General features: G+C 39.3%; 2 protein-coding genes across 2 annotated transcripts; both read right to left on the reverse strand.

Annotated features, from left to right (window-relative positions):
- Positions 1-3,183: 3,183 nt before the first annotated feature.
- Positions 3,184-23,781, reverse strand: LOC140168140 (proliferation-associated protein 2G4-like). The gene is made up of 10 exons (XM_072191453.1): positions 23,670-23,781; positions 15,626-15,754; positions 13,776-13,881; positions 12,101-12,263; positions 10,770-10,912; positions 9,250-9,459; positions 8,308-8,402; positions 6,809-6,936; positions 6,349-6,402; positions 3,184-3,630 (listed from the first exon to the last, which is right to left on the reverse strand). Exons 1-10 carry the CDS (start codon positions 23,758-23,760, stop codon positions 3,556-3,558), a joined length of 1,194 nt encoding a protein of 397 aa, XP_072047554.1. The 5' UTR covers positions 23,761-23,781; the 3' UTR covers positions 3,184-3,555.
- A 24,110-nt stretch (positions 23,782-47,891) lies between these two features.
- LOC140167519 (uncharacterized) lies at positions 47,892-48,833 on the reverse strand. The gene has a single exon (XM_072190825.1). It carries the CDS (start codon positions 48,831-48,833, stop codon positions 47,892-47,894), a length of 942 nt encoding a protein of 313 aa, XP_072046926.1.
- Positions 48,834-72,089: the final 23,256 nt, after the last annotated feature.

Genomic DNA, 72,089 nt, shown 5'->3' on the forward strand with positions numbered 1-72,089 from the left:
TTTTTGTCAAGTCACATGAGTGAGAAACAGAAATTATCACAAATTTCATATTCTCCCAGCTTTACCAATAAAGATATTTTGTTATTTGTGAGTGGAAGAGGCGAATCAGCCGTAAACTCGGCAAATAGTATTCTGAGTTAAAGTGTAAAATGTATGTGGAGGTCGTATTCATAGGTGTATCAATTCGTTGCGACAAGTATCTTATCAAACGCTGTTTAAATCAATCAATAATACTACTGCTGAAGAGGATAATAAGCTTCTACCTATTTCTATAGAATAGTTCTTGTCTTTGTTTGCTTTGGCTAAATCCTGTTCAAGTGGTAGATAACAAAGCATTGTATTTTGTCTAGGTATGTATAATCAACAATGAACAATGAGAGGATATTTCTGAACCTCGTTGACTTGGGGATGATTTGAAATGACCGCCAATTATGACTGTTGGATATTTATTACCAGAAATGTAGAAAAAGAGACACATGTAGAACTGGTAACAAATACAATTTTGTCGAAGGAACAGAGTTCAACTAATCATAACCCCGCTTTTGGATATCGTTTGAAGTCAAATGATATACCATTTTAAAGCTTATGGTATATATTTTCTAAACACGAAATAAAACAAAATTGACCTGGGCCGACTTTACGGCTGATTCGCCGCGTCCAGTCACATTCGTCTACATTTAAATGCAGGCAAAGTGCCAGCACAAGTTATGTAAATTATTATGACATGCTCTCTACAACTTTGTCGCTAGAGTTTGCTTGACAAAATAACTAGAGGAATGCTATGATTTTTTTCACATTAACTGTGAATCCTCCATCCGCAGAGTTCCGTGCTTATTTTTCAATCCCATCTGATTGTCTTATCATAGTATATTCTGTGAACAATTCGCCCTTTGTACGGATCCACAATCTTGCAACCAAAACGATGTACTCACTATAAATGCATGTGCAAAGAGTGCATTTTTGTTTCTCACGCTTTTCTAGCAATGCCCCAGAAGGCTTTGCGAAGCGTACGCGGCAATTAAAGCACACATTTGGCAAACGTACGTGCACGCAACACACACTTTGTGGGTAGAACCTCGTTTTGAGATGACCATGCGATCGGCGAATACGAAATGATTTTTGAGCAAATTTAAGCTTATATAAAATACAAACAAAATATTTTTCAGTACTTCATGATTAATGAGAATACAGGTACCAAAATGTTTGTTGATAGGATGAGAATGAAGCTACTAATGGGCTTTTTCAGTTGAGATCCATACATCCCCTATATAAGACATGACCTTAATCTCCACACAGGTGGTGCAGATTTCAAATGGAGTCACCCATTCAGGTAACCACATTTAAAATGCACACTCCTTGTGTGGAAGATGGTGGTGCATAGATTTCAACTGAAACAGCCCAATCACACGCACTCATTTAGTAAAGATCATGTCACTGATATGAAGATAACCAGTGCTTGCAATGTGTGAGCATACCATAAAATAAAGGGAAAATATACATTATGCAAAGATGATACAAACATATTAATTATTCTTTTATACCTATACCCATTGCTGTTTTTGTTTACATCTATTTCATAAATAGACATGTTACTCTTTAACCCCCTAAGTACTACCTGCCGGTCTAACATTGCCTCTGATTGGTCAATTACATGATATCTTCACTTTAATCACCAATCAAAATTTGCTTTGCAAATAATTCACCCCCAATTTCTTTGTGTGGTTATTATTGTAACAATGTTGCTCATTGGTCCAATTGATAACGGCAGGTAGTTCTCATGGGGTTAAACTACTTAGTAGTGGCTCCATTTATATGACCTTAGAGCATCGAAAAATGGGGCTATTACAGTTGAAATCCATACACCCCTTATGGAGGACATGACTGTCATCTTCTACACAGGGAATGTGAATTTCAAATGGGGTTACCCGAATGGGGCAACTCCATTTGAAGTCTACACCATGTGGGAGATTAAGGCTACGTCTTCAATGGGAGGGTGTATGTATTTCAACTGAAATATCCCAATAAAATATGGAATAACTAAACATAACAAAGTTCTTTTTAATTTTAATCAAAATACAGCGATACCAGAGTGTCTTGCAATAATAAGTAAAGCTACATGCGGCGACTTTTTCAATGGCATCACAGTATGCTCAACACTGTAGTTCAACATCTAATTTCTGCAATAAAATTGATAGCAAAGACAGATCATTTTGTAGTACAAGTTTGAGAAAGCATAATGCTATCTTGATTATGTTGGTCAAAAAAACATTCAAAAATACCACAGAAACGGTCACATGCATGCATGGGTGGATATTTCATTTTATGATCAATTTGGGACACCCTGTATACATGTTTTCCTTTGTAGAAGTGGGGCAAAAGTTTACACTGAGAGAAGAAATGTTGGGTAAAACTTCAAATTGAAATCTGATGGATTTCATGACATTCACTTGTTATGCAAATCAGAGATGACACATTTCGTCAACACAACTTAAAATACCTCTAAAAAGACAAAGTACTTGTTTTGAATGAATCCTGTCTTTTTTCAATGGCAATATCCAAAATATTATGTTGCAATGCTATTGCTTTATTGAGCAATAATACTAATAATAACCAATGACCATCTACATTAAATTTGTCATCAATTCACAAGAAGAATACAAATGTTTATCAGAAAGCTCCCATACTCTTGTACTACAGAGCAACCTGAAACAAAATATATTTATTAAAAAAAGTCTTTGAAGTGTCACACCCAGGAACCCTGTGAACTTGATGACTGACATGTTACACATATCTAATCCAATTTAGGCTAGTTTTTTAACATAATTGCTTTCCATAAATGTAAGATGCTGTTTTTCATTATCATTTTTTGTGTATGATTTTATGCTCCAAACCAGCTCTTAACTTTCCGAGTTTCGAGAGTTAAAGCCTGGTAAATCAAGCAAACTATTATATATCTTGCATTTAAGAAAATATGAAAGTTAACTAATTTTTGGCGCAGTGATTTCCAATTTGTACCAAAGGCCTACATATAGATTGGGCTATTCCAATTGAAATTCCTACACCCCTATGGAAGACACAACCTACATTTCCCACACAAAGAATGTAGATTTCAAATTCAGGTAACCCCATTTGAAATTTACACTTCCTGTGTGGAAGATCAAGGTCATGTCTCCCAGACTCCCACATGGCCGTATGTATTTCATCTGGACTAGCTGCTTAACAATATAACATGTTATTTAAGTGGTGACAAAACATTTAACAAAAATGTTTGCAAAAAAATGTTTTTCACCATCGTTATGTTTTTTCCGTCAAAACATTTTCATGACCTTAATATAATCCGACATTTAATGTTATCAAAACATTTTTGGGAAAAAACTCTTTACGTTTTTGTTTGCTGGTATGTTACAAGTATAAGCAATTCAAAATATTTGGGGAGCTTAAAGCTTAACGCACCCTCTCAATTTATGAAATCAAATAATAAAAAAGCAAAATTTGATGTCAAATTTCTTCCACTCCTCTTGTCGATCTTGAAGGCAACTGGGTTTTTGTCTAACATTATTTTTTATCGTCAGCCGCGACCAGGACTGGTGGCGCTGCATCTTCCGCTGCCTCTGCGGCTTTACTTGCTGCCTGTAAGACAAAAATAAAGATCACAGTTTATTTACTAAGGAGGTTGTTCTTTGTAGAGCTGAGGCGAATTATCAAGTTATTGATGGTGCCGAATACCATCATGACATGACATGCATACACAAAATTACCAGAAGGTATTAACCTGCAAAAGTGAGATTGCTAGGCTTTATAGAATTTCACGCTCTGCTTCTTTTAGCAGCATGGATACTGCTTCTTTTATTATGCAATTGCTGTAAAAACATCATGATCAAGGACAGAAACACATATGCAGGTTACAACAACCAATCAGAATTATGGGTTTTGGTCTTCAGCGTTCTCCTCGGTAGAACGAAAGTGTAACTAGACCTAGCTGTGGTCTAAGACCACGAACACAGCCGTGTTATGACCCTTTAATCACCTTTGACCCCAAAATATATGAAAACCCCATAGACATTTGCTAATGTCAATGCACGTGTCCATGTGGCATCACTTTGCTATGCTTTTTGTGGCAGAAGGGCATTTTGAAGGTATATCGTTTTATACCGGAAGTGACCCCTTACTGACCTTTGACCCCAAATGTGTGTACACCATATAGACACTGTGTTATAACAATGCATGTGTGCAAGTGGCGCTACTGTCCCACGTAATTTGTGGAAGAAGAAGCATTTTAAAGTTATTTCGTTTTATACCGGAAGTGATCCTTAATGACCTTTGACCCCAAATAAAATAATACTACATATAAACTGGGTAACCACAATTCATGTGTGAACATACGGTTACTGTCCTATGTTTTTCTTAGCAAATAAACATTTTTGAAGGTTTTTCATTTTATACCGAAGTGACCCCTTAATGACCTTTGACCCCAAATCTGTGTACACCCCATAGACACTGGGTAATGACAATGCATGTGTGCAAGTGGCGTCACTGTCCTACAGAATCTGTGGAAGAAGATGCATTTTAAAGGTATTTTGTTTTATACCGAAGTGACCCCTTAATGAGCTTTGACCCCAAATAAAAAATACCACATATACATTGGGTGACTGCAGATCATATGTGAACATACCGTTACTGTGTTATGTTTTACTTAGCTAATAAAAATCTTTGAAGGTTTTTCGTTTTATACCGGAAGTGACCCTTTAATGATATCGTTTTATACCGGAAGTGACCCCTTACTGACCTTTGACCCCAAATGTGTGTACACCATATAGACACCGTGTTATAACAATGCATGTGTGCAAGTGGCGTCACTGTCCTACGTAATTTGTGGAAGAAGAAGCATTTTAAAGTTATTTCGTTTTATACCGGAAGTGATCCTTAATGACCTTTGACCCCAAATAAAATAATACTACATATAAACTGGGTAACCACAATTCATGTGTGAACATACGGTTACTGTCCTATGTTTTTCTTAGCAAATAAACATTTTTGAAGGTTTTTCATTTTATACCGGAAGTGACCCCTTAATGACCTTTGACCCCAAATCTGTGTACACCCCATAGACACTGGGTAATGACAATGCATGTGTGCAAGTGGCGTCACTGTCCTACAGAATCTGTGGAAGAAGATGCATTTTAAAGGTATTTTGTTTTATACGGAAGTGACCCTTAATGAGCTTTGACCCCAAATAAAAAAATACCACATATACATTGGGCCACTGCAGCTCACGTGTGCACATACCGTTACTGTGTTATGTTTTACTTAGCTAATAAAAATCTTTGAAGGTTTTTCGTTTTATACCGGAAGTGACCCTTTAATGACCTTTGACCCCAAATCTGTGTACACCATATAGACACTGGATAATAACAATGGATGTGTGCAAGTGGCGTCACTGTCCTACGTAATTTGTAGGAGAAGATGCATTTTGAGTTGAAATCACGTTTTTGACCCCTATGACCCCTGCGTGACGTTTAACCCCACAAGTTTCATGTGACATGTAGGGGCACGGTCAATGATCATTGTGACCAAGTTAGGTCAAAATCGATGTAAGCATGTGAGTGCTAGAGCAAATGTAATGGTTGACAGAAAGAAGAAAGAAAGAAGAAAGAAGAAGAACCTGTAAGAAAAAGACACAGCCGTGACTAACGCCACGGCTGTGTAAATACATCATCTTGGCTGTTGTTGCCCCCACCTACTATAAATGTGATGCCTCTTGCTCAATATTTTATCGATCATGCTCAATTTTTGTATTTTCTGTGATTCCTTCTAATTTTCTCCTAAAGGATTAAATCCTTGCATCCAGATTTAAATATTGTATCCATGAACACGCAAAAATCCAACATCATCTTCAGGTTCAATCCCATGCGTGGCAGCATGGTTTGACCACCTTTTTTTTTTTTTTAGAAAAGTACATCATCTTTCACTTGGGATTTTTGATTGAAAATTTTAACTTTATTAATCCTTTAAAAACTACACTATCAGATTCCACTTGCAGCTGCCCCTGAGGTACACTGCTGCCCAGCTACTTCATTGGAACTTTAAGAGTATACACGTACGTGATTGCACTGGTACTCAAGAGTAGCCACAAAGTAGCTGGGAAGCAGTATTCCTCTAGGAATAGCAGGAATCTGATAGTGGGATATTGTACTACACAATGCAATCCTACCGGGCAGGTCATTTTTTTTTCTAATACTTAAATCAATACAATAATAGCCTTTGAGGAAATTCAGTTTCTTATTGTCAAGGAGCATAATTTTAGATCAATCATAAAAATAATCCCTTTATAATTTAAACTTTTCTTACCTTCTTTTTCTTCTTTTTGGCTGCTTTCTTGCTGGTGGATGCTTGTAGAATAGCCTGAAAGGGATGAAATAAGAAACTATTCAGTTTCTGCATATCTGTCCATCTATTATTGTACAACAAAAATGTAATATTCATGAACTGTCTTTGCTGATAGCATGCTAAAAAAATTGTAATTCAAATAATTTAGGATGTTTATGCTGCAAAATTGATGAAAAAGAAGCTGATATTGATTGGGTGATGTGACCTGCATAATCTTCCAGCACCCCAGCCTTTTTACCTTGTGTTGCACAATTGTTGACTGGTATCAGGCCAAAATAGTGGGTCTTTGCATGTAAGTTTTCATACCTTGTTATAATGCACTTTTTTTTGTAAAACCTATACTGGTGAAAGGTATTGCATAATTTTATAACATCCATGGTGAAAGTATTGTAGAATTTTTCATGATCTTCTTTTCTCTTACCTTCAACTCTTTATCCTGTACAGAGTATTCAGACTTGAACATATTTGGATCAAATGGTCCCTGTGTAATCCTTGTTGGCCCATTGGGCATAAGCAGCACTGTGTACTTGAATTGGGCTACAAATTCACCTACAAAAAAGAAAACAGATAAAAAATGAAAATCCTAACTAGATATGTATCTCTTAATAAGACTCATATATATTTCAAATTAGACAGGGCTTTTGTGCACTACACAGGCCCTCTTATTTTTGTTAAACCTATAAGAAGCGAAAATTTTAATTTTTTTTGTTAGTGCATGCATCAGTTAAGCCCCAAGTTATACTCGCATTAAATTCACATTAGCATGCACCAGTCACATATAATGCAAAGCAAACTAATAGTCTTTACATCTACTTTGAGTCACCGGCAGTAGCTTTGAAGTTCAGCGCGTTCTGCATAGCTTAGCGTTACTTGGTATGAGTACATACTTTTACTCGCATGATCAACGTGCCGCATATGTACATGCAAGAAAGCACGCTAAGCCAACACAGCACAGGCTGAACTTCAAAGCTATTGTCGGTGACCCAAGGTAGATATATAGACTATAGCATAGGTGCTGTGTCCAACTGTGTGCATGCCATTGTACACTCCTCAAAAAAAGTATGTCCCATAGGTTCTCTATTGGGGTTTTTCATTGATTTATCAACCATGCAACACACATACTGGTTTAAATTTGAATGAAAATGGCATGCACCATTAAAGCATATACCGCACTGGATACTCATCTAGTGATCTATGCAGAATACTTTGTATAGAGACTTCTGAAACTTTTGAAATCCGACCCTTTACCATTGAAATGCATGTAACTTTTTTCAACAAGATCGCAGAGCAACAAATGATGTGTCAAAATTCGCAGTATAAAAGGCTGCATTCAGCAAGTTTATTAATTTGCTCAATATTCTTTTGGTTTTTCAAATCATGACGACTTTTTCAACTGTAATGATACTTGTTTTGAGCAGTGTATTTGAGCAGTGTTTTTGGCGTAAAACAACTCGGCTTCGCCGCGTTGTTTTACTTAAAATAATGATGTCGCCCATGTTATATGAGAGGATAGATGCACTCCAGCGGCTAAAAACAATACCTTTATTCTCATTCTCAAACACTTCAATTCAAATAAAAATATCATACAAATTTTAATCAAATTAAATCCTACATTTTGCAAGGAATTACCTAGGGCTTAAAATCGATCAGTCCCGTTGTTGCTGTGCGCCTCCGATTGGTCCAAATAGCGAGGATGCGTATCGCGGCGACGCACACGCGCTGTCCCCCTATCCGTGTAATATGACACGATATCACACGGGTAAAGCTGGGTAAGAACCAATAAGATTGCAGGAACGTTCTCAAGTGTTTAAGAATCCACAATGCTACGATTCTTGACATGCATAGGTTGAACTATATACATAATACCACCCATCAGGGCTTGAATTGAGCTTTTTATCAACTGGTCAGCTTCTTGCTTACCTTCCTTGTCATAGAGTACAGGGTAGGGTTCTACCAATCCATGTTTGACGCATTCTACCACTCCCATTTTGGTCTTGGTTTCATCTTCAAATGACCTGCAAACATCAAACACAAAAATCATAATTTACTTCAAAAACATGGGATTGAATAGTGGTCACAACAATCCTAAAAACATTGCTACATAATCCTATTCCAAAATACAGTCTATCCTTGTGTGTAAGCATACAAGAAATTCACCTATTGTAATGACTATTGACAGCTCTATTCCGAAAGGTGTATTAAATTCTCAAACTTAAATTTTGCAACAGCTTTGGAAAGAAAGGATTTATTTAAACCTACATGTGAATATCATATACATTTCTCAAAAGAAAAAAAATGAAATTCATACTTTTTAACAGACATGATTTAGGCTTCTCTCACTCTTTCTGTCTGTCCCCAAGCCAGCCTAGCCAGGATCCAAAAACTGTCTCCACAGACCTGCTGGCTGTTCTGACTTTGGATTTAAGCTGGCAGTGAGCGTGTCACCATGTGGCAAATTATGACCAACAAATCAGAAAATGCAGACATTTAGAGGCTGTAACTAGGTGATTTTACACAAATTCCAAGTTTTTGAAGGGAAATTCTTCTATAAATTTACCTCAAAGATTTTTATTGGATTGGTCATGGGCGGCTTAAGCTTTTTTCAGGTCATCCAAGTTCGCAATCACCTGGCTGTCTAAGCCTATGTCTGTCCTCCTGTCTCACATCATATGAGCACAGCTAAAGGACTATTCCAGTTTAAATCCATACATCCTCTATGGAAGACATACACTGAATCTCTCACAAATTGAGTTACCCATTCAGGTAACCCCATTTTAAATTCACACTCCCTGTGTTTAAGATTAAGGTCATGTCTTCCGCAGCAGGTGTACGGTTTACAACTGGAATAGCCCTATAACTCACCTTATTGTAAATGGCATGATAGGATAACTCTCCAGTACTTTGGTATAAAATACCCGAGAGTGTTTTATCTTCAAGTTGTAATTCAGGTCGGTTTTCTTGTACACAGATGTCCGGGCGTCCATCTCCCTTGCTTTGCCCTCCCCTGTGCTGATCAGTACGTCAACAGCGTACACCTCATGAACATCAAAGTCACATCTCTTGTGATCTTTCCTGCAACACAAAAATATATGGTCATTTTAATTGTGTGTTCTGAAGCGAAAACAACCTAAAGATCGTCAAAGTCACAGGATTATTTCATGAGGAATGTCCAGTCTAGTCATTCCCACTCAACATTATAAGAAGAGCGATGATTTTTCTGTTGATATCAACAATATAACTACAGAATAATGAAAGTTCCAGGCAAGATAAATGTTACATGCTAACACGCTTCCAATCCATTAACGTTCATGTATACGCTACTGTGAAAGTGTGTATTCATCACAGATTAACAATGGTTGGCTCCCGTGCAAAAGTATAGGACGAGTTGTTGAAACATGTATAAATCAAAGATGCCATTTCTATTACTGTAAAATGTGGTCATTTTCACGTTAATTTATTTTTGCGCTTTTCGTGTTCCAAGCCGCTACCGCGAAAATAACATCACATGAATATATTCCTTTTAACTGTGTATAGTTCAATGTAAGGTAGCTTACAATCGCAAACGGAAAACCAATTGAAACTGTTCACAATTGGCATGACGCATAGAATTCCACTTGTACAGTACAGTACATTCTTGGAGAATCAATTTTGAACCTCGCAAACTACGACTTTTTTCCCCGTTGATTGTACGTTAGTTCGGCTAACAATTGAGAAAATCCCGACTTACACTTATGTAAATTCACATTTAACGTATTGTTCAACTAGCACAACTGCGTTCATTTTCCAACTGTCATTTTCACCAATTATAAGCTAAACAGACTATGTGACACGATCAAGGGAAATGAGTCGGATGTCGCTAATATTGATTTTGAGATAAGAAAAGTGTTAAAATTCTTTTGTTTTAGATTGTTTTCAGCGATTGATAAATTGACGTAATTTCACAAAGAAATGTCGTATGTTTTCAGTTTCTGAAAGCTCTAAATCGGCCCTGATTTGGTAAAACGATCTAACTTGAAAGGTGGCCATTTTGAGATAAATCCATATCATGGGTAATGTGAGGGCACTCTTTCCATTGTCGACCTCCTAAAATCACCACCATGCCACCAAATAATGAGATTATTATATTTTCTAAGACATTAGATCTGTTTAATAATTTATTTTATTCAAAAATAAAACGTCAAGTGTTCAAACTTTAACGCTCTTTTTCTCGAAACAGCGATTTTAATTTCAAGTTAGATCATTTTACCAAATCAGGGCCGAAATGTCCTCTTTAGGAACATGTGTAAAACTCATTTTCGACCAGGGCTGAGATGTGACTCATTCCCCTTGATCATGTCACATATATAAAACCAACAAATTTGCATTATGCCTTTATTCCCTACCTTTGTTCTTCTGTTGGGTTTTGAATAATGGATTTCTCGCCATTTATTAGGTTCCTCTTCAGCTGATGCGATAGCATCCCTACTACTGGCTTACTTTTGTAGTCCTCCGCAATCTTCTGGAATGCGTCAGTCACATCGTAGTTCTGTCAAGGAATAAAAAGAAAAATACACACACAATGTTCATTAATATATGTTGGTGCTTCTATACCCAAAATAAGGGGTTCACATTCACAAGGTCCCCCCTAAGACCTTTTAGTATAAACCACTGCATGTGGCATTTAAGTTACAGTTCGGGTACATGGTATCACACCAAGTGCCGATCAAAAGTCCACAAGACAATCTTTTTCCCAATGCAGATATGCCACTGACATTTCTATCCTTTTCTTTCAGCCATTTCCAATTAAATATGTCCTTAAAGGCCCATATAAAAATAACAGATGTGAAAATAGTAGTATAAACTGACCAGTAGATACCAGTTGTAGTCCAACGAATTCATGGCATATTAGATGGCCTAGGGGAAAGTTGGCCCATATTTGCAAGACTATCCTTGCCTTCAAGGTGAAACAAACCTACTCATGTTACCCTCTGGCCATGGGCTGGCCTGGTGTCAGATCTTACCCAGGGAAAGATGACATTCCAATATTGGCCTTTAACTCATTCCTCAATATCTGCGAGGTTGTCGGAGTCAGTAAAGCGCTCCACTTCGTCTAAATCCTACGTAAAATCAATGCAAATTTTTTGCAATTTTCACACACCAAGATAGTGTGCTATGAGATTGATCATATGTACCGTATTCGTTCCAATAAGCGCCCGTGCCCTAATAAGCGCCCACCCAGGAAATTTCCAATTTGCTAAAGGGTACCATCAATGTTGAAGTGACAAATAGACGTTGATACGGTGAAATAGCTGGAGGACTACAAGGCCGGTGTAAACTTGCAATACATTTTCTACATCAGAAAAGCTACTAGAACGTCTGATGACCCTTTTAAAACATACGTAAATTTGTCTCTATTCAACACCCCAACAAAATTAGGTAAACTAGGTAAAAAATAAGCGCCCACCCAAAATGACTTTGTTAAGCGCCCTGGGCGCTTATTGGAATGAATACGGTATTCAAGCTTAAACTCATTTCACACTAAACCAGCAAGAGATAAGATGGTAGGTAATCTTTCTTTGGCCTTCATCTTCAAATCTATTCCTCACATGTCTTTCTGTATAGGCCAACATGCTTGTGCTTTTTAGCCTGGCTTGAGCATTTTATTTTAACTTGGTCCCATCAGGACACAAGTGTATCTCCACACCGAAACAACGGTTGAAACAAATAAACCTACCTGAGCACCTGGTTTGACCAGTCTTAAAGCGGCTTCGGCGCAATCATTGGCTGCTAGAACGGCATCTGCTTTCTTTCCTGTAACTGGATTCTCGACAGAGGCACCTATGACAAATGTGTGTGCTAAAACGGCAATGTAACCATCTACATGGGCACCAATATCACTGGATAAAGAGGAAGTGACGGGTAACTGTTTAGTGCACAATAAAGATATCTTTGGCTGCAGAACAACATACTACCATGTGCTTAATATGGAATGTCACCTAGTATTATTCACAATATTGAAGTGACTTGACTTCACCATATTTCTGTTCTTCCTTAGGCCATGAGAATGAAAGTTTTAGATTTGCGTCCATCAATTTTTCAAATCACATGTAGCCTCTTTTCATTATTCATTATTACTTTCAGTTACTTACCGTGTCCGCCCCAACTCCGGGGGGCTGAAGAAGAAACAATTTTGCCGCCTTCCTTAACAGCCCGAAAAGGTTGACCCATTTTTTTTTAGTGGTTTTGAAAAAGTGAAGATCAAAAAAAAAAAAAAAAAAAAAAAAAAAATTTTAGCCGCTAGCGCCCTAAAAGCAACCTTTTAAATTTTTTTTCATGCTTTTTCAATTTTTTTTGCGCCCTTTTTCTTTGCTAATTCGCTTTTGTCAGCCCCTTCGCTTTTTGCCGCCCTGTTTTTGCCGCCTTCTTCTTCCTCCGCCCTTCGTTTTTGCCGCCTCTACTTTGACCCGGAATGGCTGGCGCTAAAGCCCCCCAAAATACGAGCATGACTTTCAGCGTTTTCATGGAGGTATTGTTCATTAGTGCACAGATCAAAGCTATTGTTATAGCTCGGTATACGGATACGGTCTAGTACTATGAAATCCACTAATAATACATTTACCCGGAATCGCATGAATATGTTATAACAAAATATGTGAAATTTTCTCCCCATTAATTTATAATAGCCGACAACAACTGTAATCATTTATATCGTTTGAAGGCTCATGAGAAGCCAGATTACTGTAACAATCCGCCAATATTATTCAGTGGACCTTAATTTATAAATTAAATTATTTTGGAGTTTTGTCTATTGATAAAATTAACTTATTTTGTGTGTTGAATAGAGGCTTTTATACAAGAAACTCTGCGTATTGTGAGGCAATGGGAACAGAAATACTAATAGTCATGCATGATAGATTGATAATACAGTAAATACACAGCATATTATTCAATTAGTAGTTTGAGACACATGTTGGTAAGAAATTTCTTTTCAGCTGTGGTACTTACGATCCCAAATGTGAAGTTGGGTCTCTTGATAATGGTAGGCTATTATTTATTCAAGCGGCACACATAATGTACCGGTACATCATGGATCAAACTGGGAGCGACAGTGCAGTGTAAGTGCACTATCCATGGCTATAATACCTTGATCTAGAGGGACTCTCCAAATCCATGAAAAAAAGCTGGAAAAAATTTTAAATCACAATTTTGTTTGAACAGTTTGGAACAAGACGGTTAGATGGGGCTGGCCATCAAGAAAATACCTAGCCGTCTATTATGTGACCACTGACCAGTCCAACGAGTCAGTTGCCTGATCGAGTCTGGTGGTTCCAGATGCAACATAGCAAGTTTATAAAAAGTTTATTCCCATTCTAATAAATTTTTCTTAGGAAAACTTGAAATTTACTCACACTTTCACTAGGTCCCCATCTTTTAATTCTACCTCCTTTTCGCTCCGTAGCGGTGAGAAGTGACATACACAATTGTTTACCGAAATGCATGTTGGAAAGGCAATTCCTGCAAAAGCAAAAACAGTCATAATGAATTAGTACAAGCAATGAGGCATCTCTAATGCATAAAGAATGAGGGACTTACCAATTTGGTTTTTACATGAAAAAGTTTTGAATAGGGATTTTGGAACAGATTCTACATCCAAATTTCTGAAAAAGAGATTAAAAAAGACCCTAGTAAAATACAACATTTTTTAATAACTTTCGCTTTAAAATTCAAATGGCAGTGACGTCAGCGCACATTTTATCAGGCGCAACCTTACATCGGCAGCGTCCACTCAAAGTAGAGACTGACCGATCGGCCGATCAATTACCTCTTTGATCTGCCGATTCGATCACCGATTACCAGTTCCCCAATTGTAAACAATGGCTGCCATCGCCATGAGTAAATTTCACCCGTATGTTGAAAGGGTACTTGTACGCAAAGTATTACCATAATTATGTATGCTCTGAGCACAAAAAAGTTGAGATCCGAAGTAGTCAAGATGTAAGTTGAGATCCGAAGTAGTCAAGGTTCCTCTCCGCAATAGCAACATGATGACGCTGCCGAAAGTGCGCACGCAGAGATACGCCAACAGTGCTATCCCGTACATGGTCAAAAAGTGGAATGAACAGTTGAAATAGTTTTGGCCATTTTGCATTCTCTGTGCTGCGTTGTTTCTGCAGTTCTCTCTGCTGTTTGTACTGAGGTTGGTTTTAGTTTCGGCTTCAGTTTGATTTGTCATTGTTGTTTATATTGTAGTCTCATTTAATTGTTGTATATATTTTCTCTTGCCATTGTTGTGATATTTTTGTGTTAATATTTTGATGTGTAAATGATGTTGTAATTCAGCTATTTGCTGCGAGTGCATTGTTTTAATAAACCATCTATAATAATAATAGTAAAAAAACACTCCCATATTCATTTAAAATACTGAATTTGACCATGATTATTATAAGTTCAATTTACCTTTTCCCCCTGATGTCCCAGTCCATCGAATCATTCGATCACCCCATTTTAATATTGTGTTTACGTTCAAGTCAGTGTGAGTTTTGCACACGGCCCGTAGCACTCTCCAATCTGACACGCACATTTTTGACCCGGAAGTAAGAACTACAATTGTACATGTTCATCTGTTGGCTGTACGGCGTACGTACATGATGAAGATGCGGGGAATTACATGATTATCTCAGCTGCGTGCCTGAATCACGGTATGATTATAGGTTTATTGCCTACAAAGCTTGTTCTTTTGCTAAATTTTGCTTGATTTGACTAGTTTAATTCGATGAAATATACCAATAAATGAATACTTGTTAAGTTTCAACAATTACTTTCATGATATTGGGTGATCGGTGCATTACATCGGCAGATGAAGGAAAAATCGGCTGATGCAGATCACTACCGATAAGCTAATAATCGGTCCGATTCGGAAGCTCCAATCTGATCGGTCAGTCTCTAACTCAAAGCGCTGGCATTCACATGCACATCTTAAAGACGCCGCATAGATGCACAAGCGAAACAGCTGCATCAACACGTTGACTATAGCAGGGAAAAGTGGGTACTCCAGGAAGCTCCTTCCCAGGAAATTTGGGCATTTGGAGGGAAATTGTGCCAGAAAGCTGTCACTCACAAAGGATTCCTTTATGAGTTACAGCTTTATGGTTCTCAACCCTCGATATATAGATAAGGATTTTAAACATATTTTCCTGCTGTTGTGTCAATGCCGCATTGGGGTGAAAAATGGTAAACATAACATACATATTATACCAACCTTTCTTAATTTCTTTATCTTTCTTGTAAACTTTGGCAGTTTTCTCTACGAGTAGATTATCTCCAAACTCACAAAGCTCCAGTACTTTTGTTCCTGGCACTGATTTCTTTATAATTTCTTTTAAAACATCTGAAAAAGAAAAAAGTGGTAGAAAAATACATGTATGTTATTACATTGACAATTATTTTTTACAATTCATTATTTACACACCAAAGTGCTTTTACCTGGGGATTATGGTTACACTTTACAGTAACAAAATGAAAAAACATCAAAAATCATGCAATTGCCCAGCGTGTCAGATTTCCATGTGTCAAAACATTAGCTTTAAGCTATCCACAGTGCAGTACTGCAGTTCATGCACATACTTAATAAAAAGAAAGAGAAAAATGACCATCATGCGTGCGGTAGATTTTTCACATTTTGCCGATACCTGTGGTATTGTTCATGTGTTGTTACCATTAGAAAAGGAGCAGAAGCGGAAGCGATCGGAGCTTTGTAAGGACGGGGTTGCTGATGTCTTGTGGCTATTTTTAGACTATGTTGACATCGTAAAATCAGGTGCGTGATAAATTACGCTCCTCGGTGCGCGGTCCTGCAGCACTGGATTTTCCCATTGGGTCATTATTTCTCAATTCACCCAATGGGAAACACCTCACCCCCTTCAAATTTGTTCAAAATTGGTATACAGGGTGATTTTGGCTGGCAAAGCTCAAATTTCAAATTTGAGCTTAATCGGACATACGGTTTTCGCGCTATGCCCCGTATGGTAATAATGTCTTTTGCCAATATTATGTTTAACCCTAACAGAACTAGGACTCACTAAAGCTCACTATTAAAACCGCTCTGCGTGCATGCATTCCACGGGACTTGATGACGCAAATCAGACCAAGTCATATATACCCAGGGAATCGTTGGCGGACCAACGTCACCTGTGTAGCTAAATGACGGGGATCTTCTGCGTGACATGCGAGGGGTCCCAGATTCGAATACCGGGGGTGCTAAGTGACTTTCTTCTTCATCTTCTCTCCTTTTTCGTTCCTTCTTTCCCTTCCGATAGCCAAAAAACCTCGGGTAGGGTTAGGGTTAGTGACCATGCATATTTTCCCTATATGCCTTATTAACCCTAACAGAACTAGGACTCACTAAAGCTCACTATTAAAACCGCTCTGCGTGCACGGACTCCACGGGACTTGATGGCGCAATCAGACCAAGTCATATATACCCAGGGAATCGTTGGCGGATAGCGTCACCTGTGTAGCTACATGCTGGGGATCTTCTGCGTGGCATGCGAGGGGTCCGAGGTTCGAATCCGGGGGTGCCAAGTGACTTTCTTCTTCATCTTCTCTCCTTTTCGTTCCTTCTTTCCCTTCCGATAGCCAAAAAACCTCGGGTAGGGTTAGGGTTAGAGTTGTAATTTTGTGTTTTTGATCGCAAAGATCGGATATTTTCGTTCCCGAGTCGAATTCTGAACCCTTCGCAAGGGTGCCGATTTCGGCAGAACTTTGACGATAATTTTGCCTTTTGGACACTAAAATGCATTTGATCCTTAAAGGAGTATTTCGTGATCCTAGCATCCTCTTTTTATGACATTTTTCAGTACATATCCACGAAAAAGCCTATTCCCAAAATTTCAGTTGATTCCAATTTTATGTTTATGAGTTATGCATGATTATGTGTATTACACTGCTCCAGGCATAGTCATAGACAATGCGTTGTAATTTCGTTCTGGTGCACCAGAACGAAATTCAATTTTCACAATATCTTTGCAAAACAAATTTATCTGCAAGAAATATTTTGTACATAAACATTATGTAGCCAGAGGTTTCCAGTGATATAAAAATCTAAACTTTTTTTTTGAGAAAAGTGGGGTGATGAGGCTGTGGATCACGAAATGCCCCTTTAATTTTGTTTCAACCGAGTCTTAAATTAGCAAGCACAATAAGGTTGGTACCACTTTTAAATACATTGATAAAATTTGTAAGATTTTTTTCAAGTTTCTAAGTAACCGGCGCAAATCGTTAAGTGTGTAAGCCAGTCCTTAATATGTAGGTACGGTGTGTATAGGACTGGCAAGCAAGTCTACTAGTGAAAACAGGGCTGTCAACTATTTGGAATTGCTTGGCGTGATTGGAGGACCTAGAGCAGTAAAAAATGGCCGCGTAGCGGCCATCGCGCCGCTCTTCCGTGGCGCAGGGGGGTGTCTTAGTCCGAATAATGATCAGACCCAGAACAAAATATTGATTTCTGACATAACGTGTTCAACTCAACATGAAAGTTAACCCATACTCATGGATTTTTTCCTTATTTTGTGTACTGGTAGATACTATTGAGAAATGAAAAATCTGAAAATTTGAGGTCGTAACTCCCTTTCGTTTCCGTGCTACAGCAATTTGAAATTTAGGGGGGGCACACGAAAATAACGCGTCGCGAGGTCTACTTTGATTTTCAAGGTGGCGTAATTTCAAAAGTGTATATCCCACACCCCTGAAATTTGTATTCTGGGCTAACTTTTTGAGTAGAATCCAAATATGCAACTTAGAAGTTCATAGGATATACCATATTAAAGATATGATGGTCTAAACATATCTGAAAATCAAAGCTGAACCCACTTCAGGGGGGTCGTATCACCAATACCCAAAATATTTTTAGGGTCCAAATTTTGGTCATCTTTAGCCTGCACAGTGCACCCCCTACTACTCACACACAAAAGAAGGGGCCAATTGCAAATTGTTCAACTGAGTTACAGGCCTTCAAAAATGAACAAAATAAATTTTGGGACCTAAATTGACCCCCCTGGAAATCCACATCAGACACCTTGAACCAACTTCTCTTGGAGATATGTTTTATCCTCTACACAGGGGGGGGGGGGGTGTCTGAGGGGGATATTGCCCCCTGAGAAATGAACACTAACACAGGTTGATATGTTTCAATATATCCCATTTAATTCACTGAGTGTGTGAAAACTCTTTGAATCATTATTTTCTGAAACATACTCTGCTTTACAGTGTGTGGTTTCCGTTCACATTGACATCAGTCACATCCAAAATTGCACAAACATCAGAATCTTGAATTTGACCTGTGTTTTCAAACTGGCTGATATTATTTGTGAACATTACCCATATTATGACCTTCAAAGCTGTGCAATATCAGAGTTATTCATTGATTATTAAAATTGTTGAATAAACCTTTTCATGTCAATTTCCTTTTTTACCACAAAATTACATTAAAGTGGCCATAAATTTGTCATTACACAACAAAATTTGCCCAAATTTGGTCAGAAGGGAGCCTATGACATACTCGTTTATTTTAAATATCTATGATATATGTATTGGACAGTCAAAGTATAAATATACACTTCTCAATATTGATCAAATTTGTTAAAAAATTACATAACATGAGATAATAAATCATAATTTTCTTCAAGAAGTAGCGAGATTTAAGCTGAGAAATGATATTTTTATGAAAATCTGGTCTTATTTGGAAAAGAAAACCCCTATTAAATTAAATTTAATCCATTTTGAAAATTTCGAGTTTTTTTCACTAAAAGTGGCGCCTAACCGTGAAATGGGCTAATTTCATATAGCTTTTAAATAGGCCTACAATGCTCCTCAACAGAAACTACATTATTGGCAAAAATATCGCCAACGTTGAGACTACAAATTGAAATTACACAAAGACTACTTTAGGGCTGTGCAATAATTCTGAGCCGGGGAGGTGGCAAGAAATTTTAGCAAGCCGAGATTGAAGTGGGGGGGGGGGGGGTTGGGGCAAGCGATTTTTTTTGCACGCATTCATGGGGCACCTTTTAATAAAACGCTCTAAAAGGCTTTTGGTTATAAAAAGTGACATTTATAAAAAAAAAATATAACAATCAGATCATGTACTTTCTGCAAACTTGTATAGTGTTGGGATCTGATGATTGAAGTTCAGAAGAAAATTGGTCATTTTTTTTTTTTTTTTGGTTTAAATAAAAGTTGACTTAACCTGGGTGACTTTCACACGACTGCTCCTCTTTCAGTTCTTTCTCCATCCCTCTCTCACTCTATTTCTGTATCTCTCTCTCTCCCTTCAAAATCCCTCCCTCCAGTTCTCAGATTTTTTAGAACCCGAACTCGAGTCCCAATTTCAGTACCGTATACCTGTACCTGTACCAGCATCTGAGGAGGGGGGGACAGTCAGTATCGTCCCTATTTTTACCCCCCTTCCTTCTCTCTATTCTCACAGTCTTCTCGTCCCCATTTCCACATCTCCGTCCCCATTTCCACATCTCCGTCCCCATTTTAGGTGACGTGTGGGGGGTCTGCCCGCCCCCCCCCCCCACGCTGGATACGCTACTGCCTGTACCCATACTCACAGGTCCGGACCAAAACACGGCCTTGGACCTGTACCCCGACTCATGTCCAATAGGCCTGCTACCAGTGTGCTTCTCTCCCTCGCTGTTTCTGTCCAGTGGCGTAGCGTCATAGGGGCGTGGGGGGCACGTGCCCCCAATTGCTCTGAAAATTTTAGACAATCCCACAGGAAAATTGCCAAAAACGGCTTGTGCCCCCCAATCAGATCCGGTGCCCCACCCCCATCATGGTCGCCCCCCCCATGTGATGACCCACGCCACGCCACTGTTTCTGTCCTTCTCCCTTCGCTGTCTTTCATCCCAGCCCCCCTCTCTTTCTTCAGAATAGTTTTTTATTTTTGTTATTAAACTTTACCACATACAGGTACATGGATAGACTTGTTTGTTTGTAAAAACAATTTGATTGGCTGTGTCCCGTAAGTGACTTTACACCACGCCCTGTGTGAGTGACTTTATCTGGTAGACGGTACATCATAGCAAAAGATAAACAATTTAATTGGCTGTGCTCGTAAGTGACTTACACCACGCCCTGTGTGAGTGACTTTATCTGGTAGACGGTACATCATAGCAAAAGATAAACAATTTAATTGGCTGTGCTCCGTAAGTGACTTTACACCACGCCCTATGTGAGTGACTTTAGACCGCACCCTGGTAACATCATAAATTGACAATAACAAAGAAGAATTTTGATTGATCTGTTAAAGAGTACAAAGAGGGAAATTTTTGGCGACTAGGATTGCGCGATATGGCTTTTACGGAGTGTACCTACACCCCCAAATATTAAACCGGATTAATTTCATAAAATAAAATCTACATGTATGACTCAGTATGGTTTCTTTAATTTAAGGGCTGTGTAATAATTATGAGCCCTGGGGGAGGGCAAAATGGGAGGGCGGGGGCAAGAAATTTTTGGCCAGCCACGAAAAGGAGAGGGGGCAATTTTGGCCAGCCAAGGGGTGGGGAGGCAATCGATTTTTGGTGGGCGAGTGGGGAAAGTAATTTTCAAGCCAGGGTGGGGGGGTGTCAAGCGATTTTTGGCGGGCCGTTCGGAAGCGGGGGGCTCATATTCATTGCACAGCTTCATTGCACAGCTTCTAATTAACATGACATCACACATAAAAACCTAAATTAAATGGGTTTATACAGTGGCCGAATTAGTTTGTGGTCGAATTGGCATGGGGCCGAATTGACTCTATGTGGCCGAATTGGTTTAGGTCCTGCTATACACGTGAATATCTCATTGAACATGCGATCACCGCAAAAGAAGGGAGCTATTTTTATCACAAATTGTGCCGAAATATTCATGTGAGCACACTTAAAATGGGACATACTATCTGGGAATTATGTCACCAACACGTATAGTAACAGAATGGTAAGTGAAGTTAGATAGAAGGGGGTTATTTCAGGGTATGTTTATCATGCTGTATTGTCATTATAATTTATGTGGTCTTCGTAATATGTTTTCCCCGATTTTAGATACGAAGGACACTAGCCACGAATGCTCGAGGCATTCGTGGCTAGTGTTTCTCGAGCAAGGCGGGCTCCGAGGCAGGTTTCTTCTTCATCTTACGTAACAGTATTGTTCTAAAAAAAAACCCGGAAGCTTGTCGTTTGGCGCTCTAGCTGAAATACAGCAAGATAATGTAAGATAGTAAATGTAAACCTGTATTTTAGCTAGACTGCCTAACTGGCCTGTATCTCGTTTCGGCCAAAGTACGTCTGTAATACATACCTGTTTTTAATGACTTTGCAACAATGTTTCTATTGTCAGCAATAACAGCTTGCATTCACACTTTTGAGTTTATATGGTGAATTTTCAGTACACATCATAAATAAGTGAAATCAGAATATCCTGAAAGGAATTTAGGTAACAAATTCAACGACACTGACCTCGCAAATAGCTAATGTTTTCATGTAAACATGGCGTCATTAGACATTTTAGCCTACGTTTCAGTATCCTACTATCAGATCGTTGAAACAACGAAACCTCAATCCCGGCCTCATTCACGAATTCACTCACCTTCCTACACCACCAGTTGAAATAAAACTCAAACATCCCGTGTTATTCCTCAAAACTACATGCACCTTCATTAATAAAAATTGAAATCCTAGTAGAAATCCGTTATCGAAAATTGTTTGATATAAAACGTCACCAAAAGTAATTTTTCTGAAGAGTAGATACAGCGTGTCAAAATGGCTGCCGCGTCGCATCCCCCAGCTTTGTATCGTGTACCCAGGTCACGGTATGTCTACGTGATTTAACAGTCAAGGTCAGAGAACAGCGCAACCTGTCTGCTGTCATGACGTAATATAATGGCTCCGCCCAATGAACGGCGCTGTCAATCATCCTTATTGCCTTTGTCGAACAGACTTTTACGCAGGTAAGAGCTCACGCTGTCCTCACTTTTAGGATCGACGAGCGTCAGGCCGACACAATCTGGTTGTGTAGGAGACTATCATTGTGATGCCCACGTTGGAACCATTGGATTACGGAAGAAATATACCAGGACTGAAGCAAATGTGGCCATTTCTATGTTTGTACCGGGCAAGTACCGGACATTTTTCAACACGGAGCTAGCGGAAAATACTGCAAATTCGTCCAAGGTAAGCAAAGGGTTGGGGATAGACTCGCTTGCCAGTCCTATAAACGCCGTACCTATGTATATTGAGGACTGGCTTACGCCATTTTGGATGTCAATGGGAAATACACACTTAACGATTTGCGCCGGTTAGAAACTTGGAAAAAAATCTTTAAAATTTCATCAATGTATATAATTATAAATGTGGTACCAACTGTATTGTGCTTGATAATTTAAGACTCGGTTGAAACAAAATTAAGGATCGAAAGCATTTAAGTGTCCAAAAGGCAAAATTATCGTCAAAGTTCTGCGAAATCGGCACCCTTGCGAAGGGTTCAGAATTCGAATCGAGGAGCGAAAATATTCGATCTTTGCGATCAAAAACACAAAATTACAACTTTAAACATACTATTGGCAAAAGACATTATTACCAAACAATATAGAATAGAAAATTTGACATCATTTTCTCAAAATAATGAAAAAATTTGCTCACTAGACATCGAAAAAATCGCAATCCAATTCCCGTTCAAGCGCATGGGAAACTGAAAGTGCATAATCGTGACTAGTTGGGGATCGCATTTTAACTTTGACTAAACTGTTTGGAGTTAAGGCACGCTAAAAGTAGACCATTCCGGAGGCTGTATTTGGTGTACATGTGACGTTTTGAAAAGAGTAAAAAACGACCACTTATTTGCTATTGCTGAAGTATACCCGCCGAATCATGTACCAATACACAAGGTATTGGTACATGAGATCAGGTATATATTTTAGCTAGAGTATCTCGAGCTAGTTCAGACCCAGTACAGGATCATGTCAGAAATTAATATTTTGTTCTGGGTCTGATTATTCGGACTACATTGTCATCAACTCATGAACTTCATGCTATACACATGTATGTGTATTGCACCATCAGTCGCCATGCCATGCAAAGCATTGCGAACCATGCGCATGCAAATTGCAATGCATGTCTTTGTGCGCTACAGATACTGTGTTGTAGCGAACAGCTGTCGATGTCGCGACGTCCATTTAACTACCGCCAGAAAACATGACAGTGTACATCAACCAAATATTGCCATAATAAACCTAAGCATTATTACTTTATAATTATACTTACTATTTACAATATCTCCCACCATTTTATACTTAGTAACGACAATATCTTGGGCGATAGTAGTCGCCTCATCTTCTGAGCTGCTGTCCGCCATGATTGACCACACGTGTTCCCACAAGGCATTGCGCGGTATTATGATTTGCGTGGCGCGAAATATGTTAGGCCCGATTCATACTTTTTTATTTATTAAAAGGGCATTTCGGGATCATCGGCCAAAGCACGGGCCAAAGCATCATCCCCCACTTTTCTCAAAAAAGTTGAGATTTTCATATCACTGGAAACCTCTGGCTACATAATGTTTATGTACAAAATATTTCTTGAAGATTAATAGTCTATTAATTTGAGCAAAGATATCGTGAGGAGACCGGGGCAAAGTGGACCGAAAAACAGGATTACGAACAGGATTACGAAGCAAGGCAAGGCAAAAATTAATGATAGAGCTAAGTACATAACAGTCCCGGGATAATAGGCCTACATTTTCAGAAAAAATGATAGGGGAGAGCGGGGAGTGTTCGCCCTAGGGGCAGGTTCGCCCACCCCTTGTTCCTCAGCACTACAACTATCGGGGAATTTGGTGATGGCAAAATTAGGTGACATAGGCCTAGGTCATTATAAACCGTAGGGGGCCTATTAGGGTAAATTGGGGTAAATGGAACGCTTAAGCAATAAATCACTTTCTGTAGTCAGGAGGGTATCCATATATGATTTTTGTTTGTTTCAATAAGTAGGCCTAGATAATATGTTTTTACAACTTGTTTTAACAGATAAACTCCCATTTTATGGCTTTGTTTCTTGTATCGGTCCAAATACATGCATGGTCATGGTGTTCCAGTTACCCCAACAAATTGGGGTAAATGGAACACGGTGGGATGGGTAGGCCTAATTGGAACAAGGGGCATTACTTGCAAGGAGCCTACATTCATAGCTATATTTAGGGTACCTGCAGGTAATATGGGACCACTCTCTAAATTCCTAAGATTTAAAAATAAGTCTAAGAGACTTGTTAGAATGACAAAACCTTTCAGATACTTAAAATTCAAATCTTTATTAGAGTAAAATTTAAATCCATTAGATTTGAATTTTAAGTCTTTTCAAGGTTTTGTCCTTCTAATAAGTCCCTGGAATTTAGAGAGCATTAAGGACGTTTAGCTTATTTGCATAAAAACTAAAGAAGATATGCCCACAAGAGATTATTATGATGAACAACCTGTCCTTTAAGTTTAATAAAACAGGCAATGTTACCTTGTTTTTATGTTTGTTTGGACGCTATGACGTCAAAATGACGTCATCGTCAAGTGTCCCATATTACCTGCATGTGCAGGTAATATGGGACACTATGTTATCTCTATGGTGAAAATCAAAAAGTTCAGAAAATCACTCTTTTGTTCTAAAAACATTTTTTGTTACATGATTTTGAATGTTAAATGCACATTTCTACAAGAAAATTCAATTTTCTAAATAGTTTTGCTTTTCGCATTGACAATGCACACAATTTCCTAAATCGGCCCTGATTTGGTAAAATGATCTAACTTGAAATTAAAATCGCTCTTTCGAGAAAAAGAGCTTTAAAGTTTGAACACTTGACGTTTTTCTTTTTGAATAAAATAAATTATTAAACAGATCTAATGTCTTAGAAAATATAAAAATCTCATTATTTGTTGGCATGGTGGTTATTTTAGTATGTCACCAATGGAAAGAGCGCACTCACATTACCCATGATATGGATTTATCTCAAAATGTCCCAATTTCAAGTTAGATCGTTTTACCAAATCAGGGCCGCTATGTGTCCCATATTACCTGCACCCATTCAGTTGAAAATCAGAGAAAATAATCATTTATAAAAGGAAAGTGCCACTTGTCAGTGGAATTTTACCTGCTGATAAGCTTAAGGGCTGGGGTATGAACGTTTGGACAGTATTTATTTTGGGACATTAGAGCACATCAGACATATCGAATTGCATTCTGAATACGAAGAATGTCATTCTGATATCAAATAATTTTGATTTTTGAAATTCGCAATTTAATACACATTTTATGGCAAATCATTAAAATTGATATTTTTGATATTTAACAGTACTTGAAGTAAACTTTATAAATCTGATGATTTATACATAAAGTGTATGTAGGTGGGATGAAAAGCCGACGATCAATTGAAAATTTTGACCTTTCGTATTGAAGATATGGATTTTTTCCCCAAAACACCAAAAAAATTAGGTCTTTTGGGGAAAAAATCCATATCTTCAATATGAAAGGTCAAAATTTTCAATTGACCGTCGGAATTTCCTCCCTGCTACATACACTTTAAGAATATATCATTAGATTTATATAATTTACTTCGAGGACTGTTATATATCAACAATTTGAACAATATCAAATTTTTATAATTTGTCATAAAATTTGTATTATATTGTGATTTAAAAAAATAAAAAATTATTTGATAACAGAAAGACATGCTTCGTATTCAGAATGCAATTCGATAGGTCTGAGGTGCTCTCATGTCCCACAAAAAATACTGTCGAAACGCAATAAACGCTCATTTTGGATCCCTTAACCCATCACCTAAAGATCATAAAAAATGACAAATGCCCCCTCAGTACCAGAGTTTTTGGATACACAATCATAAAATGTGACGTCATTGATTTTATATCAGGCCAAAAAAAGGACATAATTTTTTGGGCAATTTCACTCTTTTGGCATTGATTTCCAAGAGTTTGATACACAGACTCCAAAACTGCATTTCTAGAAGCACAATTGATGTCTCTAAACACTTAACAAATCAACTTAAAGTGTTTACCTTCTCTAAGCTACTTTTTGTTAAAATGAAAACAGGTGTCCCATATTACCTGCTGTCCCATATTACCTGCAGCTACCCTACATTGAAAAGACATCAGAATATTTTATTTAACATATTTTGTGACTAAACAAAAGATTAACAAAAATAATTTTGTTTTCATGTTTTTTTTATAAACATGGTAAAATACCACGTAAAAATACACTTTCTCTCGGTACGTAACAGAATTGTTTTCAGATTTTTAAAAAATCAATAGGAGGCCTAATCTACCATGAATTAGTTATTTGTAGTATATAATTTCATAATAATTAAACCAATTAGTAAAAAAATATTAACATGTTATATATATTTGAAGTCAGTCAACCGTGTTCCATTTACCCCAAGTGGATCTGTTGTGGGGTAAATGGAACACCAAACAATTAATTAGCTAATTAGCATATTAATTTGCATAATTTCATCATTAAAATCTGCTATTTTATTGTTTAAAACATTTATGTTATTGTAGATAACAAACATATTGCCAATATTGTAAGACAACTCTCAGCACAACATTCAAATATTTAGGAATCAATACCCTTAAATTAGTAATGTTCACTGAACCGTAGCACCACTTCATGGTCAGTGACAACATTTGAGATTTTCTTCCACTCAAATACCGAGTAAACCCACGCTTGGGGTATGAAACGAAAGCAGAACGTATGGCGTTGGGGTAAATGGAACACTCGGTATGATGTTGCCCAATTTGTTTCTTGATTGAGGGAATTGTATTCTCAGCGTTCCATTTACCCCACCGTTCCATTTACCCCAATTTACCCTATAGCTACGCAACATATAGGGACATGTTCATCGAACTACAGCCAAAACAAAATAATTACACCAAAACGTAATTTTTTCAGGCATTCATATTGTTGTATTATCATTGATAGGCCCTACATAGGCCTAAATACAGATGGTTTTAATGGAAATCTGTATTGGGAACATATGGATTTGTAAAAGATTTAATGCAGTTATAAACTCCTTATTCGATTTGTATTTTGCATACCATGAAGAAAATACAAAAATATGCACAAGGGGCACGTTCGCCCTTTTGAGGATGGGGCATGTTCGCCCTATATCTTCCCCAGGCGGACTTACCCCAAACCCCAGGCCCCAAACTGGAGGGCGGACCTGCCCCATCAGCGTATTATTGCAAAATATTGATAATTACACCATTAAGGGGGTACTACACCCCTGGCCAATTTTGTGCCTATTTTTGCATTTTTCTCAAAAATTATAGCACATTGGTGACAAGTAAGATATGCATATTATAGGGGCAAGGACTACAACTACTGTACTGAAAATTCAGCAACTCAAAGCAAGTAGTTATTGATTTATTTATCAAATATTGGTTTTCCCTCATTTTGACTGTAACTCCGCAACTGTTGTCTGTGCTGAAATAAAATTTCTAGTGCAGTAGTTGTTGTCCTTGCCCCTATAATATACATATCTTACCTGTCCCCAATGCGCTATAAATTTTGAGAAAAATACAAAAATAGGCAAAAAATTGGGCAGGGTGTAGTACCCCCTTAAATAAGGTAAAACTACCGAAAAGCATGTTTTTTAAAGTTATGTGGCATCAGTATTACTCATCATGTCCTAATTCATAATCTTCCCGACGTTGTAAACATACGTTTAAGCTCACTTTGGACCCCTATACATTTTACCCTGACCCGACCCCTGCAACAAAGTTAGGGACTCCCCAGAAGAGAATGAATGCCCTGTATACTCTTGCTAAATGTTTGCATTGAATATGTTATTGTTATGCAATGTTTAAACCTTTTTTGTGATTAGGGTGAACTTACCCCACCATATGGGCGAACCTGCCCCGATATGGGGCAAGTTCCCCACTTTGTAAAACTTTTTTGTTTGCTCTATCCTGTTGCTATATGGAAAGGCCTATAGTTGGGGATTGTGGCCATATATAGCTAAGACATAGGGCTTTCACATGGGCTAATCAGGACATTCCTAACCCGTTAAATTGCCCGGTTAAATTGACATCGCTAGGCTGGTCAGAAACAAATAGGGCGAACACTCCCCGCTCTCCCCTACATGATCCCGGGACATGATCCAGCTAATATAGCACGGCAGATTTCTGACAAAATTAGTTTTTAGAAAAACACCAAATTACGGGATGAATGCCCATCATGACCCCGCGAGGTACCGGTAGGCCTATACATTAGACCTACGTGATAGAAAGCCAGAGTTTAGGGAGTTGGATTGTCTGGTATGGTACTTTGAGCACGTAACCAGTGCTACCCGCAGGAGCTCTGGAGTTGGCCTACCGGTACTCAAAATTGGAGATATTCAATATGATCCCTAATCTTTAATTTAAAAAAAAATGGTATAGGTTTTAAAAGAGTACAGCATCATTTCTATGTTATCGGTCTACAAAGTCTCAAAAACCGCGCGCGCCAGATTCCCAGTACTTTTATTCTTGAGATATGAGGCCTATTGTGGCGGGACGGCCGATTGCCAAGATAGCACGAATGCTTCAATGTGTTTTTGAAAAGAAACCTGGTTGGACTGTATTTTGATTATGAAAGTCAGGTGGCCGGTTTGACACCCGTTCTCAAAATGGGAACACGAAAAGTTTTGCACGAGGCTTGGGCAAGTCGTGGGGGCAGAACCCCACCTTCGATATTTTTACAAACAGGAGTGCATCTAAATAATTCTTCACGTAGGTCGTTCCAATTTGTCTTCTTTATCTTCAACAATATTTTATTTACATAACTCCAGACTACAACATACAGGATTCAGTCACACCCCTATTCAATGCATCCCACTCCTACAATGGCTTCTGTAATGCTACTCAGTTAGCACCCTCCCTCACCTATCAAACGGATCCAACGAGTAAAGAAAGAAGTTATAAGAACGTTAAAAGCGTTACATATGATTACACATATTAGACGTACGAAAAAGACCTAAGTAATTTAGCACAAAATGAAAATTTGGGCAGCATGGCTCCGCTCAGTGCATGCTAATAGTGACGACACTTACGAACACATGCAAGCATGTATTAGTAAGGTATCATCATAAAATCCATAGAAAATCCTATAAAACACAACACCTTTTGCCAAATGAAAATCTGGTCAGCATAGCTCCCCTCTAGGTGCCGACCAGATTTCCGATAATACATAACAAATGTCACACCAGAGGTATGCATCTTTATGTATCATCACATTTCATAATACACATAATAAACAATATGATTCCAACAGACTGTGCCTATCACCTAACATAATAAAATGTATACCATGTAAAAATAAATTATCTCATCTACTGCACTCTCAAAAATAAACTCCGCTCTAAAATATAATTTAAGAAAATAAAAGGGGTAAATTTTGTACATCAATTTTTGTCCATGAATCTTCCACATAAAATATCCTCACCTCCCTCTACCATAAAATAAAACTCATCTTCTCCACTGTAGTTAATTTGACTCACTAATTTGTCTCCTCCCTCAACATAAAATAATATATATCTCATGCACCAAAATAGCCTCCTCCCTCCATCACAAAATAACTCACCAATATAGCCTCCTCCCTTACTCATAAAAATGAACTCACCAAAATAGCCTCCTCCCTTACTCATAAAGTGAACTCACCAAATAATAATATCCTCTCATAATCATTAAAAAAACACCTTATGACTTACAAAATATACTGTACTCAGTAAATAGGCCACCAGACCTCAATCCTCTGATGTGTCTCTTTTTGGTATAACACCGCCCCTCAGGGTGATGTTACCCCTTTTTAAGTTACTCCGCCATCTTGGCATAACACCGACCCTCAGGGTGATGTTACCCCTTTTTAAGTTACTCCGCAATTTTGGTATAACACCGCCCCTCAGGGTGATGTTACCCCTTTCCAGTTACTCCGCCATCTTGGTATAACACCGCCCCTCAGGGTGATGTTACCCCTTTCAAGTTACTCCGCAATTTTGGTATAACACCGCCCCTCAGGGTGATGTTCCCCTCTCCAGTTACTCCGCCATCTTGGTATAACACCGCCCCTCAGGGTGATGTTACCCCTTTTAAGTTACTCCGCAATGTTGGTATAACACCGCCCCTCAGGGTGATGTTACCCCTTTTAAGTTACTCCGCAATTTTGGTATAACACCGCCCCTCAGGGTGATGTTACCCCTTTCAAGTTACTCCGCAATGTTGGTATAACACCGCCCCTCAGGGTGATGTTACCCCTTTCAAGTTACTCCGCAATTTTGGTATAACACCGCCCCTCAGGGTGATGTTACCCCTTTCCAGTTACTCCGCAATGTTGGTATAACACCCTGTTACCCCTTTCAAGTTACTCCGCAGTCTTCTCAGACGTGTCTCGGAATCTGAGATTCCACATAGGCCTGTAGGCCTATGATAACTACTGAAACCAAAAATACATGCACAGAACCCTGTTGGAATCAATAAAATAAATAATAACACACTAAATATATTGCCCATCACTTACCACATTTTTCCGTGAGCACTTACCACGAATGTAAATGAACCATAGCAATTCAAGTTATACACAATGCATAAAAAAAATCAATAAACAAATCACAATTTAGTATACTTTCACCAATGCATAAATAAAATCATATGACATTTTAAGTATCTTTCCTCAAAGCAGAAATAAATATAAAAGTGGCCGACATGACAATTAGAATATTTGATATGGGTGTGACCGATAATAATAATCCTAAATTTATATTGTTTTTACATGTTTTAGAGAACGTCAATATTCTTTGTTTACATATGACATGCATGCATTTATTTAAAAGATCCAAGAAAATACAAAAATATGCACAAGGGGCACGTTCGCCCTTTTGAGGATGGGGCATGTTCGCCCTATATCTTCCCCAGGCGGACTTACCCCAAACCCTGGCCCCAAACTGGAGGGCGGACCTGCCCCATCAGCGTATTATTGCAAAATATTGATAATTACACCATTAAATAAGGTAAAACTACCGAAAAGCATGTTTTTTTAAAGTTATGTGGCATCAGTATTACTCATCATGTCCTAATTCATAATCTTCCCGACGTTGTAAACATACGTTTAAGCTCACTTTGGACCCCTATACATTTTACCCTGACCCGACCCCTGCAACAAAGTTAGGGACTCCCCAGAAGAGAATGAATGCCCTGTATACTCTTGCTAAATGTTTGCATTGAATATGTTATTGTTATGCAATGTTTAAACCTTTTTTGTGATTAGGGTGAACTTACCCCACCATATGGGCGAACCTGCCCCGATATGGGGCAAGTTCGCCACTTTGCAAAAGTTTTTTGTTTGCTCTATCCTGTTGCTATATGGAAAGGCCTATAGTTGGGGATTGTGGCCATATATAGCTAAGACATAGGGCTTTCACATGGGCTAATCAGGACATTCCTAACCCGTTAAATTGCCCGGTTAAATTGACATCGCTAGGCTGGTCAGAAACAAATAGGGCGAACACTCCCCGCTCTCCCCTACATGATCCCGGGACATGATCCAGCTAATATAGCACGGCAGATTTCTGACAAAATTAGTTTTTAGAAAAACACCAAATTACGGGATGAATGCCCATCATGACCCCGCGAGGTACCGGTAGGCCTATACATTAGACCTACGTGATAGAAAGCCAGAGTTTAGGGAGTTGGATTGTCTGGTATGGTACTTTGAGCACGTAACCAGTGCTCCGGGCCAGTGCTACCCCGCGGGAGCTCTGGAGTTGGCCTACCGGTACTCAAAATTGGAGATATTCAATATGATCCCTAATCTTTAATTTTAAAAAAAATGGTATAGGTTTTAAAAGAGTACAGCATCATTTCTATGTTATCGGTCTACAAAGTCTCAAAAACCGCGCGCGCCAGATTCCCAGTACTTTTATTCTTGAGATATGAGGCCTATTGTGGCGGGACGGCCGATTGCCAAGATAGCACGAATGCTTCAATGTGTTTTTGAAAAGAAACCTGGTTGGACTGTATTTTGATTATGAAAGTCAGGTGGCCGGGTTGACACCAGTTCCCAAAATGGGAACACGAAAAGTTTTGCACGAGGCTTGGGCAAGTCGTGGGGGCAGAACCCCACCTTCGATATTTTTACAAACAGGAGTGCATCTAAATAATTCTTCACGTAGGTCGTTCCAATTTGTCTTCTTTATCTTCAACAATATTTTATTTACATAACTCCAGACTACAACATACAGGATTCAGTCACACCCCTATTCAATGCACCCCACTCCTACAATGGCTTCTGTAATGCTACTCAGTTAGCACCCTCCCTCGCCTATCAAACGGATCCAACGAGTAAAGAAAGAAGTTATAAGAACGTTAAAAGCGTTACATATGATTACACATATTAGACGTACGAAAAAGACCCAAGTAATTTAGCACAAAATGAAAATTTGGGCAGCATGGCTCCGCTCAGTGCATGCTAATAGTGACGACACTTACGAACACATGCAAGCATGTATTAGTAAGGTATCATCATAAAATCCATAGAAAATCCTATAAAACACAACACCTTTTGCCAAATGAAAATCTGGTCAGCATAGATGCAGGACGTTCGAACATGACCAAACTGCCTATATATAATCTCAAAAAGTCTACATAAATATCTGGGAAAAACTTGAGCAAGGCGACATGACATAAATAAATACAGCGCATTGCAATTAATAAGATGGCGAAAGGGAAAGTCCACCTGAAGAAAATAATCTCCGCAATAAAATGTCAACATAAACATTTGTACCATCACGCTCCAATAATATAAAATAAACATCCCCAGGTTAAACAGATGGTAAATGCACACGCGCACTCATGCACTCAGCGCGTAGTGATTTTGACTCAAACATGCGACTATTTTCATAATTTTATATCGCCAAAATATTTAAAAAAAACCTTCCCCTTGGCCCGTCTGAGCGCCCCAAATGCAACAATGATATCAACTGGTCAGGAATATTTGCTGATCCGTATGAGCCCAAAAATTTTACAATATTACGTGCACAGGATGACTTTAAAGAGAAAATGGAAGACGAAATCTTTAGAATTTTGAGAAACCACGAACTCACACATAGAAACCATGTGCGAACTGCAACAAGCAATTCTGACAAAATCCAAACAAAAATAATCATCAAATTACACATTTTGCAACTAGACCACATCCAAAATAACTCATCAGAAGGATCTATAACATATTCCTGACAGTCTAATATCACTCAAATTCCCCCAAACCGCGATTTATGTGAAATATCAGAATTTTTAACAGCGAATCTCAAGAACTTGCCTATCAAACGGATCCAACGAGTAAAAGAAAGATTACCGCGTGGAAGACTGACAGAGCCCAGCCAAAGCGCGCTCTGATTGGATACGGAGATAATTGATTGAATACGTACGGCGCGCTAATTGGCTGACGGAGATAATTGATTGAACCGAATATGCGCAGCGCGGGTGATAACTAATTGAACCGAAAATTTGGGCAGCATGGCTCCGCTCAGTGCATGCTAATAGTGACGACACTTACGAACACATGCAAGCATGTATTAGTAAGGTATCATCATAAAATCCATAGAAAATCCTATAAAACACAACACCTTTTGCCAAATGAAAATCTGGTCAGCATAGATGCAGGACGTTCGAACATGACCAAACTGCCTATATATAATCTCAAAAGTCTACATAAATATCTGGGAAAAAACTTGAGCAAGGCGACATGACATAAATAAATACAGCGCATTGCAATTAATAAGATGGCGAAAGGGAAAGTCCACCTGAAGAAAATAATCTCCGCAATAAAATGTCAACATAAACATTTGTACCATCACGCTCCAATAATATAAAATAAACATCCCCAGGTTAATCAGATGGTAAATGCACACGCGCACTCATGCACTCAGCGCGTAGTGATTTTGACTCAAACATGCGACTATTTTCATAATTTTATATCGCCAAAATATTTAAAAAAAACCTTCCCCTTGGCCCGTCTGAGCGCCCCAAATGCAACAATGATATCAACTGGTCAGGAATATTTGCTGATCCGTATGAGCCCAAAAATTTTACAATATTACGTGCACAGGATGACTTTAAAGAGAAAAATGGAAGACGAAATCTTTAGAATTTTGAGAAACCACGAACTCACACATAGAAACCATGTGCGAACTGCAACAAGCAATTCTGACAAAATCCAAACAAAAATAATCATCAAATTACACATTTTGCAACTAGACCACATCCAAAATAACTCATCAGAAGGATCTATAACATATTCCTGACAGTCTAATATCACTCAAATTCCCCCAAACCGCGATTTATGTGAAATATCAGAATTTTTAACAGCGAATCTCAAGAACTTGCCTATCAAACGGATCCAACGAGTAAAGAAAGATTACCGCGTGGAAGACTGACAGAGCCCAGCCAAAGCGCGCTCTGATTGGATACGGAGATAATTGATTGAATACGTACGGCGCGCTAATTGGCTGACGGAGATAATTGATTGAACCGAATATGCGCAGCGCGGGTGATAACTAATTGAACCGAACATGCGCAGAGCGACCATACATACGGGTTTCATTTCTCCGTAGCAGAAATCAAATTTAAAGGGATACTACTTGGGGGTAGATGAAAAGGTAATTACCCAAAAATAAAATTATGTTTTGGCTCGATTTACCAAAACCGTTTCACAGCCCCCCTCCCACAATGTGCCGTCCCTGGCACATGGACGTAAAATTAAAAAAACGGTATTGGTACATGATGCCTTATCTTACTTCTACACTACTCTACTCTAAGCTACATGTAAAATGGCCTAAATCTTCAATCTTGAACTGCAGTCTTCATGGGTATCGTCTGTTTCAGTCTGTCAGTTCTGACATCTGCGATGCTGGTTGTCCGTCATCATTAACCACTCGAATGTCTAACTGCTATCATCTTCAGAAGTATGTACGTCATGGTATAGAGTTTGGTCGGTCATACATTCCTAACTAGGATGCACTGGTAAGAAGAGACGGTTTGATGGTAACCGTCACTCTACCCAGTAATCTTATTCAATAGAGACAGAGGCTGGTGGTCCCACCACCTATAAATGTCTTCACTCGTCTATTCCTCTGACAAGCATCCTCACACTAGCAGCCACACGTATACTTCCGGAACCATTGCTCTGAACTTCTTCGTGCATACTACTCCTCCTTGTGATTTACATTAACAGGGCACCACTACCCCTTGCTTTACGCATGATGATAGGTACGGGAACGCTGACAGAACCGAAGGGAATGGAACTGTCAACTGGAGAGAACTGGAAGACCAATTATTAAACTCCCAAGGACATTCCATCGAAGCCAGACGCCAAAGGAACGGTTTCCCACTGGGGAAGGATGATCAGTGCAGCATTTTATAGCAGCACAGGCCCCAAGGGGACAGTCTTCCACAAGATGAGGATGCCACACTCTAGAGGCGGGGATGTTCAGCGCAGCATTTTATCACAGCTCTGGCAGCAAAGGGACAGTCTTCCACAAGATGAGGATGCCACACTCTAGAGGCGGGGGCTGTTCAGCGCAGCATTCTATCACAGCTCTGGCAGCAAGGGAACAGTCTTTTACCAGATGAAGATGATCAATACCACTCTCTCAGCGACGGCATTTTATCATAGTTCAGGCAGCAAGGGAAAAGTCTTCTACCAGATGAAGATGATCAATACCACTCTCTCAGCGACGGCACTTATCACTGTCCGAATTCATGGTGCCACTCGCCACTCACGTCTCACCCAAAGAATCTCCGCGTTTCTTTTCGCTTTTCCGGTGTAAGTACTGCCTGGAGACAGCTGCCGGGAGGTAGTGTAAAAACAGACAAACGAAAATACTAAAAAAAAAAAAAAAAAAATTGGAGTTAGGAAATAAAGTACTGTTGAAGTTAAATTGGAACGATGCACCCCCCTGCAAAAGATACTCCCAACAGTGGGGTTCTCCGCGAAAATAAAACACACTACCATCAGGACCGACAAGAGAGACAAATAAAATAAAGGGGACTGTACATAAGGTACAGTACAAAAGACGGCTAAGGCGGTGGAGGGAGCTTGTCCCCTCGCTCTGGTAAAGGACCAGCCTATCACCCCGTATACCTCCTAAACTCCTGCACCTCCCTTCTTCTCCAACTCTCCAGATAAATTTCTCAGCGCCACGATGCTCTCCTCTAACCCCGACAGACCGGCCTTAAACTCTGCCTCGCCTTCCAGGACCAGTCGGGACCGGCTTGGGCCTACTGCCTCGGCTTTAGAAGACTCTCCTGGCTCGACCTCCGGCAGCGGATGGGAGTGTCCAACTCCTTTGGGAAACTTCACTTTCTTCCCTGTCACCCCACCCGGACAGGTCAGGCGAATCAGGCCTTGGTTCAGCTCATACACCTCTCTACTAGCTCCGGATGCACCTCCCGGCATCGGACTGTCAGTCTGGCTCCTCCGATCGCAAACCTTAATCCTGCTGAGAGTAGCCACTCTCCCCCTCTCCTCCGACCGTTGCCTCTCTTGTAACCAATTGAGCTTCCCTTCTACCCTGGCCTCCCACGTCCGCGACCACATCTTCTCTCTTCTATGCTTCACATCTCCCATCCAGACCTTCCACAGCAAATAGAACAGGAGCATCAGACCACTGACAGAACTCGCCATTACAATCCCCAACATTACCCCAAATACAACATCGAACTGCCCCGCCATCTCTTCACTGGGTTTTACCTGCAACAATAACAAAAAAACAAAGAACTAGATAAATCACATATTCGTACACAAACTCTATTTTCCTGGATTTCCCAACCCTGCCCTGAATTTGCTTTTAGTGGCATCATCGAAACCGCTTAGGCTTCTGGCGTCGCCATCCCGGGTTTCGCCGTGCCATTAGTCTCCCTGGTACTCCTCGCTATTCACTACTTCCCTCTCTTTTGCCCTCCTTCACCTCACCATCTACTCTCTTCGTAAGTCATGGTCATGGGAGTTTGGTTGGTCAGCTCATCTCAACTTGATTGCATTGGAATAGGACGGTCTGGACCTTTACTCCGAACCAAGTGTCCTTGACTCTACCAAGCTATCGTCGTCAAGGTAACAAAGGAGTTCTATGACGTACAGACATCACCACCATCCAATTTTGGCACGACATTATCTAACTCCTTGAACTCTCATTGACTCCCTGTTATCCTGATGACACTTCCATACTCCTATAAGGAAATAAGTGTGACGAGCCCCAAAGTACAGTCTCCCTGTCACGTCCGTAGAAACACGTCATTTGAAGAACCGCGCAGCCTCATTAACTCACCCCCTACAGCACATTCGCAATAGTCACGGATGAAGCCACCTCCTAACTACTTAACCGCACGTTTAATTTACTCGAATACACAACAAACTCAACACAACTTAAAACACACTGAAAACTGTAACGAAACTTATTTACACTCCTCCACCTCTTGACTACTTGTAAGCTTGTTGACTTCTAGTTAGCTCCACTCCTTAGAGCCCTCACATGTACCAAAGGCCGCCGCTCATGTTCCACCACAGGCACCCCACACTTCCAAGGCTCCAAGTTCAATCCTCGCATACTGTCAACCGTCCCGCACTGACAACCACTGGCCTACTAACCCTGTTCCTCTGTACACGAACAGCGCCTCCCGCTAGGTTAGCCATCACCATATAGGGCCCATCACCCCGCACCCAAACAAATTCCCCAGGCTTGACTCGAATACTTGGCTGCATTGGTCGTACACCGCCATCCACTCCACGTTGGTTATGAAGAGTCCCTGCAACTGCAACTCCCCGCCCCATCAGGTAATTCTGCACAGTATCATACATCCCTACCCAATAATAATTCTTTCTCATCCGAGTCAATGTACCCCTCTTTGACCATAATTCGTCCAGTACTTCCTCCTGCAGTCTCTCCGGCAACACAACCAACCACCTCACCGACCTCGCTCTCCCATCTCCTAACCAACACCCCTTCACTCACACTTAATATTTCCCACTGCCTCATATACGCCCGTGTCGCAGAAGAAAACCTCGCTACTACTCCCCACACTGGCTTCTTACCCTCCATTTTCCATCTTAACACAGGCCCAACAACTCCATCTCGTAATTGCATGTCCCTTATGCTTTCCAAGGTAACTCCTCTCACACCTCCTTCTTCACTACAGCCCCCTCCCAGTCCCGATCTTCTCTACACACACTCGCTTCCGTCCTCCCAACTGCCTCCTTCCAAAATCTCCCATCGCCTCGCGCACCTCCTTCTCTGCTCTGCCTCTCTCCAACTACTTCAGTCGTGTCCTCCATACCCTCTTGTACGTTCTCCCCAACTTGTTGCTCCGCAATATGCCCCACATTGACACTACTATCCCCCTCTATGGTCAACAGCCGGGACACACACCGTCCGCCATACGCTCCATCACTTGCTTGTCCTCCTCCCCTATTCTGCCTTACATAGACCCCTGCTGTCACCGAACCCCTTGGCCCCACTCCCTTGCCAAGAATACTACCCTGTAAACGCTCCTCTTCACTGCGCAGAAACGAATCCATGGCTTCCGCACTACTTATTGCATCCTCCAATGTCTCCGGTCTAGCCCGAAACAACTCCTCCCGCAACTCCACAGCTCTAAGCGCTTGCTTAAAGTGTAACTTGGCAATCCCATCTCTCTTCTCCCGGCTCACCTCAGGGTAAGTTAATGTCACTAGCCTCAAAATGTCACGTCCTAGACTTCGTGGGGTTTCTCCACTAGTTTGCTCTCGACTCTTTAGCTCAAAGAAATAACTCTCCGCACACTCCCTCCGCTCAAATTCCCGACGCATCAACTCCACCAGCTCATCATAGCTCACTCTGCCTGTGTCAATGTCATTAGCAATCATTACCTCCAATGCCTTCCCTCGGCAACACGCAACCAGTGACAACACAGCATCCCTTTCCCCCATCTGTTATACTCCTTGCATGCAGTGAAATGTAAATCTTTCCACCCGACACCATCAAACTCTAACGGACTTTTCTCTGGCCTATTGTCATACTCCTCATCCACATCTCCCCGTTCTTGCAATACCACCTCACTACGAGCAGCATTAATTCCCTCAAGTGTTACCTCATGCTCCTGCATCGACTTGCTTCTCTCCTCTATTTGGCCCTCTAACTCACTCAGTCTCCTCTCCCTTTCCTTCAACTCTGCCTCTCATTCCGTTAAGTCTATCTGCCTCTTTCGGAACACCTGTTCACAAACCCCCTTCTCTGCCTTAAACTTCTCCCGTCGCCTCGCGACCTTAGCTGCTTCACTATCTAATTCGGCAGCTCTACCTTCTAACGCTCTACTTCGTATAACACTCCCTGCCTTCTGGTCATCAAGTTCCTCTATCTCCCTACTCTTCGCCTCCTCCCACATCTGCACTTCTCTTTCCCACTCCCCTCTCTCATGTCCACACCTCACCTCCCTATCATGTATCGCTGCCATTCTCACTCTTAATTTCTCCTTATCATCCTCCTTTTTAGCATCTATCTCCTCTTCCTTACTGCTTTTAGACTTCTCCCATACTTCCATTTCTGCATCAAAAGTCGCTCGTCGCTCCTCCAACTTAGCCACCTCCAGCTCCCTCTCAATTCGCCATGCTCGCTCCCCTTCCTCAAACTCCGCAATCTTTTCAGACAAAGTGCTCATCCTCCTGCCCAGCTCCCACTCCCGTCTATCGCTCTGTATTCCACGAACATACATGCTCTCCTTCTCGATGTGTTTAATTTCTTCCCACGTCCTCACATCAGTATCGAAAGTTGCTCGTAGCTTCTCGAATTCACTCACCTCACGCCCCCTCTCAACTGCCCACGCTCTCTCCCGTTCTTCAATCTCGCCCTTCCTGTCAGACAGAGCATTCTCCCTTTCTACAATCCCGGCCTTCCTGTCGGACAGGCTTATCTCCCATGCCTCCACTTGTGAATCAAAGATAACTTGTCGCTCCTCAAATCCAACTACTTCAAATTCTTTCTTACTCTCCCACTCCCTCTCTTTTTCTTCTAACTCAGATTCCTTGTTTGCCAGAGAACTAACCCTCTCATCGAACTCCCCCCGTATCTCCTCTATCAACCTTAATTCGGCACTGATCCGCTCCTGTGCCTTCTCCACGACATCCGCAAGTTCACTCCGGTAATCAACCTCCTGCTTGTCTCTCTCATCTTTCTGGATAACTGCGTCCCTTTCTCTATTTGCCCTAGCATCTTCACTGCTTAGATCAGGAAAGCCAGAGTCATCATACACATTCTCATCTCTAGTGTGCATATGATCAGTTCTATGCCCTTCCTCCTCGGTGCTATTTCCAGAATCACTCCCAGAGTCACTCGCGTCTCCCAGGAATTTCAACACCACAGGCTGAGTACCATCGTCACTATTCACTGCGCCCACAACGGGTATGTCCTCTACTTCCTCTGTCTCCACGACATCGCCCGGTATCACTTCCACCTGTTCCTCTTACACAACTTTAACATCCTCACTAATCACCTCAAAAATACCAGAATCCATGCTATCACTATCTATGCCCTCCTCTTCCTTACTTATGTCCCCAAGTTCTCCTCTATCCTCAGCACACATGCCTGCCATGATATCAATAAACCGGCATATTTCACCTCCTTCCACCACAACGGCCTCACACGCCTCCTCCTGACGACTACTCAAGATCTTCCGATGCCTCCTTCTACTTCTCCTCCCCAATCTTCTCCCACGACGACCTCCTCTACCTTCCTCTCCTACTCTCCCCGACATAGTAGTGCACCTATTGTAGTTCTGCTTATAATACTCGATCCCACTTCTGACACCAATTTGTGGCGGGACGGCCGATTGCCAAGATAGCACGAATGCTTCAATGTGTTTTTGAAAAGAAACCTGGTTGGACTGTATTTTGATTATGAAAGTCAGGTGGCCGAGTTGACACCAGTTCCCAAAATGGGAACACGAACAGTTTTGCACGAGGCTTGGGCAAGTCGTGGGGGCAGAACCCCACCTTCGATATTTTTACAAACAGGAGTGCATCTAAATAATTCTTCACGTAGGTCGTTCCAATTTGTCTTCTTTATCTTCAACAATATTTTATTTACATAACTCCAGACTACAACATACAGGATTCAGTCACACCCCTATTCAATGCACCCCACTCCTACAATGGCTTCTGTAATGCTACTCAGTTAGCACCCTCCCTCACCTATCAAACGGATCCAACGAGTAAAGAAAGAAGTTATAAGAACGTTAAAAGCGTTACATATGATTACACATATTAGACGTATGAAAAAGACCTAAGTAATTTAGCACAAAATGAAAATTTGGGCAGCATGGCTCCGCTCAGTGCATGCTAATAGTGACGACACTTACGAACACATGCAAGCATGTATTAGTAAGGTATCATCATAAAATCCATAGAAAATCCTATAAAACACAACACCTTTTGCCAAATGAAAATCTGGTCAGCATAGCTCCCCTCTAGGTGCCGACCAGATTTCCGATAATACATAACAAATGTCACACCAGAGGTATGCATCTTTATGCATCATCACATTTCATAATACACATAATAAACAATATGATTCCAACAGACTGTGCCTATCACCTAACATAATAAAATGTATACCATGTAAAAATAAATTATCTCATCTACTGCACTCTCAAAAATAAACTCCGCTCTAAAATATAATTTAAGAAAATAAAAGGGGTAAATTTTGTACATCAATTTTTGTCCATGAATCTTCCACATAAAATATCCTCACCTCCCTCTACCATAAAATAAAACTCATCTTCTCCACTGTAGTTAATTTGACTCACTAATTTGTCTCCTCCCTCAACATAAAATAATATATATCTCATGCACCAAAATAGCCTCCTCCCTCCATCACAAAATAACTCACCAATATAGCCTCCTCCCTTACTCATAAAAATGAACTCACCAAAATAGCCTCCTCCCTTACTCATAAAGTGAACTCACCAAATAATAATATCCTCTCATAATCATTAAAAAAACACCTTATGACTTACAAAATAAACTGTACTCAGTAAATAGGCCCCCAGACCTCAATCCTCTGATGTGTCTCTTTTTGGTATAACACCGCCCCTCAGGGTGATGTTACCCCTTTCCAGTTACTCCGCAATGTTGGTATAACACCGCCCCTCAGGGTGATGTTACCCCTTTCAAGTTACTCCGCAGTCTTCTCAGACGTGTCTCGGAATCTGAGATTCCACATAGGCCTGTAGGCCTATGATAACTACTGAAACCAAAAATACATGCACAGAACCCTGTTGGAATCAATAAAATAAATAATAACACACTAAATATTGCCCATCACTTACCACATTTTTCCGTGAGCACTTACCACGAATGTAAATGAACCATAGCAATTCAAGTTATACACAATGCATAAAAAAAATCAATAAACAAATCACAATTTAGTATACTTTCACCAATGCATAAATAAAATCATATGACATTTTAAGTATCTTTCCTCAAAGCAGAAATAAATATAAAAGTGGCCGACATGACAATTAGAATATTTGATATGGGTGTGACCGATAATAATAATCCTAAATTTATATTGTTTTTACATGTTTTAGAGAACGTCAATATTCTTTGTTTACATATGACATGCATGCATTTATTTAAAAGATCCAAGATGCAGGACGTTCGAACATGACCAAACTGCCTATATATAATCTCAAAAAGTCTACATAAATATCTGGGAAAAAACTTGAGCAAGGCGATATGACATAGATAAATACAGCGCATTGCAATTAATAAGATGGCGAAAGGGAAAGTCCACCTGAAGAAAATAATCTCCGCAATAAAATGTCAACATAAACATTTGTACCATCACGCTCCAATAATATAAAATAAACATCCCCAGGTTAATCAGATGGTAAATGCACACGCGCACTCATGCACTCAGCGCGTAGTGATTTTGACTCAAACATGCGACTATTTTCATAATTTTATATCGCCAAAATATTTAAAAAAAACCTTCCCTTGGCCCGTCTGAGCGCCCCAAATGCAACAATGATATCAACTGGTCAGGAATATTTGCTGATCCGTATGAGCCCAAAAATTTGACAATATTACGTGCACAGGATGACTTTAAAGAGAAAAATGGAAGACGAAATCTTTAGAATTTTGAGAAACCACGAACTCACACATAGAAACCATGTGCGAACTGCAACAAGCAATTCTGACAAAATCCAAACAAAAATAATCATCAAATTACACATTTTGCAACTAGACCACATCCAAAATAACTCATCAGAAGGATCTATAACATATTCCTGACAGTCTAATAGGTCCTATCACTCAAATTCCCCCAAACCGCGATTTATGTGAAATATCAGAATTTTTAACAGCGAATCTCAAGAACTTGCCTATCAAACGGATCCAACGAGTAAAAGAAAGATTACCGCATGGAAGACTGACAGAGCCCAGCCAAAGCGCGCTCTGATTGGATACGGAGATAATTGATTGAATACGTACGGCGCGCTAATTGGCTGACGGAGATAATTGATTGAACCGAATATGCGCAGCGCGGGTGATAACTAATTGAACCGAACATGCGCAGAGCGACCATACATACGGGTTTCATTTCTCCGTAGCAGAAATCAAATTTAAAGGGATACTACCCCGGGGGGGCACATCAAAAATTTTGGTGGGTATGCTCCCCGGAATTTTGAGGTGGGTCTTTGGGAGCTGACGGCGTACCGGTAAAAGGGGTCTTTCGGAGCTGCGAACCGGGCTGTGAACAACATTACTCGTTGACTGCCGATAAAACGCCCAATAAAGACTTAGTCACCGGACCGCGCCGGCCAGTTAAAGTACATGCCCTATCACACCACTCCACACCATACATAAATTCTCCCAGTCACATTTCCCAAATATGAAATTAAAAAAAAGTCAAATTTTAATTTACCTCTTTTAAAGTTTGGCAGAGGCGGGGTTCGAACTCACGGCGCAACGCTTAGTACTCTATGAGCCTAGCGCCTTAGACCACTCGGCCACTTGTCTTGTTGTTATTCATTTGAAACTTATTTAAAAATATAATCGCAACTTCAACATAGGCCTACCACGTGAAAAGCAAAGACAGAAAACGTATTATCTTTGAACAAGTTCATTAGGAATGTTGATATAAACTGTGAATTTTGTTCATTTTGAACAATTCCAAGTAAAAACGTAGTTGTTTTACTCACGTTTTTAGTGACGTTTCACCACTACACTAGTGGCTTCTTCAGACTGGCAACTCATCACATCTGACTGCTTGCTTTTATAGGCAACAGGAAGCACCGTAGAGGGCGTGATGAGTTGGTCAAAGATGTTGTTGAGTGAGTAGGCCCCCTCGTCCTTGTTTAGAGTGTCTTGTCCTTTTCGGCGGATCCAGATGGCTTCTTTCAGCCACCTGGTGGTCTTGTCTGCTTCACGATCAATCACTTTTGAGTCCTCCCAATTGATGGAGTGATTTGTAGAGGCTACATGATCAGTGATGGCGGATTTGTGAATGTCTGTGACAGATGATTGGCGTTTTGCTCGAGTGAATGGTTTTGATTCAAATTTCTCCACCTCTTTTTGGTGCTCTTTGAGTCGGATACCAAAGGGGCGACCAGTTTCACCAATGTAGGAACTTGGGCAGTCACCGCAGGGTATTTCATAAATGGCTTCCGCTTTCTGTTGAGGGAGAAGTTTATCCTTTGGATGGACGAGCATATTGCGGATGGTACGATGCGGCTTCATGGCTGTGGAAAATCCGTGTTTTTTAAACACCCTTGACACACGCTCGGATACGCCCTCTATATAGGGAACCACAACCATGCCTTTGGTTTTTCATCGCCAGATGACTAAGACGATTTACAAGGACTGCCCAGTGCGTAAATAACACTCACTGTTGACCGTCATGTTCATATAGTAGTAATGTTTCAACATCTGTTATAGAGTCTGGTCTTTATCTCATGCCTAGAAATCGTGATTGAGGTTAGCAATGATTTGTGGTGTGTGACAGTGTGCTTAGACCATCACGTTGAGGTGGATAACAAGTCTCTACGCTCAATGCCGAAGCAGTAACTATCGATTACTCCGATTGGTTGATTTGTTATGAGTTAATGAAATTATTTCTTCTTGAAACATAAATTTTCCATTAAAAGTTATAAGTTATTATGAATTTTGAATTACTATGCATAGTTGTCTGTTAATATGTCGAATTAAATGTATTTTCATGTTCGCATGGCCGGATTTTTAATGGATGGTCAGAGGTCGGCAATATAACTTACCCGGATGTGAACTATTTTTTAGTAAATGTCGCTTGAACAAGTTTGTAAGTTGAAATATTATGTTCTGAAATTTGTTATAAACAAGGATATTATCATTGAGTGCTAAAAACGTAAATATTTGTTCATGTTTTGTATTATTTTACATATTTAAAACTTGTGTGATTAATTTCCTTTGGCGTAGTAACATGGTGTTAATTTCATAAGTACTTTGCCGCATCTTTTACGTGTAGCGCATTAAATAGAAACTATGTGAACAGGCAATTAGCGTGGGCTCGCTTTCATCCCTTTGTTCTTTCTTTTACGTGACGGCTTCGGCATCAGCAGTTGGGATTTCGATCAGCTCTCAATCATTGTAAGAAAATCAACATTTCATTTATATATAAGCTAGTAATTAATAAGCTTACTATCGTAGAAGTAATATTATGATTTCGACATAGGCCTAGTAATCCATGGACCTGTAACAGTGCGTATTTTTAGCGAGAAAGTGTATCACTCTTGACTTTGCATGGTGCAGGTCGCTTGCCTACTGAGTATACTGATTGAGTGAAAAATTTCGTTTCTTGGATTTTATTAAACCGTCCCGCAGTAGTGCGTATTTTTTTAGCGAGAATGTGTATATGAAAATTCACTCTTGACTTCGAATTTCTGTTGCATTTGAAAATCACTCTACTTTGCATGGTGCAGATCGCTTTCCTACTCATGTAGGCCTACTGATTTTTATAGTGAAGAATTTTGTTCATGCGTTTTTATTTTGGATTTTATTAAACGGTGCGCGGTGCCGCAGTGCGTGTTTTTAGCGACAATATCACATGATTCAATGTGTATTTGAAATTCACTCTAATGACTCTTGACTTTATGTCATCCGAGCACTTCATGATCTAATGATTTTGGTTTGTTTCAACTTGTGCACTATGATATTCGACGATATTTGTTTGTTTCAAGTCGTGCACTAAATTAATTTCTACTATCGACTTGTGCACTTGGACTGTGAATTTACGATATTTGTTTGTTTGTTTTTGTTTCCTGAAATCATAATATTACTTCTACGATTGTAAGCTTATTAATTACTAGCTAAATGAAATGTTGATTTTCTTACCATGATTGAGAGCTGATCGAAATCCCAATATGCTGAAGCCGTCAAGAAAGAACAAAGGAATGAAAAGCGAAGCCACGCAAACTGCCTGTTCACATAGTTTATATTAATGTGCTACACGTAAAAGATGCCGCCAACAAAAACAATAGGCCTATATATAAAATAAAAGTACACCGGGGGCCACTCACATAAATGGTCTGTACGCATGCGTGACCAAAAAAAAAAACAAGGAAAAGGGGGTGTTTTTTAACAACATGTTACAAATATGTAAAATAATACAAAACATAAACATCTATTTACGTTGTTAGCACTCAATGATAATATCCTTGTTTTAATATAACAAATTTTACAACATAATATTCCAACAGGAAAGTTTCCTGATTCCAACTTACAAACTTGTTCAAGCGACATTAACTAACTTATAGTCCACATCCGGGTAAGTTATAATATTGCCGACCTCTGACTACCCATTAGAAAATGTGGCCGTGCGAACATGAAAAATACATATTAACAGACAACTGTGCATAATTAACTTCATATAAACCTACATAATGTATTTCACAATTTCTACTCATTCCAAATTGCAATTTCCACTCACTTGAACAATGCATTTAAATAAAATTCCAATTTAGCCCAAAGGTGATTTTACTAAACCATCCCTTTTTAATTCCAACATCCTTTCTTGTATAAACCTATGTGACCTCCTACTCCACTTCACATTACAACTGCCTCAGCGATGTTTGTCTTTTTTAAAGACTATTCTTGTTTCACTATCATCTTTTCGTTTTGAGGAAAGTTTTGTCTTAGGAGTGGATCTGTCTTTTTTGACTTTGTTAATTGACCAATCCGGGTAACCGCACGTGGTCAACGCTTCGCGGATGTTACTCTCCTCTTTTTGTCTGTCCGTTTCCTCGGTAACCAACGCGTCACTCCTGTCAAGCAGCGTTCTAACAACACCCAACTTTTGATGTAAAGGGTGGTGGGAGGAGAACTGAAGATATTGGTCAGTGTGCGTTTTCTTGCGGTAGATACAGAGTTTCACTGATCCATCCGGTTTTCTAGTAATTAAGGTGTCGAGGAAAGAATCGAACCTTCTTGTTCTTGCTCGTAAGTAAACTTGACACTGTTGGTAGGGTCGATGGAATTTAAGTGTTCTGTGAGGTTGTCTACTTCTCCTTTGCGTACTATTTCCAACACGTCATCTACGTATCTTTTCCAGAGACGCGGGCGGCAGGCTACCGGGGCTGTGGAAATGGCTTTCTGTTCCAGCCACTCCATGAATATATTACAAGCAAGGGGGCTGAGAGGGCTACCCATCGCCATGCCGAACCGTTGGCGGTAAATATCACCGGAGTAGCTAAAGTAGGCAACCGTGGCAAGACAAAATTTGGTAAGTTCGACAATGTCATTGATGTTGAGGAGTGTTCTGTTTTTGAGGTCTTTGTCTTCGTTTAGTTTTTCACGAAGAACATGAAGAGTGAGATCGATGGGGGTACTAGTAAACAGTGCCACCACATCATGTGAATTGAGGATCTCATCTTCTGTAAGGACAATGTCTTTTAGGTCTTCCGCAAGACTTTTCGAATTCAGAACGTGGTGCTCAGATTGGCCAACTAAGGGGCTCAAAATATCAGCTAAGGACTTGGCCACGTTATACCCGATAGAGCCCGTAAAGTCCACGATGGGTCGCAACGGTGTTCCGTCTTTGTGAATTTTTGGACTTCCATAGATTCTCGGAACATTTTCAGAGGTAGGATACAAAAATTGCTTATCTGCTTTCCTGATTTTTTCCTCTCTTTCAAGTCTCTGCAAGATGGAAACCAACTCTCTTTTATGTTTAGCAGTCGGATCCTTGTCTAATTTTTCATATGTCTTGGAGTCGCTAAGGAGGAGCACATTTTTCTTGATATTCAGACTTGTCCATGACAACTGTAGCCCTGCCTTTGTCGGCCCCGAGGACCATGATAGACTCCTCTTTCTGGAGTTGTTTGATCGCGGTGCGCTCATCTTTGCTGATATTAGAAGGGGGCAATTTTGCCGATTTTAAAGTGCCAACAATCTCAGCACGTAATTGTGCAGCTTCCGGTTTGGTAAGCTTCCAGCATGCTTTCTCACATGCAACAATGTGGTCATCTACAATTGACGATTGATTTAAATTGTCTGGACTTACCGCGTAACCGAGGCCACGAGCTAGTACACTGTTTTGAGCATCAGACAGTTTATATTTTGACAGATTCTTTACCCATCGCTTGAGTTGGGTACCGCTCAAGTCCAATTTTGCGTCAGATTTGTTCTTGTTTACATTGCTGGTGGATGATTTTTCTTGCTTTACCGCTAGTTCCTTCAACTTCCGGGTTTGCCGTGCACGTACATGTTGGAACTCACTCTCGCGGGAGTTTTCTACATGGCGCGAGATTTCGCGAGACAGATCTTTGTTTATGTTGTGGGCATTTAAATTGGCGTTTGCGCGGATTTTTTCATCCTCTAAAGTCTTGATTTTGTTGGTAACAACACGAATCCTCTCATTTAACAACGCTTTCTCAGCTTTATTCACAATGTCACGTGCTCGTTTGGTGTTGATCGGGCATTTAAGCTTTAAACTGGTTGGAATAAGACCACTGTGTTTGGCCCGTAGAGAATAGACTCTATGACATCTGAAGCGCGATATTTTTCGCTCAGTGTTTTCAAGTGATCGGAGGTCTCTCACTGCGTTTCGTCCATAATTCTCTCTCAAATAGAGAAAAGAACAAGACACTCTAAACAAGGACGAGGGGGCCTACTCACTCAACAACATCTTTGACCAACTCATCACGCCCTCTACGGTGCTTCCTGTTGCCTATAAAAGCAAGCAGTCAGATGTGATGAGTTGCCAGTCTGAAGAAGCCACTAGTGTAGTGGTGAAACGTCACTAAAAACGTGAGTAAAACAACTACGTTTTTACTTGGAATTGTTCAAAATGAACAAAATTCACAGAAAACGTATTATATTTTGGAATTTTATCATTAATGTGTATTATAATAGAGCTACCATTATTTATATTGTTGAATTCTCAAGCGCATCATTTCGAATTGGGTTTTTATTCCTAAAGCCCGATACTGACTCCACCTGTACATTTTAATTTCATCGCGGGATGCTGAGATGTTTGAAAAGCATCGCAGCATCGCATACCGCTGCGAAGTGGAGTCAGGATCGGGCTTAATTCGAACCACCAGCATCCATGTTCGATGTAGAGAGTCTTTCCTATTCAGAGGAAATATTGCAATTGCACACCTTATTGCCTTTTAACAATAACCAATGACACTAGCACGTAATTCCAGTCAAGCACCAATCTTTAATCCTATTGTTGAAGAGGATAATAAGCTTATGTACTTATGTATAGCATTCGTAAAAAAGCTTAAGTTTTGTTTGCTTTGGTTAAATCCTGTTCAAGTGGTGGCTTAACCAACAATTAACAATGAGAGGACATTCCTGAACCTCGTTCAGTTGGCGATGATTTGAAGTGACCGCCAATTATGACCATTTGATATTTAATACCAGCAATGTGGAAAAAAAGAAATAATGTAGTGCCAAAATAATGTACCCTTTTACGGAAGGAGCAAAGTTTAACAAGTTACAAAGTTCTCCGCTTCTGCAGTACGAATGTCAGCGGCGAATGTCAGGTTATTATTTCCCAGTCTTGAACAAAAATTGCAGGCAGAGGTGGGAATCGATCTCGGTACCTCCCGGTTAAAAAGCACTGTGCAAAACCACTAAGCCAACTAAATATCTGTCGTGAGATGCTTGACATTAATCTTTGATATTGCTGAATGGAACAAATCGCGGAATTAAATCAGTAATAAAAGAAGTAGGTTCTTATTTAGCGGCCAAATTGGATAAAACGGGAAATATTTGTCCCTGCTCTAAAGAAAATATAGGTTAGAAAATTATCAAATAAATTTAAATAAAAAATTGAGACTTTATATTTATTTATTTCACAAGGCGGCATTATCACAGACAAACACTGTATACGCTAAAAACTCGACCCTCATTACTAGATGATGGCATAGCTCAGTGTTAGAGCATCAGACTGATAATGTCAATATCGTTGGTTCGAATCCGCCTGCCAGCAATGGTTATTATGATTTTAATGCTACGCTACAATTTGTTCAATTTTTTTTCATTTATTTATTTATTTATTTATTTATGTATTTATTTATTTATTTATTTATTTATTTATTTATTTATTTATTTATTTATTTATTTATTTATTTATTTATTTATTTATTTATTTATTTAAATAATTTGATATATTTGAAAGGGTATTTGAGCAATTTGAAATTTTTACCCCGTATAATCCTATGGGGTCATTTTGAACCCACCCATCCCAAATTGCCAAAACTATGAGTTTAAATCATACATAATGATCAGTACGTCAATCATGAGTGAACACCGGTTGGTCACTGCATTTATTTGGGAATGGGTAGGCACTGCAGCTTGATTCACCATCCACAACATGATAATGTGTGCACATGCTACATTATACACTTGTAGGCCTATGTTGTTGTTGGTGTATAAGTAATGGGCCTTGCAATTGAAATGCCTCAAGCTTTTAATCCGATATGCAGATTATCTATTTGTTTTCATGAATTGGAAGACATTCTTTGATGTATTACTGAGCTCAATGATCTGAAATTACTGGAGTGTGAGGTCAGCATAGTATTTTATTAACAGAAAGTATAGAGGCCCTGCATGAAATTATCGATTGGCTCCAAACAAAGGATTTGAGCCGGTGTCCTTCACCGTAGTTCTGGCGGAGTGCAGTCCATTCAATCAAATGTTGTCATCAACCTATTTGATTGCAATCATGCTTTTGTTGAATGCATTTGAGTAGTCCGCCATATTTACGGGATGATATGTCACATGCAAGGCCTCTATTCTCCAAATTCATTTCCTAATGTATGTGAGAATGATACAATAATGACATGATGAACATAGTCATTGATGCATCAGTTTTAAAATAGACTAGGCGGTTACCATATTTGGCGGTTCTCGCCTGGGCGCGATTACCAGGCTGATGGTGACATGCCCATATGACAGTTTTTACTAATTTGACCTCAGATGACCCCTGGCGACCCCAAAATGACCTTCCAAAATTTGCGTCTAAATGTTAAATGTACCCACCAAGTTTCATGCCCATACGACAGTTTTAGTAATTTGACCTCAGATGACCCCTGGGTGACCTTGGATGACCCCAAAATGATCTAAACTTATAACTCTAAATGTTGACTGTACCCACCAAGTTTCATGCCCATATATGAGTTTTTACTAATTTGACCTCAGATGACCCGTGGTGACCTTGGATGACCCCAAAATGACCTTCAAAAACGTTGTTTTAAATGTTGACTGTACCTACCAAGTTTCATGCCCATACGACACTTTTTAGTAATTTGACCTCAGATGACCCCTGGGAGCGGACCCCGGTGTCAGATGACTTTAAAACGAACATAAACATCTTCTTGACAGGACAGAACTACACCCACCCACCGAGTTTGAGCCCCGTACGACCTAGTTTCATGCCCATAGGCCTATGACAGTTTTTAGTCATTTTACCTCAAATGACCCCTGGGAGGGGGCCCGGGGTCGGATGACTTAACGAACATGAACATCTTCTTGCCAGGACAGAACTACACCCACCCACCGAGTTTGAGTCCCGTGGGACCTAGTTTCATGCCCATATGACAGTTTTTAGTCATTTGACCTCAAATGACCCCTGGGAGAGGGCCCCGGGGTCGGATGACTTAACGAACATAAACTTCTTCTTGCCAGGACAGAACTACACCCACCCACCGAGTTTGAGCCCCGTACGACCTACGACGGCCTCACATTAGGAGTCGCAGACAAAACCTAAATCTACAGAATAATATCCATTACTCGTCTCGAAAGAGCTCAAAATAAATAACTTAGAAAATTCTAATTTTTATCCTTTCTGAACCCATTTTTGACCAATGATTTTTTAACAAGTTTAAGGAAACTACCCCGGGGAAACTACTTCTGCTGCATAGAATAATTGACGTGGAAGAAAGTATGAGTTGGGCCTTACACGATCGAGTGCAATCGCATGCATTTGCAAGCACAGCGGACCGTGAGGTTGCGACTTTTCAAAACAACTTTTCTTGTCGCTGGACGATTGAATCCCGGGATTGAATTTGCCTCAGAATTTGATAAAATATATCATACACTTCAAGTGTAAAAATGTGTTTTTTGTATGAAGATAGTATAGCATAGGAGCCTATGCAAAACATGAAAAGGGTGTGCGTATAGGCGGGTGCATAGTGCATGTATGCATAGGCCTGCATAGGCCTATGTAGGCCTATTTAATTCATGATCCCGGCCCGTCGCACGTCCCGGGTAGGCCTATGTGTACCCACGGGGACAGGGTGGTGAACGGAAAATCCTTTTGGGCAGGCCAAGGGGGCCTGGGGCAAAGATCTTTTAGAGCCGGGGGCAAAGAAAATTCAAGTTGAAAATTCCGAACCACACTGGGGGTAGGCCTACCCCGGAGGCCTACACATAATTAGATATTGCCGGTCCCTATTAAATTAATGTAAGTAGGTCGAGTACAGGAACAGTCGGATAGCCCCATGGTGATGTTTTTGTCTAAAATGCCACACATACTGCAGTTACTGTCCGTTTTCCTATACACAATACACAGTGCTCTCACCATTGACGCGCGACCTTTACAAATAGTGTATGAAGAAGTACAGGGTGTCCCAGAATGATCTATACCGGGAAAGGTGGAATTTTTTAGGTATGAAGGGCATGTTGAATGGTCATATTGTTTTGCATTTTATGTTTTACATATATTTAGCTTTCTCAGATTTTTTAGATTTTAAAAATTGGACGTTTCTAGTAGAAGTTATAGAAGATTGCGTAAAAGTGGTGAATTCTAAGTTTTGACAGCGCAACCTATTTTGAAAATCTGTAACATTACTAACCGTTCAGCACAAAGTTATTTGGAAAAAGTTATGCAGGTAGTTTAGTTGTGCCCTGTTCATATTTCCACTAAATAGCCGATATCTATCTATTTTCAACAACTCCTCCTATACCTTTGTACAGGAGCCAACCGTTGTTAATCCGTGATGAATCCACACTTTTACTATAGCGTATACGCGAACGCGAGCGAGACTACGCGTTACGCGAGTGCGCGTAAAATTCGTCATGTTTGGAACCTGTGTGCGTATGCAAGCTTTACTAATTAAATTCAGTATTTTTCAGCGGCTAAACATTGCAGTTTTATTCTGTAGTTTTATCCCAGTTTTATTGCTGATTTTAGCAGAAAAATCATCGAAGTTTTTGGAAGGCTGAGTGGCAATGATTAACTGACATTCCTCATGAAATAATCATGTGAATTATACGATCTTTAGCTTCTTTTCGTTGTTGAAAGGATTCAATCATGTTTCACCGTTGTTCATCACCGTTTAACAACTCGCGTCCGGCGCGTCTGCGTGGTTTACTCCGCTCGGGCAGCTAAAGCTGCCCTCGCGAAATAAACCACGCAGACGACGCAACCGCATCGTTGTTAAACGGTGATGAACAACGGTGAAACATGATTGAATCCCTAAATTTATGACGTTACGAAGCAATCATTATATGGAATTAAGGATTTGTGGCCTAATCCCATTCTCTCTTTGGCGGTAGTTTTAAATATGGTTATTGTGGTGTGAGGTCCATGTCATTTGAAATGCTTGCAGAGATCGAACTGGTTGTGGTACAGAAAAGACGGCTCCTCAATTTACTGTACAGCAGCGTGGATTTCTTTCAAAAACTTACTGGCAAACCGGCAGCTATGTTGAGACGCAAAGAAGATTCATTAGACGATAGTGTATAACGTAAAGAAGTTTGACGAGCACGGAATTGTCAGGAATCGGCAGAGTGAAGCTTCAGGTGCTCGTAAGACTGTAAGAGCTAGAGCGAACATTACAACTGTCCGGCAAGCTTTAAGGCGCAACCCCAACAGTAGTTGTCGTCGAAATGCTGTCCCAAACATCCCACGTTCTTCATTTAATCGTATCGTGCCATTTTTCAAAGGTATGCAAGTCGTTTCTCATCGATTTTACATTTTTGCATGCCACGCCAAAACAAATAAAGGTAGCGTGCTGAAATTAACAGAATAAGTAGGAGACATGTCCAACATTATAATGCTGTTATCAAAAATAGATACACTGCCCGTCTTCTATTTTTAGTTATTTTTGCAAACACGGTACAAATCATTCTGGGACACCCTGTATATTGCATTTGCCTAGTTAACATCACTGTTTGAAAAATAACCGGCCAATATTTAAACTATTCTCCAAACTTCTAGCAAATATATTTCTCTAACATGACCTAAAATTACAGCTAGGTTAGATGTTCAGAAGGGGTCGCACTTTCGTAGAATATGAGTGAGGGCAAAGCATAGCTAGCTCATAGCTAGCCAACTCCCCGTGTTAATTGAATGGAGATTTGACCGAAAATATTGAGCTATATTGGTAACGGACCGCTCCGTTCTGAAGGATGCCACAAAAAACGGTACAAGCTACATTTAAACTATTCTCTGAAATTCTAGAAAATATAGTTTTGTAACATGTCCTAAATGTTTAGCTAATTTAGGTGTTTGGAGAGTGTCGCACTTTTGTGTTTTAGGAAGGATATGTAAACGACAGATAACACCAAAAATATGAAGAAATTATTTCCAAACCGTGTTAAGTCAACAATCATTATGTTGCTCATTTTCAAGAATGCTGGTTAACAAAAAGCAGGGCATTGTCTCATTTCGTGAACAAAGGTGCACATACCATTGTTTCCTTCCGTTTCCTTTATAATCGGTTACCCAACTGAAGCTATAATACCAGCTTTATTGCGATATCGCACATTGAAAACAGACACATGTGCACAACCAGAGAAGATCCGATTTAATCAGTTGAGCTGTTTCAATGAGTGTTATCTTGGTTTAATAGCTTTTAATGGGGTTTAAGTCCTGCAAAGGTCGAGATGAATTCTACTGTAGACATGACTGCATCATGATCTACCGAAATTGTGGCTAAAAAGGACTGAATCAGTACGTTGATGAACCGGATGAAGATACTCTACAAGCTGTAGGCTTAAGCATTTATATGCAGTGCACTGAAAATACGAATGGAAGCTTAAACTCAGCGCTAAACAAGGCTTAGGCCTAAAGCTTCAAAATCTTCGACACAATCCACTTGCCCATTTTGTATACGTTGGCTACATTAAACTTAGCTTAAAGGAGGATTTCGTGACCCTAGCATCCTCTTTTTATGACATTTTTCAGTACATATCTACGAAAAAAGCCTATTCCCAAAATTTCAGTTGATTCCGATTTTGCGTTTGCGAGTTATGCATGATTATGTGTATTACACTGCTCCATAGACAATGCGTTGTAATTTCGTTCTGGTGCAACAGAACGAAATTCAAATTTCACGATATCTTTGCAAAACAAATTAATCTGCAAGAAATATTTTGTACATAAACATTATGTAGCCAGAGGTTTCCAGTGATATAAAAAATCTCAACTTTTTTTGAGAAAAGTGGGGGGATGAGGCTGTGGATCACGAAATGCCCTTTAAAACTCTTGATTTGTATTAACTTCCCAAGTGGACTACTTACCGGTACTTTGGATTACGATTTCATTCTTAACACGGGTCTCTAAATATAGGCCAATTTCTGGCCTAACTAAATTGGCCATGAAATGCAATGCATCTTTAAATGAATCTGGCTTTTGATTGGTCGCCCCACAGAATTAGAGAAGGAGAACCGGGACTCCCTATACCGCCACGTACAATAGAGGCCGTCAGCGTGACGTCATTTGCCGCCATCTTGTGGGTACACGCTGTGATGGTCGTTCGATCTCCATGCGTGGACAGCAAAATCACCGCGTTGATGCGCGATAACAGCTGCGTGGCTAGCTGCGCCCTGCGCGTAGTGTCCGACGCATGAACATGCAGATCATTTGTACCCACAAGATGGCGAAAGGCTGACGGCCTCTATCGAGCCGTCAGCTATGGGGAGAAAATTGGGGGTATTCGGGTCCTTGCCGACGGTGCGCGGAGACGAACGAAAACAATTATGCGTCTCATCTGAAGCGTCTTGGTACTCGCGTGCAGGTCGCATCAAGTGCGTCTCTCAAATGCGCACATCATCCATGTCGCGCTTGCATGACGACGAATGCCCCGAGCGCATTCCGAGGGAAACCGAATACCCCCAATTTTTGCTCCATGCCTGTATCAAGATGGCGGTCGAGTCCTGGTTCTCTGGTTTTAATTCTGTGGGTCGCCCAGATCTCGCTATAGTCTGTCCACATAGAAGTACAAAGTAAATAGACCTCGGAACTGGAGGTATGATGAGAATAATTATTTCAGCGCAATGCTTCTTTGGCGCACAACTGCTTCGCGATTTGTACACCACGGTCTTTACGCGTCGCGTGGCGCACGCGTGTGCCGCAAAGCATCGACCCCCGATGCCACATTGGTTTGTACTTCTAAGTGGACAGACTGTATGGTTTAAATCCTCCTGGCACGTGCCAATACCATTCGCTACAACGTACACAACTATCTATGGAATTTACAGCGTTTTTGTCGGTGGATGGACGAAGCCCTACATCTAGGGTCTTGTAGGCCTAATACCATACTTAGTGCTTAATAATTGTGGTTAAATTGGATTGGTAAAATTGTGGTTAAATTGGATTGGTAAACTGTAAACTTGTAGGGTTGACAGTGTGTGTTAGAGAACAAAGTCCCGGGGTAAAGTTCTTCTTAAAATCCAAAGTACATAGTCGGATTTTTTTTACTCGGGCTAAAATCAGAATTGTTCAGTATTGAAGTGAGCCATTATGCAAGTTATGTTGCATTCAACAACAAAGGCCTATGTATACTTTACCTTTACTGTCACTAATTATATAAACTCTTTATGACTATTTTACTATTAATCTTAATAAACATCAGTATAATTTTGAGTTCCCACAGGATGCGTTCATCATGATTAATACCAACATATTTCTATTTAACAAAATTCGACTATGGCATAGTCTAACACAGACTTTGAATTCTATAGAAAACAATCACACTGAACGTGCCCATGATATCGATTGAATGATAGGCCTAATACCAAAAATATGAGGATCATATGGAGGAAAATAGTTGAAGAATATTAAACAAATGCTTGCTCCTAAATTCAACCATAGTTCTATACTGAGGCCTTGCCTTGGTCTACGCCCGTCTGGGGCCTAATCGCCAATTGACTCTGCTGACAAAATGGGCCTTCCCTTGCCTAAGCAAACAGTCTAGCCTAGCCTATAATACTAGGCCCCTATATACATATTCTTTCAACCAATCAAACCAATCTATTTTATTCAGTATATAAAACAAATATTGACTGCTTATATTTGGGGCATGCTTAAAATTATAGGCCCACGGTGATCTCAAAACCATGAATGGTTTTTATATCACCTTGGGCCTATCAATTTTAGCCATGCCCATCATAGGTTGTAGAAATTGGCCTAATATGGGAAGATCATTTTAAACAAACAACAAACATACGGTAGCAGTCAATATTTGTGTACCATTTTGGCCCATGATCGGGGTGAATTTTGGTGGAAAACGGGCTCCTTGCCCCTTCATTTTTTGTCGGGCCGAGCACTTTGCCCCCGCTGGCTACGCTACTGGCAAGAAGTTTTGGTAATACTGCTTCCTTTGTATTGATTCACATACACATTTAATTTGAAGTGCCCATTTTCAAGAACAGTCCCCGGGAACAATGTCATTAACAATTATTCTAACCATTACCATTTTATTCACATCACATTCACAGGGATGCCAAACTGCAGACGCAAAATGTCATCACTGTGCTGGTACTGCAATCAAAGGTTTAATGATAATGTTCCAGCAATGCCAACCAGATGCAAGACATCGTTAGTTTGTAGGTACTGTAACCAGAGGTTTATTGCTAATACACCACGGTTCTTATCCCACATACGTCATCATAAGATGTGTATTACCTTATATTGGTATAATAATCCTAGTCTTCATCAAAAGAGATGGTGCGCTATAAATTGGAAACCATCACCAAAGACCATCGATGTTTTCAGAAAGACTGTGATAAAGGCTAACAACAAGAAGAGACATATAACACCAAAAGATTTTAAACAGGAAGATGGTGATATGAAGTCACATAGATGCAGATATTGTGACAAGGTCTTCACTCGAGGTTTTAGCAGAAACCAGCATGAAATGTTACACAAAGGTGAAAAACCCTACAAATGCAGATATTGTGACAAGTGTTTTAGCCAGGCTGGTAACAAGAAAACACATGAAACGACACATACAGGTGATAAACCACACAAATGTTCCTATTGCAACAAGTGCTTCAATAGTCCTGGCGAGAAAAAGAAACATGAAGCTGCTGACAGGAAACGACATGAAATGATACACATAGGTAAAAACCCCCATAAGTGCAAATATTGTGACAAGTGCTTTAGCCAGGCTGGTAACAAGAAACGACATGAAATGACACATACAGGTGAAAAACCACACAAATGCTCCTATTGCAACAAGTGTTTCAATGATACTGGCGACAAAAAGAAACATGAAATGATGCATACTGGTAATAAACCATTCAAATGCAGGTATTGTGATATGCGCTTCAGCCGGATTGGTAACAAGAAATCACATGAAATGATACATACAGATGATAAACCACACAAATGCACATTTTGTGACAAGTGCTTCAGACACGCTAGTGCGAAGAAACGACATGAAATGACACATACAGGTGAAAAACCTCATGTTTGTAGATTCTGTGACAAATGCTTTAGTAAAGTTCTTGCCAAAAACTATCATGAAATGGCACATACAGGTGATAAACCACACAAATGTCAATATTGTGACAAGGGCTTTAGTCGGCCTTCTGAGATAAAACGACATGAAAGGATACACACATCAGGCAATAAGCCACACAAATGCGGATATTGTGACAAATGCTTCAGTGATACTAGTCGCAAAAGACGTCATGAAATGATACATACCGGAGATAAACCACACAAATGCAGTTATTGTGACAAGCGCTTTATCGATGCTGGTAGCAAGAAAAGACATGAAATGATACATACAGATGAAAAACCTCATAAATGTGGATATTGTGACAAATCTTTCAAACGTACTACTGCTAAGAAACGTCATGAAATGATGCACACAGGTGGTAAACCACTCAAATGTAGCTACTGTGACAAGTGCTTTTGCTTGTCTGCTGAGAGAAAACTACATGAAATGATACATACAGGTGATAAACCACACAAGTGCAAGTATTGTGACAAGTGCTTCCGTCAGGCTGTTCACAAGAGAAACCACGAAATCACACATACTGGAGATAAACCGCATAAATGTAGATATTGTGATAAGTCTTTCAAACGTAAAAACATGAAACGTCATGAAATGACGCATACAGGTGAAAAACCTCATAAATGCAGCTATTGTGACAAGTATTTCAATGACATTAGCGGTAAGAAACGCCATGAAAGGACACATACAGGTGAGAAAACCTACAAATGCAAATATTGCAACAAGTACTTCAATTCTAGTTACAAGAAACTACATGAAATGATACACACAGGTGAGAAACCGCACAAATGCAGGTATTGTGACAAGTGCTTCATCCAGACTGGTGACAAGAAACGGCATGAAATGACACATACAGTAACAAAGGTGGAATTTTTTTTCAAAATAAAGCCCCAATTGAATGGACCATTATTATTATTATTTTTGTTAAAAAGGGTCCATTCAGTGATCCCAGCGAAAGTGTAAAAAACTTAATAAATTGTGTATAAATTGCTTAAAATTCAAAGCGAAGGATGAAAAATATGGCGAAAAAATAAAGAAAGCAGCAGTTCAAATAAATCTAGCTTAGCTAATTTCTCAACTTAAGTAGAGATATTACAGTTTTATATAAAATGTCCTATTTTGTCTTTAATCCACTAGCAGGCTCTGTTAGCACATCTGTGCTACAAACAAAGGTGTAAAAAATCGAATTATTTTTGATTTGTGATTTTCTAAATGAGCAAATCGCTGAATAGGCTGTCTGAGGCAGGATGTTTCCTCCGTCAGAAGTTGGATAATTTAACCCATTGTGTGGACCTTTACCATGACTATAACCCGGGACTATTGTTATCGTTGCTTTTTATCTATATGCGGGCACAAGGGCCTGGGGTGTCTTAGGGAATGCAAAGTTTTGGTTTTGAACTTGTTCAGTTCATTTTGCTTTTGCGATGTAAATAAGTTCAGTGCTCTGGGCATTTCCTTTTCTTTTTTTACTGCAGTTTTGTTTTTAATACACAAAGGATAGCAGGTGTGCCCCTGCCTCAATCCACCACTGATTTCAAGGGAGGTCAGTGATTAGCATGATTAGGGTTGGTATTTTCACATGAAGGGCTATGAAGTAAGTCTGTGTCTTAGATTGGAAATGTGAGGGCCTAGCCTGCTCAAGGATAGTATAGATGAGGTGACCTCAATGTTTATCAACAAAGGCAAGGGGCTGGTATATCGATATGCTTGAGTGCACCACATGCAACCACTATACTGTTTAATAGCCTTATTATGATGTGGCGGGAGTTTTAAAAACACGAGCCCTGAACAAAATATGATGCGCGCGCATATTGCCAGGCAAAAAACAATGGAAATTGTGATGATGCGTGATTATATAAACACGCATGATATAACAGGGAATGTTATTTTATCATATACGGTAGTCCATCAAAAAATAGTGTCCATCATATCAAAGGAAATGTAATGAAGTAGTATAGTCATCCATAATATCAAAGGAAATATTATTGAGTAGCATAGTCATCCATGCTATCAAAGGAAATGTTATTGAGTAGTATAGTCATCCATGATATCGAAGGAAATGTTATTGAGTAGTATAGTCATCCATGATATCGAAGGAAATGTTATTGAGTAGTATAGTCATCCATGCTATCAAAGGAAATGTTATATTGAGTAGTATAGTCATCCATGATATCGAAGGAAATGTTATTGAGTAGTATAGTCATCCATGATATCGAAGGAAATGTTATTGAGTAGTATAGTCATCCATTATATCAAAGGAAATGTTATTGAGTAGTATAGTCATCCATAATATCGAAGGAAATGTTATTGAGTAGTTTAGTCATCCATGATATCGAAGGAAATGTTGTTGAGTAGTATAGTCAACCATGATATCAAAGGAAATGTTATTGAGTAGTATAGTCATCCATGATATCAAAGGAAATGTTATTGAGTAGTATAATCATCCATGATATCGAAGGAAATGTTATTGAGTAGCATAGTCATCCATGATATCGAAAGAAATGTTATTGAGTAGTATAGTCATCCATGATATCGAAGGAAATGTTATTGAGTAGTATAATTATCCATGATATCGAAGGAAATGTTATTGAGTAGTATAGTCATCCATGATATCAAAGGAAATGTTAATGAGTAGTTTAGTCATCCATGATATCGAAAAATTTTTAGTCATCCATGATATCAACAGAAATGTTATTGAGTAGTATAGTCATCCATGATATCAAAGGAATTGTTATTGAGTAGTATAGTCATCCATGATATCGAAGGAAATGTTATATTGAGTAGTATAATCATCCATGATATCGAAGGAAATGTTATTGAGTAGTATTATAGTCATCAATGATATCGAAAAATTTTTAGTCATCCATGATATCAAAGGAAATGTTATTGAGTATCATTATTCATAGTCATCCATGATATCAAAAGAAAATAGGAAATGTTAATGAGTAGTATAGTCATCCATGATATCAAAGGAAATGTTATTGAGTAGTATAGTCATCCATGATATCAAAGGAAATGTTATGGAGTAGTTTAGTCATCCATGATATCAAAGGAAATGTTATGGAGTAGTTTAGTCATCCATGATATCTAAGGAAATGTTGAAAAGTAGCATAGTCTTCCATGATATACAAAGGAAATGTTATAAAGTAGTACTGTAGTACACCATATTGTCTGTAATAAAAGGAAATGTAATGAAGTAGTATAGTCATCCACGATATCAAAGGAAATGTTATGGAGTAGTATAGTTATCCATGATATCTAAGGAAATGTATAGTCCGGGCACCATGATATCAAAGGAAATGTTATTAAGTAGCATAGTCTTCTAACATATACAAAGGAAATGGTATAAAGTAGTATACAGTATTGTCTGACATGTCTGAAATAAACGATTATTACAGATGAAAAATAATAGGTATTTTGGTGGAAAATAATGTATTTTTCTATGATAAATAGCCTTAAGGGATGGGGTATGAACGTTTGGACAGTATTTATTGTTGGACATTAGAGGACATCAGATATATCGAATTGCATTCTGAATACGAAGAATATCCTTCTGATATCAAAGAATATCCTTCTGATATCAAATAATTTAGATTTTTTGAAATTCGCAATGTAATACACATTTTATGGCAAATGATTAAAAATTGATATTTTTGATATTTAACAGTAATCGAAGTAAACTTTATAAATCTGATGATTTATACTTAAAGTGTATGTAGGTGGGATGAAAAGCCGACGATCAATTAAAAATTTTGACCTTTTGTATTGAAGATATGGATTTTTCCCCAAAACACCAAAAAAAATTAGGTCTTTTTTGGGAAAAAATCCATATCTTTATATGAAAGGTTGAAATTTTCAATTGATCGTCAGCTTTTCCTCCCAGCTACATACACTTTAAGAATATATCATTAGATTTATAAAATTTACTTCAAGGGCTTCTATATATCAAAAATGTGAAAAATATCAAATTTTCATAATTTGTCATAAAATTTGTATTATATCGTGAATTTCAAAAATGAAAATTATTTGATATCAGAAAGACATTCTTCGTATTCAGAATGCAATTCGATATGTCTGATGTGCTCTCATGTACCACAAAAAATACTGTCAAAACGCTCATTCCAGATCCCTTAACATATCAACCACAATTTCAAAGGAAATAACTGTTCTAAAGTATAGTATAGTCTTCCATGATATCAAAGGAAATGTTATAACATAGTATTATAATAATAGTTCCAGAGTATAATATAGTTATCAAAGAAAAGGTTATAACATAGTCAAGAAAATATTATAACATAGTATAGTCATCCATGATATCAAAGGAAGTGTTATTGAGTAGTATAGTCATCCATGATATTAAAGGAAATGTTATTGAGTGGCATAGTCATCCATGATATCAAAGGAAATGTTATTGAGTAGTATAATAGTGATCCATGATATCGAAGAAAATGTTATTGAGTAGTATAGTTATCCATCAAAGGAAATGTTATTGAATAGTATAGTCATCCATGATATCAAAGGAAATGTTATTGAGTAGTATAGTCATCCATGATATCAAATGAAATGTTATAACACTCACGAACAAACACGTCTCTGGGAGCTTCTGATGTGAAGTTCTGATTCCACAAAAAAACTGCATATGTCTTCACTGTGTAATTGAAAAATTGAAACACTTATAAGATGGATGATACGTAAACAGGGACTGTCTTTTGGAATTTGCAGGAGAGCATTACATAGCTCTTCTGGAGCCTTCAAGAAGAGCTGTTTAGAGCATTTACAATAGAATGTAAGGAGAGAATGGTCAACTATATAAGGAGAGTTACAAATCACTCTCCTACATCAGATTTAAGGAGAGCAGTAGTAGAGACCGATTGCTCTAGCTCTCTTCAAAAGGCAATCCCTGCGTAAACACTTTGGATTGCAGTGTATATGTACACAAACATACCGTTTATGAGACTGATGTTAACCCGGGATGTTAATAAATAACAAGACAAACTCATGCAGTGTTGAACGTGTTTGTTGTTTGTTTTGAACTTAATTGATGCCTCTTTTGTTACAAGTCATGGGGTTAGTGCAAAAAGGCCCCATCTGCAATAGCTGCCAGGTGTCATATTAAATTTTTGTGTACAATGTATAATGCAAAAATCGTCAAATATCTATAGGGCAACTATTGTAGATAGGGCCTTCTGGCACTAACCCCTCAAAGTATTGGCAGGTTAAGGTGGTACTACACCCCTTGATAAATTTGTAAATATTTTTGCATTTTTCTCAAAAAATAATAACACACTGGTAACAAAAGTTATGTATATTATATAGGGGCACTGAAGTAAAGAGGTAAAGAAATAAAGAGAAAGTAAAGCTTCCAAAATAAAGAAATAGTTAAGACAACTCAGGATCTCAAGAACTCATGAAATCTGTTCAATTTTTACGGCGTTGGTATTTTAATTGTAAGCCCATCCACGTTAGTTATCTCGAGATCCTATTTTCTTGACTTAAAGTCAGGAACTCGTGAACTCAAGCCACGCTTGAGTTCCTGACTTCAAGTCAGGAACACAGGATCACGAGATCCTGACTTCATGACTTTAAAGTCAGGAACTCGTGAACACAAGCCGCGCTTGAGATCTTGACTTCACGACTTTAAAGTCAGGAACTCGTGAACACAAGCCGCGCTTGAGTTCACGACTTCCTGACTTTGAACTCAGGAAAAGTCACGAACACAAGAACTCAAGCACGGCTTGTGTTCGCGACTTCCTGACTTTGTCGCGTGACCTATACCACCTTTTAGTCCAGGCTAGTCCAGGTAAAGTCAGGAAGTCGTGAACTCAAGCGGCGCTTGAGTTCTTGTGTTCCTGAGTTCAAAGTCAGGAAGTCGTGAACTCAAGCGGCGCTTGAGTTCTTGTGTTCCTGAGTTCAAAGTCAGGAAGTCGTGAACTCAAGCGCGGCTTGTGTTCACGACTTCCTGACTTTACCTGGACTAGCCTGGACTAAAAGGTGGTATAGGTCACGCGACAAAGTCACGAAGTTAGGATCTCAAGCGCGGCTTGTGTTCACGAGTTACTGACTTTAAAGTCATGAAGTCAGGAACTCAAGGCTTGAGTTCACGAGTTCCTGACTTTAAAGTCATGAAGTCAGGATCTCGTGATCCTGTGTTCCTGACTTGAAGTCAGGAAGTCAGGAAGTCAAGCGTGGCTTGAGTTCACGAGTTCTTGACTTTAAGTCAAGAAAATAGGATCTCGAGATAACTAAAGTGGATGGGCTTACAATTAAACTAGGCCTACTAACGCCGTGAAAATTGAACAGATTTCATGAGTTCTTGAGATCCTGAGTTGTCTTAACTATTTCTTTATTTTGATATCTTTACTATCTCTTTATTTCAAACTGGCTAAGTCAGGAACACAAGAAGTCGGGATTTGTGATCACAAGATCCTGACTTCTTGCGTTACAAAGCGAACTCACGTGGCCCTTAGTTACTTCCGTACAATGAAGGTCTAGTAAGCCTTTATATAGTAGGCCTAAGTGTCCCACTTACCCCCACTGTCCCACTTACTCCACCTTACCCTAGGCCTATATACTGTTTGCTCACATTTTTTAATTAGGACCCTAATATTTTTATGCCTCAGTAAGATATCCAAAATCTTGGTCTAAAATTGAAAACAAAATTCTAATTTTGATCCAATCTGACCCATGATTTTAAAACAAGGTCAAGCTAGGAACTAGGCCTACTTCTGTTGCATAGAAAAAATGACGTGGAAGAAAGTATGAGCTGGGCCTTAGACGATCGAGTGTAAAATTGTACGATCGCATGCATTGCAACACAGCGGACCGCGTGAGGTGAGGTTGTCGCCAATCATGCCAATGTTGTCGCGTGCGGAGGTTGTCGACTTTTCAAAACAACTTTTCTTGTATAGCCTTTGTATTGACTGGAAGATTGAATCCCGTCCCGGGATTGAATTTGCCTCAGGATTTGATAAAATATATCATACACTACAAGTGTAGGTCTAATCCTGGTTGAGATTAAAGAGGTAAGCTTAAAAATATGTATTTTGTATGAAGATAGGCCTATAGTATGCATGCGGGTGCTTTATGTATTTGTATTTGAAAGGGATGCGGTGAAGTAATTCATGATCCCGGATCCCGGTTACGTGTAGACCTACCCCCGCGGTGACATGGTGGTGAGGGAACGGCATAAGGGGAGGTGGGGGGCAGGTGGGGGGGGGCAAAGAATTTGGGGGGGGCAAAGAATTTTGGCAGACCGTCCATTCAAGCTGAGAATTCCGAATTAGGCCCCCTAATTAGATATTCTCGGTCCCTATGTATGTAAGTAGGTAGGCTAGGTCTAGTCCAGAAACAGTCGGATAGCCCTAAACCTCATCATAATCTCCCAAAGTCTACCTATAGGCATACTAGGCCTATTAAAGTTTGATAATGGTGCTCCAAATAGGGTCTACTATGATAGCTTCAATTAGGCTAGACTAGAGTAGACTTTCATTTTCCAAAACAAACAAAAATCCAACTCTTCAGCCTCGGGAGAGGGATATCAGGCCTAGGCCCCCATGCCATGGTGACATGCCAGTGCAAAGTGCAGTGTGTCACCCACCGACACCTGCAGTGCTGATTTTTTTAATTTAATCACATTTTAACTGTAGACTAGACCTATGATTTTTGCATAATGATAGGCCTATATGCCTATATTAATATGCATAGCCCTAGCAAATTCGTGCAGTTGTGAATTTACCTATTAGGCCCTTCACAAATGATTGGGAGTTTCCTGTGTTGGAGATTGTTTAAAAAAGGGATGCATGATGATTATTAAGTAGACCTACTTATTATTTTCTTTTAATTGAAATGAATGGTCACAGCATATATCAACCTTACATTTTGGCATTGCGGATTTCAATTAGGCCCCCTATGGTTGATTTTTTTAATATAGGCCTACATTGAATAATGCAGGGGTGTTTTTTGTTTGTTCAGCATCATAGTTTAAAAGATGATCAAAGTAAGAAAGTAGCAAATTAAAGGAGGATTTCGTGATCCTAGCATCCTCTTTTTATGACATTTTTCAATAGATATCCACGAAAAAAGCCTATTCCCAAAATTTCAGTTGATTCCGATTTTGCGTTTGCGAGTTAATATGCATTATTATGTGTATTACACTGCTCCATAGGCCACTGTTGTAATTTCGTCATGGTATACCAGAACGAAATTCAAATTTGACGATATTTTTGCTAAACGAATTAATCGGCAAGAAATATTTGGTACATATTTAAACATTATGTAGCCAGAGGTTTCCAGTGGTATAAAAATCTCAACTTTTTTTGTGTGCAATGTGGGGGGATGAGGCTATGGATCACGAATTGCCCTTTTTAATGAAATTAAAATGTAATTAAACAGATAAAATATCACTGAATAAATATCAAATGATTTAATGTTTTGTAATTCTCAATTTTGAATTCGGGCGGGAAACAGGAAACTCAAAATCAATTGTAAAGGGGGTTAAATGAAGGCTATGCTTTTTTAGGCAGACTATTGTGCAGGTTATTGTGCTATAGGGCCTATATGGGGGATGGTTGTGCAGAAGTCCTCCAATAGATGAGGACTATTATAGGCATAATAATGACACCCTAGCAGTGGCGTAGATTTCTTGTTGACATGGGGTGGGGTTGGAAAATATTTCTTGAAGTATAGGCCTAGGGAATCCAGCACCTTTTGTCGCCAGAATAAGTATATGGTACAAATGCGCGCGAAGCGGGCGAAACATTTTGCCATTTTTTGAAGCTAAACTTGCGATATGGTGCAAGGGTGCAAAAGTGGAATAAAATTTGCACTTTTGAGGCTAAAATGGCCAAATATGAGGTTAATTTGGTCAGAAACCCACATAGGCCTATAGCCTTCAACATGGAGGGGGTGATTGTAAAGGGATGTGGGGCAATAATAGGCCTATTGGGGGATAATATTGGGGGATATATATCCCCATCCCCCGGAATCTACACCTAGGCCTATGCAGCCTAGCTAGAATAAGAAATGGTTAACCGATTTTGTCTACAAAGCACAGGGCTACTCCCTATTCCAGAAAAATACAGCACTAATTTTTTGGGATTAAAAAAATAGGCCTATTATCAAGTTCTGCCAAATTAAACATAGCTCAATCCTAATCATTCATTTAGTCCTAACTGGAGATAAAAGATATAGTTGGCTATTTTACTAATTTCTTTTTTTTTTTAAAGAGCCAAAAACATGCATTTTCGGCATGTTTTCTGAAATCAAGTCACAAAAATCAAAGAGTAGGCCTATATGCCGAAATTTTGCTCTAATTGTCACTTTTTTGTGTTACTTTAATTAAATGGTTGGTTATAAGAATGAAACATGTCTTTTATTAATACCAAAATAAATATTATTTAAAAAAATTGTATTTATAAAATTGACGCAAATAGTTCAAGATTGCATAATTTTGGGTTTTTACTGAGGGGCAACAGGGGGGGGGGCAAGATTTCAGACTGTGGGCATTTGCCCCCTCCCCTGGCTAAAACTCCCGCCACATTACAATAAGCCTTTAAGGCTAAATTAAACAGTATAGTGTTGTATGCAGGTCGCTCAAGCATATTATGGATATACCAGTACCAGTCTCTTGCCTCTTCTTGCCTCTCAACTTATCTATATTCTAACCTTTTTATTCACATCACATTCATAGGGATGCCAAACTACAGAAGCAAATTGTCATCACTGTGCTGGTACTGCAATCAGAGGTTTAATGATAAGGTACCAGCAGGGATATCCCTGGTACCAGCAATGTCAACCAGATGCAAGACATCATTAGTGTGTAGGTATTGTAACCAGAGGTTTATTGCAAATACACCACGGTTCTTATCCCACATACGTTATCATAAGATGTGTATTACCTCATATTGGTATAATAATCCCCCGAATAATCCTAGTCTTCATCAAAAGAGATGGTGCGCTAATGGGAAACCAAAGACCATCGATGTTAAAGGGTTCATCAGAAAGGCTGCGATAAAGACTAACAAGAAGAAGAGATATAATGATATAAATCCAAAAGATTTTAAACAGGAAGATGGTGATATCAAGTCACATAGATGCAGATATTGTGACAGGAGCTTCACTCAATCTGGTAACAGGAACCGACATGAAAGATTACACACAGGTAAACCCTACAAATGCAGATATTGTGACAAGTCCTTTAATAGGACTGATTACAAGAAGGCTCATGAATTAGGACATACAGGTGAAAATCCCCACAAGTGCAAATATTGTGACAAGTGCTTCAGCCATGCTGGTAACAAGAAACAACATGAAATGACACATACAGGGGAAAAACCACACAAATGCTCCTATTGCAACAAGTGCTTTAGCACTACTAGTGACAAAAAGAAACATGAAACGATGCATACTGGTGATAAACCATTCAAATGTAGGTATTGTGATATGCGCTTCAGCCGGATTGGTAACAAGAATACACATGAATCGATACATACAGATGATAAACCACACAAATGCACATTTTGTGACAAGTGCTTCAGACACGCTAATGTGAAGAAACAACATGAAATGGCACATACAGGCGAAAAACCTCATGTTTGTAGATTCTGTGACAAATGCTTTAGTAAAGTTCTTGCCAAAAACTATCATGAAATGACACATACTGGTGATAAACCACACAAATGTCAATATTGTGACAAGGGCTTTAGTCGGGCTTCTGAGATAAAACGACATGAAATGATACACACATCAGGCAATAAGTTACACAAATGTGCATATTGTGACAAACGCTTCAGAGATACTAGTCTCAAAAAACGTCATGAAATGATGCATACCGGATATAAACCACACAAATGCAGTTATTGTGACAAGTGCTTTAGCCAGGCTGGTACCAAGAAAAGACATGAAATGATACATACAAATGAAAAACCTCATAAATGCGGATATTGTGACAAGTCTTTCAAAGATACTGGCGCTAAGAAACGTCATGAAATGATGCACACAGGTGGTAAACCACTTAAATGCAGCTACTGTCACAAGAGCTTTTGCCGGTCTTCTGACAGGAAAATGCATGAATTGACACATACAGGTGATAAACCACATAAGTGCAAGTATTGTGACAAGACCTTCCGCCAGGCTGTTCACCAGAGAAACCACGAAACACTACATATCGGAGATAAACCGCACAAATGTAGATATTGTGACAAGTCTTTCAACCTCACTAAAAACAAGAAACAACATGAAATGATACATACAGGTGAAAAACCTCATAAATGCAGATATTGTGAGAAGTGTTTCAATGACATTAGCGCTAACAAACGTCATGAAAGGATACATACAGGTGAGAAACCCTACAAATGCAGATATTGCAACAAGTGCTTTAACTCAAGATACAAGAAGTTACATGAAATGATACACACAGGTGAGAAACCACACAAATGCAGGTATTGTGACAGGTGCTTCATCCAGGCTGGTGACAAGAAACGACATGAAATGACACATACAGTAACGAAGTAAATAAAGGCCCAATTGAAACCATTTCATGGACCATTTTTATTACTATTATCGTTGCTTAAAGGTTCATTCAGTTATCCCAGCGAAAGTGTAAAAAAAATAAAATTGTGTATAAATTGCTTAAAATTAAAAGTGAAGGATAAGTCATTAAATGAAAAAGTATATCAAAGGAAACGTTATAAAGTAGCATAGTCTTCCATCATATACAAAGGAAATGGTTTAAAGTAGTATACCGTATTGTCTGTAATAAACGATGATTGCAGTATTTTGATGAAAAATAATGGGGTTTTTTCATCCACGATATCAAAGGAAATTACTGTTCTAAAATTAAGATTTTGTATTCAGTTATCCCATCGAAAGTGTAAAAAAAATTAAAATTGTGTATAATTGATTAAAATTAAAACCGTTCTAAACTATAGTATGGTATAGTCTTCCATGATACCAATTAAAGGACATTTTTATAACATAATAGTCTTCCATGATGCCAAAGGAAATGTTATAACATATAATTAAAGACATGTCGACAGAGATAAAAAGAATTTATCGCGTCTGATGTCACTGTCAATTACGATCCTTGATTGGTTTACACAGGTTAATAGCGCGTAAAAGGAAGACCAATCTATCTGGTGCTGATCGGAGAAAAGGAATAGCAGCAAATGGCGAAAAATTACGTACTTTCACAAGGCAAAAAGCAGCCTTTCTAGGCATTGTTGACATGGTGCCTTCGCGAAAGAAAGTTTCCTACTATAAAGACCTAACTTTTGAGAAAGTTTGCATGTCTGAAGCTGCAAAATTAACAAAAAGGCGCCCGGTTATACCGCCGCGTTCAGCAAGTCATCATCACGACACTTGTAAACAAACCGTGCTCGAATTTAATTGAGAGATG

Source organism: Amphiura filiformis, chromosome 13 (genome assembly GCF_039555335.1).
Source record: "Amphiura filiformis chromosome 13, Afil_fr2py, whole genome shotgun sequence".
NCBI lineage: Eukaryota > Metazoa > Echinodermata > Ophiuroidea > Amphilepidida > Amphiuridae > Amphiura > Amphiura filiformis.

Excerpts from the sequence above, each read along its gene's own strand:
- LOC140168140 (XM_072191453.1), bottom strand. The coding sequence starts at position 23,760 with ATGGCGGACAGCAGCTCAGAAGATGAGGCGACTACTATCGCCCAAGAT. Across the intron at positions 15,755-23,669 it reads GGTGGGAGATATTGTAAATA|ATGTTTTAAAAGAAATTATA; the intron begins GTAAGTATAATT and ends TTTCTTTTTCAG. Across the intron at positions 3,631-6,348 it reads CCAAAAAGAAGAAAAAGAAG|GCAGCAAGTAAAGCCGCAGA; the intron begins GTAAGAAAAGTT and ends TTTGTCTTACAG.
- LOC140167519 (XM_072190825.1), bottom strand. The coding sequence starts at position 48,833 with ATGAGCGCACCGCGATCAAACAACTCCAGAAAGAGGAGTCTATCATGG.